This window comes from Bombina bombina, chromosome 2 (assembly GCF_027579735.1).
Source record: "Bombina bombina isolate aBomBom1 chromosome 2, aBomBom1.pri, whole genome shotgun sequence".
Classification (NCBI taxonomy): Eukaryota; Metazoa; Chordata; class Amphibia; order Anura; family Bombinatoridae; genus Bombina; species Bombina bombina.
Window position 1 is genome coordinate 799,574,357 of NC_069500.1, and position 72,089 is coordinate 799,646,445.

A 72,089-nucleotide genomic window follows, 5' to 3' on the forward strand; every position below is an offset into this window, starting at 1 on the left:
TCACAATTCTGATCCTGTCTCACATGGATGATGCACACCAGTCTGGCCATAAAAGGAAGTGCAGGAAATGAGCAGCATCCCCCACAATGCACCATAGTCAGGAAGAGAGGTGAGTAAAATGGCTGCCAGCAGCACATGGCAAACAAAACAGGGAAAAAACTCTGACACTTATACATACAGATACACACACACTACATAGCTTACACTTATACATGCAGATATACACACACACTTATACATACAGATACACACACACACACACACACACACACTACATAACTTACACTTATACATGCAGATACACACACTACATAGCATACACTTATACATGCAGATATACACACACACACTACATAGCATATACTTATACATGCAGATACACACACACACACACACTACATAGCATACACTTATACATACAGATACACACTCACACTACATAGCTTACACTTATACATGCAGATACACACACTACATCTTATTTGAGTTTCTGTAATTCATTATATGGGGGACCTGGGGTTGGCAAGCACATTAACTGGCAGTCTGAGGCTGCAACTGTTTGTTACCCTGGTGTTAGCACTGCTCATCGTATAAAACTGAAGGCATGCTAGTATTATCACTAGGGGTTAGACGTCATCACCACAAGAGGTTAGAGGTCACCATTACCTGAGGTCAGAGGGTATGCAGCCTTCTTACTCCTGCTTAACCCACACACCATTCCTTTTCTACAGGGAATCTAACAGACATCTAACCCTGGGAGAGAAAAGCCAGCTGCTTCTGAGTATGGGCCCAATAGAATTTTTTATTTTTTTTAAATGCATGGGGCAATGCGGGACAGATGGCAAGCAACCCGGGACAGCGGGACAGTTGCCTGAGCCTAACCAGCAATCTTACCTAAATCAGGCTCTGTGCTGTGCCACTGGACATTTTTAGAGGATATTTAATTATTTGTGTAAATTAATAGCCATAAATGTATGTGAGATCTTTAAGATTTTCTATGTGTTAGAAAAGTATCCTCCACTGCATTAGATCATATTTAGTGCTATATTATTGTAGATCTTTAGTGAAACCAACAGATGGCAGTATATACAGTGTATTTATTTTTACTTCCGGTTGGTGCAAGGTGAGGATAGTAAAGTCAAATACTTTTTTGTGTGTTTTGCACTAAATATAAATACGATGCAAGTTTTTTTTTAAGAACAGAGCAAATGCTGGCGAATGTTTTAGGAAGCTATCATTTTATTATTGCTATAATATTGGCATTTTGGTATTTGGACTTTATATAAATACAACACAAGCTTTTAAGAAAAGACCCCATGCTGCACTATATATATAGCTAATAGACCCAATGAAAGTATTATTGTAATTAACCTTTTACCCTCTAAATTTGACAAAGTGGAGCCAGACTAAGGATTTAACTGGAAAACTAAGTAAAGTAGTAGTAAACTAGGTTGGAATAAGGAACTTCTTTATACCCAGATTTGTTCATGATAAAGGAGATATGGAAATACATTTTTAGCATTGTCATTGTTTTATTTGGAGCTACTTATATATGGAGCCATAAAGTTAAACACTTAGGCGCCGATGATCAAAAGTGCAACGAGGCGGCAAAATATTCCCAGGGATCAACCGCTAAGTTAATGTCAAGCGAGTCTGTTCAAAATATTCCAAGCTCCCGACATAGCTGCATCACCATTGGTCGGCGATGCTGGCTATAGATAACACCCAGCATCTCCACCCATATTGGCGATGTATAGTAAAGGATTCCTGGAAATAGAACTGCCGTCTGCCTAACCACTAATCCTAGTACCCCTAAACCAAGGTATCCATTGATCGCAAACTAACACTACACTAATTAATATCTAAACCGCCACATACCCACCGCAAGTTCTATCCTGTTAACCCCTAAACCACAACATAGCTACTGCAAGTACTATTCTATTAACCCATATACCGCAAAATAACCACCACAAGTACCTATCCTTAAAACACCTAAACTGCCACATACCCACCGCAAGTATCTATCCTATTAACCCCTATACAGCCACATATCCACTGCAAGTACCTATCCTATCAACCCATATACCAAAACTAGCCCACTGCAAGTACCCTACACTATTAACCCTAAACCGTCACAACCCCAAACACAATTTTAATAAAATTTTAAAACATAAGAAGAAAAAACGTCTTAACCCCTTAAGGGGGCAGTAAACCTACACAATAATATTATATCATTCTGCACATAGTGCAGAATTATATAACATTATTTTAGCGCCAATTTTATATTACAAAAGTATTTCAAAGATTTTTTTTATCATCAAGTAGAATTTTGTAGAACGCTGCTCCTGGCTCTACTGAGCGGGTCTATTTTCTCAGAAGCGTATCGCAGCAGGCTGTCTAGTCACAGCCGTCCCGATTGCGCTATTAAACTCAATGTAGCTTGCTCCCGCTCTAGTCTGGTAGCGCAAGCGAGTTACATTGAGTTTAATGGTGCGATCAGGCCGGCTGTGACTAGACAGCGTGCCGCGATGCGCTTCTAAAAAAAACAGACCCGCTCAGTAAAGCCATGAGCGGCGGTCTACAAAATTCTACTTAGTGATAAAAAAAATCTTTCAAATACTTTGTAATATAAAGTTGGCGCTAAAATAATGTGCAAAATTATATAACATTATTGTGTAGGTTTACTGCCCCTTTAAGGACCAAGGTTATTCCCAGTGTTCGTACTTTAATGACACAAACAATTTTGGCATTTTTGCTCACTTTTAGTTTCACCTCAATTATCTGCTCTCTCTTTAAGTGCACCCATACAAATCATATACCAATTTTAACAGAGAAACAGGCCTTTCTATTCATACCCTATATGGGTATATAAAATAACAATAAATAGGAATTAAATACTAAAAAAGGGAAAATAATGGAGGGGAAAAAAAGCATTTTTGACAGTTGCTGTACTGCTGTTGGCTAGAGCCTATCTAGATATGCTTTTCAGGAAAGAATATCAAGAGAATGAAGAAAATTAGATAATAGAAGTAAATTAGAAAGTTGTTAAAAATGGTATTCTCTATCTGAATCATGAAAGACAAAATTTGGGTTTAATGTCCCTTTAACAATACATTTTTTTCCTGAGTATTTTTGTGTGAACGGTTCAATTATTTGTTTTGTGTGATTTTTCAATTACAATTTTTATTGCGCACTTTTTTTTTATGCTTTTATAATTGAAAGTTGCCATTTGCATTTTCCACAAGTTATTTTATTTATATAAATGTGTTTTTTATACCACAGTACTTTAATATGGCTATAATAAGTTTGTGTTTTTTTTTTGTTATTTCTAATTAAACTTTTTTTTAAATATATATATATATATATATATATATACAGGGAGTGCAGAATTATTAGGCAAATGAGTATTTTGACCACATCATCCTCTTTATGCATGTTGTCTTACTCCAAGCTGTATAGGCTCGAAAGCCTACTACCAATTAAGCATATTAGGTGATGTGCATCTCTGTAATGAGAAGGGGTGTGGTCTAATGACATCAACACCCTATATCAGGTGTGCATAATTATTAGGCAACTTCCTTTCCTTTGGCAAAATGGGTCAAAAGAAGGACTTGACAGGCTCAGAAAAGTCAAAAATAGTGAGATATCTTGCAGAGGGATGCAGAACTCTTAAAATTGCAAAGCTTCTGAAGCGTGATCATCGAACAATCAAGCGTTTCATTCAAAATAGTCAACAGGGTCTCAAGAAGCGTGTGGAAAAACCAAGGCGCAAAATAACTGCCCATGAACTGAGAAAAATTAAACGTGCAGCTGCCAAGATGCCACTTTCCACCAGTTTGGTCATATTTCAGAGCTGCAACATCACTGGAGTGCCCAAAAGCACAAGGTGTGCAATACTCAGAGACATGGCCAAGGTAAGAAAGGCTGAAAGACGACCACCACTGAACAAGACACACAAGCTGAAACGTCAAGACTGGGCCAAGAAATATCTCAAGACTGATTTTTCTAAGGTTTTATGGACTGATAAAATGAGAGTGAGTCTTGATGGGCCAGATGGATGGGCCCGTGGCTGGATTGGTAAAGGGCAGAGAGCTCCAGTCCGACTCAGACGCCAGCAAGGTGGAGGTGGAGTACTGGTTTGGGCTGGTATCATCAAAGATGAGCTTGTGGGGCCTTTTCGGGTTGAGGATGGAGTCAAGCTCAACTCCCAGTCCTACTGCCAGTTTCTGGAAGACACCTTCTTTAAGCAGTGGTACAGGAAGAAGTCTGCATCCTTCAAGAAAAACATGATTTTCATGCAGGACAATGCTCCATCACATGCGTCCAAGTACTCCACAGCGTGGCTGGAAAGAAAGGGTATAAAAGAAGAAAATCTAATGACATGGCCTCCTTGTTCACCTGATCTGAACCCCATTGAGAACCTGTGGTCCATCATCAAATGTGAGATTTACAAGGAGGGAAAACAGTACACCTCTCTGAACAGTATCTGGGAGGCTGTGGTTGCTGCTGCACGCAATGTTGATGGTGAACAGATCAAAACACTGACAGAATCCATGGATGGCAGGCTTTTGAGTGTCCTTGCAAAGAAAGGTGGCTATATTGGTCACTGATTTGTTTTTGTTTTGTTTTTGAATGTCAGAAATGTGTATTTGTGAATGTTGAGATGTTATATTGGTTTCACTGGTAAAAATAAATAATTGAAATGGGTATATATTTGTTTTTTGTTAAGTTGCCTAATAATTATGCACAGTAATAGTCACCTGCACACACAGATATCCCCCTAAAATAGCTATAACTAAAAACAAACTAAAAACTACTTCCAAAACTATTCAGCTTTGATATTAATGAGTTTTTTGGGTTCATTGAGAACATGGTTGTTGTTCAATAATAAAATTAATCCTCAAAAATACAACTTGCCTAATAATTCTGCACTCCCTGTATATATATATATATATATATATATATATATATATATATATATATATATATATATATATATATACACTGACCGTAATAGGCGGGATCAGACTGATATGGTACAGGAAAGTTCTACTCTGTGAAAAGCATTACTGGGCTAAAAGAAGCTGCACCCAGGTGGTAAATCGCCATAGAACAGGCTAACAATGGTATTGAGCTAGTTGTTCATTCCTGTGAGTGCGCTTCTCTCTGTGTGTATTTAGTCCCCCTATGGGAAAAAGGGGCAACCAGACGTGGACTCCTTGCTCAGTGTGCTTAGAGGAATATGACTACATCTCACTGACGAGGCCCAATGAAGGCCGAAACGATCGTCTGGGGTTGCTGTGTTCCTTGTTCAGAGAGAATTGCCTGGTATTTTGGGGCTGGACTGACCGTAATAGGCGGCATCAGACTGATATACTACAGGAAAGTTCTTCTCTGTGAAAAGCATTACTGGGCTAAAAGAAGCTGCACCCAGGTGGTAAATCGCCATAGAACAGGCTAACAATGGTATTGAGCCGATTGTTCGTTCCTGTGAGTTTGCTTCTCTCTGTGTGTATTTAAAGGGACAGTTTACTCAAAAAATTTCTCCCCTTTAATTTGTTCCCAATGATCCACTTTACTTGCTGGAGTGTATTAAATTGTTTACAAGTAGCTCCTTTACCCTTATATTGGTATTTGAAATTGTTGATTTAGCATGTGGTATCCCCACCTATTCTGAAAGTTTGTGGCCGCGCGTACCAGCTATAGATAAGCTTTGTAAACACAGCCAGCAGAAGAAATTACACTCCCAGTGTGATATAGCAGAGATAAGGTAATAAAATGTTGATTTTCCATTGTTCTCTCAAAGTATTGGTGATTGTTTTAAGGACAGATATAAGATAAAGAAGCAGGTATATTTGCACAATGTGATACAGTAATGAGATCGGATTATATCTACAAGCTCAACCCATTTTATTAGGTTGTGGCTTCAAAACACAAAATCAGAGCTTTAATATACACAAATAAGCCTTAAAAAGCTAATTTTCATACATTTTTTACTCTGCAGTTGATAAAAAAAACAATTGTAAACACATTAAGGGAAAAACTATTTTACAGTATACTGTCCCTTTAATCTCCCTATGGGAAAAAGGGGCAACCAGACGTGGACTCCTTGCTCAGTGTGCTTAGAGGAATATGGCTGCACCTCACTGATGAGGCCCAATGAAGGCCGAAACGATCGTCTGGTGTTGCTGTGTTCCTGGTTCAGAGAGGAATTGCCTGGCATTTTGGCGCCGGACTGACTGAAATAGGCTGGATCAGACTGATACTACAGGGAAGTTCTACTCTGTGAAAAGTATTACTGGGCTAAAAGAAGCTGCACCCAGGTGGTAAATCGCCATAGAACAGGCTAACAATGGTATTGAGCTGGTTGTTCGTTCCTGTGAGTGTGCTTCTCTGTGTGTGTATATATATATATATATATATATATATATATATATATATATATATATATATATATTTAATCCAGTAATATATAGATAAAGAATGATGGTAGAGCTATATGAGATACCATTAGATAAAGTAGGGGATTTCAGCACTCAAAGATATATAAAACCCATTTAATCCAATTCCTTAGAAATGTACGGCTGTAGGGTAGCACAGAGCCCAAAAAAATGAACTACACATGCACAGATTCAAACACATGCAACTAGTTTATTGCAAGAAGCTGCCAGCACAGAAAATAAACAGCTAAAATGCTTTTCATCTCAAAATGCACCACTGCAGTGGATTTTATAAAACACATACCAAGCAACATGATATATTATCACACATATATTTGAACTAAATGCTGCAAAATAGACTGGTTTAGAACATGTGATCTGCAGATATTTTACTATTGGCATGCAACAACAAATCTTGTATCAACTCCTCTATGATAGTAAAAGAACAAAGTCCTTAATAAAGACCATATAAGTCCTTTGATGGAGGAAATCTGATGTTATACTTTAGTAGCAATTTGTATCACTTTGTAATCCAGCTGAAATAAACCTTTTGACAAACAAATGTTCGTTAATTAGGGTTAACCGAGGTGAAAGCGTCCTCTATTGTTAACTAGAACTTGGCAATATTATAACTTGATAGCAGATAGAACATCTTATATTGATGAAAAGCAGAAACAATATAGCAGACCTGTGTTTAAGAACTGCAGCAAACATCCGGGAAAACAAAGTCACAGTATCATTGACGAACGGACCGGGACATGAGCCTCTGACATCCTTGTCTCACCTTTCACAACCGCGTCTCCCTGCTCACTGGGGACACAGATTAACCGGTGTATGTTTTGCTTCTGTGTGTAAACCGTATCCAGGCGGTTTATTTGAACCACTCAATTACCGCAAGATCCAGGCTTGCTTCTTTGGTTTGGTTTTTTGAAATTCCCGGGCAGGCTTAAGCCAGCTGCTTCATTCACAGGTGCAGTAATAGCTGTTATTGAGAAAGTCGACGCGCGTTTCGCCCCATAATGCTGAGCGAAACAGGGGCCTCGTCAGGACTGTCCATCTCTTCCTAATTACAGCCTTTATTGCAGTTCCAATGAACTGGGAGGTAGCAGTTCAGCCAATCAAATTCGCTATTTGCACATACCCTTTTTCATTTTAAAGCTAAACATTCCTGTTTGTTGGTTCAATGATTATCTGTATTTTAAATTAATACAAAAAGGCCTGCATTGAAAAGATGGAATATTCTCTATGCTTAGCAACTCCTATACAACAAACAACAATTTCGCATGTGAGAAAACCCTATGCACGTTGCAGCCCAATTAAACATTATTTCCTTACTTACTATGTCTAGATGAATGAACTTTACATAAATCCTATATTAACTAAAATTCTATAAATTTTGGAATGACTTACTAAATAGCTAAAAATAATTCTATGAAGGTAAGTTATGACATAAACGATCCACAACTTAAAAGCAAGCTGAATGAAAGAAATGAATATCATAGTTAATGATCTATTTATAAAGATCTATTTAGAAGTTATTCAACTTATCATTTACTTGATTATTTCTCACATTGCAGCTGGAAAAGAGGGAATTTTTAAATTCTAACTACAAATCTCTATTTTAGAAAAGATGCATATTCTATCCTTTCATTTAGGCCTGACGGTGATACCGTATTCAGCATAAAGGTCCATCTTGCTTCCTTTTTTAACAAACAGTTATCCTCATCTCCACCTCTTCCATTTGTTATTCCTCTGTCGATACCTATAAATTTTAAAGAAACAGTACTACTATTATGAACTTCCTTAAAGTGACGAGCCACACTTGTATCTCTCCCGTAGAGGATGTCATCCCTGTGCTCCTGTACCCTGTCCTTGAACAAACGTTTTGTTTTACCTACATAGAACAGGGGACAGGAGCACCCCAAGAGATAAACAACCCCCACTGAGTTACAGTTTGAAAAACATCTAATGGTATAATTTTTACCTGTATTGGCGGAAAATGTTTTACTTTTTGGCAAATAGGGACAATAGACACAATGCCCACAAGGAAAGCTTCCTTTCACTTGTTTTTTAGTTAACCAGTTTGTATCTGGTTCAGACCGAGTAAACCTACTTCTGACTAATTTATCTTTAAGATTAGGAGATTTTTTTGCGGTCAATAGGGGTCTACTTCCTACCTTATCAGCTATCTTGTCATCTAAGGTTAAAAAATGCCAATTTTGAGATAAAATATTTCTTATGCTTTGCCATTGGCAATTAAACGTAGTAATAAATCTGATGTTATTCTCAGTTTTTGTCTCTTTTTGGTTATATAGGAGATCTTGACGGTTCAATTTACTTACTTTATTTAAGGTTTTTTTGACTAGGTTGTGAGAATAACCTCTTTCAATGAAACGTTTACACATTTTTTCTGCATGATAATTAAATTTAGTATTAGAAGAACAGTTTCTTTTTAATCTCAAAAGTTGGCCATATGGGATGCCTTTTTTCAAGGGCTCTGGATGCCCACTTGAGGCTTCCAACAGATTGTTTGTTGCCGTGTCTTTACGATAATTTTCAGTTGAGATACGACTTCCTTCTTTTTTAATACAGATGTCTAAGAAGGGTAATTCCTTATTGCTATAGGAATAAGTTAAAAAAATGTTACGATCATTTTTATTTAACTCAGAAACAAAATCATGTAGGCAGGTCAGGGGGCCATCCCAAAGGATAAAGATGTCATCCACAAATCTAATCCATAGGGACACATGGGAGTCAAACGTCTCACTATATTGATCAAAGACATCTAACTCCCATGCTCCCAAATGGAGACACGCATAAGTTGGCGCGCATACTGCACCCATAGCTGTCCCCCTGACCTGCCTATATACTGAGCCATCAAACTGAAAAACATTGTTTTCAAGAATGAAATGAAGAAGTTTAATGACAAAGGCTGTATGCATGTTACTGTCTGAACCCCTACTTTCTAGAAAAAGTCTACAGGCACTAATTCCTTTCTCATGTGGTATAGATGAATAAAGACTTTCTACGTCTAAAGAGACTAGGATAGTGTCAGGGGAAACAGTGAGGTCGTCTAACTTCCTCAAAAGGTCTGGAGTGTCTTTCACATATGAGGGAAGAGACAGAAGGAAGGGTCTCAGAAAGAAATCAACATATTGTCCAATGTGTTCACTGATGCCACCAATCCCAGACACAATGGGTCGCCCTGGGGGGTGTGTCATATTTTTATGAATTTTAGGGATAATATAAAATGTTGGCATAACTGGACACACCGGATTCATAAATTTGAACTCATCTGGAGAGATGAGACCTTCCATTTTGGCTTCTTGTAAAATTCTATTTAATTTTGATTTCATTTGTTATCAGATAAATTGCAATATGAGAAACTCCCTAGAAATCCTATTAACCAAATGAAATCAAAATTAAATAGAATTTTACAAGAAGCCAAAATGGAAGGTCTCATCTCTCCAGATGAGTTCAAATTTATGAATCCGGTGTGTCCAGTTATGCCAACATTTTATATTATCCCTAAAATTCATAAAAATATGACACACCCCCCAGGGCGACCCATTGTGTCTGGGATTGGTGGCATCAGTGAACACATTGGACAATATGTTGATTTCTTTCTGAGACCCTTCCTTCTGTCTCTTCCCTCATATGTGAAAGACACTCCAGACCTTTTGAGGAAGTTAGACGACCTCACTGTTTCCCCTGACACTATCCTAGTCTCTTTAGACGTAGAAAGTCTTTATTCATCTATACCACATGAGAAAGGAATTAGTGCCTGTAGACTTTTTCTAGAAAGTAGGGGTTCAGACAGTAACATGCATACAGCCTTTGTCATTAAACTTCTTCATTTCATTCTTGAAAACAATGTTTTTCAGTTTGATGGCTCAGTATATAGGCAGGTCAGGGGGACAGCTATGGGTGCAGTATGCGCGCCAACTTATGCGTGTCTCCATTTGGGAGCATGGGAGTTAGATGTCTTTGATCAATATAGTGAGACGTTTGACTCCCATGTGTCCCTATGGATTAGATTTGTGGATGACATCTTTATCCTTTGGGATGGCCCCCTGACCTGCCTACATGATTTTGTTTCTGAGTTAAATAAAAATGATCGTAACATTTTTTTAACTTATTCCTATAGCAATAAGGAATTACCCTTCTTAGACATCTGTATTAAAAAAGAAGGAAGTCGTATCTCAACTGAAAATTATCGTAAAGACACGGCAACAAACAATCTGTTGGAAGCCTCAAGTGGGCATCCAGAGCCCTTGAAAAAAGGCATCCCATATGGCCAACTTTTGAGATTAAAAAGAAACTGTTCTTCTAATACTAAATTTAATTATCATGCAGAAAAAATGTGTAAACGTTTCATTGAAAGAGGTTATTCTCACAACCTAGTCAAAAAAACCTTAAATAAAGTAAGTAAATTGAACCGTCAAGATCTCCTATATAACCAAAAAGAGACAAAAACTGAGAATAACATCAGATTTATTACTACGTTTAATTGCCAATGGCAAAGCATAAGAAATATTTTATCTCAAAATTGGCATTTTTTAACCTTAGATGACAAGATAGCTGATAAGGTAGGAAGTAGACCCCTATTGACCGCAAAAAAATCTCCTAATCTTAAAGATAAATTAGTCAGAAGTAGGTTTACTCGGTCTGAACCAGATACAAACTGGTTAACTAAAAAACAAGTGAAAGGAAGCTTTCCTTGTGGGCATTGTGTCTATTGTCCCTATTTGCCAAAAAGTAAAACATTTTCCGCCAATACAGGTAAAAATTATACCATTAGATGTTTTTCAAACTGTAACTCAGTGGGGGTTGTTCATCTCTTGGGGTGCTCCTGTCCCCTGTTCTATGTAGGTAAAACAAAACGTTTGTTCAAGGACAGGGTACAGGAGCACAGGGATGACATCCTCTACGGGAGAGATACAAGTGTGGCTCGTCACTTTAAGGAAGTTCATAATAGTAGTACTGTTTCTTTAAAATTTATAGGTATCGACAGAGGAATAACAAATGGAAGAGGTGGAGATGAGGATAACTGTTTGTTAAAAAAGGAAGCAAGATGGACCTTTATGCTGAATACGGTATCACCGTCAGGCCTAAATGAAAGGATAGAATATGCATCTTTTCTAAAATAGAGATTTGTAGTTAGAATTTAAAAATTCCCTCTTTTCCAGCTGCAATGTGAGAAATAATCAAGTAAATGATAAGTTGAATAACTTCTAAATAGATCTTTATAAATAGATCATTAACTATGATATTCATTTCTTTCATTCAGCTTGCTTTTAAGTTGTGGATCGTTTATGTCATAACTTACCTTCATAGAATTATTTTTAGCTATTTAGTAAGTCATTCCAAAATTTATAGAATTTTAGTTAATATAGGATTTATGTAAAGTTCATTCATCTAGACATAGTAAGTAAGGAAATAATGTTTAATTGGGCTGCAACGTGCATAGGGTTTTCTCACATGCGAAATTGTTGTTTGTTGTATAGGAGTTGCTAAGCATAGAGAATATTCCATCTTTTCAATGCAGGCCTTTTTGTATTAATTTAAAATACAGATAATCATTGAACCAACAAACAGGAATGTTTAGCTTTAAAATGAAAAAGGGTATGTGCAAATAGCGAATTTGATTGGCTGAACTGCTACCTCCCAGTTCATTGGAACTGCAATAAAGGCTGTAATTAGGAAGAGATGGACAGTCCTGACGAGGCCCCTGTTTCGCTCAGCATTATGGGGCGAAACGCGCGTCGACTTTCTCAATAACAGCTATTACTGCACCTGTGAATGAAGCAGCTGGCTTAAGCCTGCCCGGGAATTTCAAAAAACCAAACCAAAGAAGCAAGCCTGGATCTTGCGGTAATTGAGTGGTTCAAATAAACCGCCTGGATACGGTTTACACACAGAAGCAAAACATACACCGGTTAATCTGTGTCCCCAGTGAGCAGGGAGACGCGGTTGTGAAAGGTGAGACAAGGATGTCAGAGGCTCATGTCCCGGTCCGTTCGTCAATGATACTGTGACTTTGTTTTCCCGGATGTTTGCTGCAGTTCTTAAACACAGGTCTGCTATATTGTTTCTGCTTTTCATCAATATAAGATGTTCTATCTGCTATCAAGTTATAATATTGCCAAGTTCTAGTTAACAATAGAGGACGCTTTCACCTCGGTTAACCCTAATTAACGAACATTTGTTTGTCAAAAGGTTTATTTCAGCTGGATTACAAAGTGATACAAATTGCTACTAAAGTATAACATCAGATTTCCTCCATCAAAGGACTTATATGGTCTTTATTAAGGACTTTGTTCTTTTACTATCATAGAGGAGTTGATACAAGATTTGTTGTTGCATGCCAATAGTAAAATATCTGCAGATCACATGTTCTAAACCAGTCTATTTTGCAGCATTTAGTTCAAATATATGTGTGATAATATATCATGTTGCTTGGTATGTGTTTTATAAAATCCACTGCAGTGGTGCATTTTGAGATGAAAAGCATTTTAGCTGTTTATTTTCTGTGCTGGCAGCTTCTTGCAATAAACTAGTTGCATGTGTTTGAATCTGTGCATGTGTAGTTCATTTTTTTGGGCTCTGTGCTACCCTACAGCCGTACATTTCTAAGGAATTGGATTAAATGGGTTTTATATATCTTTGAGTGCTGAAATCCCCTACTTTATCTAATGGTATCTCATATAGCTCTACCATCATTCTTTATCTATATATTACTGGATTAAATTTAAATTTTAGGGGCCTGCACCACGTCTGATTTTAGCTGACCCTAAGTCATTCGAGATATATATACATATAAAAAACCGGAATAAAATTCCTGTGTCTTTATATTAAGACAGGTTCTGGGTCTCTTTGTTTTTCTTCCACACCTTTGTAAAATTTATATATATATATATATATATATATGTAAAAATATATATAATGCTAGATATTTTGGCACAAGATCTGTCAGTGTTGTCCGTTCTGCTTAGTGATTTAGCTTTATGTAGGTTAGTTTTTTTTCTCTTTCTTTTTTTGGTTTGGTTTTGTTTTATGCTTATTTTAAACCTCACGTTTATTTACTATTTTACTATGTCGGATTTGCTTAAAATGTTTACATACAAAAGGAAATATCACCTTCATTGTAAGTACAGGGTATCCTTTCTTATATATGACCTTAATTTTAATTAATGGGTGTAGCTTAATTAATTGAAAACTAAATAAAGATAGCATTGTTTAAATAATGTAAATTAAAATCTTGTTAACAGCTTCATTGTGGCATTTATAATAGGTTTTGTGTATTTAAAACAAGCCATCATTATAGGAACTTTGTCATCATCTAAAGTTTTAAATTATAAATATATTTATATTTGAAGAAGCATTTTTTTACAGAAAGGGTGGTGGATTCATGGAATAAACTTCCATTTGAGGTGGTAAACACAAAGACTTAAAGGAATTTAAAAATGCCTGGGACATGCATAAGGCTATCCTAAGGAAAAAGTAACATGTAATATGGGTAGACTTGATGGGCCTTTTAGGTTCTTATCTACCGTCAAATTCTATGTTTCTATATGTACTTTAAAGGGGCATTGAACACTTTGAGACTTTAATATAAAATGTTTAATTAAAGGGACATGAAACCCAAATGTTTTCTTTCATGATTTAGAAAGAACATGCAATTTTAAACAACTTTCTAATTTACTTCTATTATCTAATTTGCTTAATTCTCTTGATATCCTTTTCTGAAAAGCATATCTAGATAGGCTTAGTAGCTGCTGATTGGTGGCTACACATAGATGCCTCATGTGACTGGCTCACCCATGTGCATCACTTTTTCTTCTACAAAGGATATTTAAAGAATTAAGCAAATTAGATAATAGAAGTAAATTGGAATGTAGTTTAAAATGGTATTCTCTACCTGAATCATGAAAGAACATTTGTGTCCCTTTAAGCATATAAAAATTTATATTATATTTTCATTACTTATTTTGCCCCCTTTTACTGTGCCGGTGAAGTCAAAGCACAGGCTACAGCAGTTACAAAACGTACAAAGTAAAGCAGCACCACTTTAAAGTAAATTTGGCTAAGAGGTGACGTTTTCACCTCTTAGCCAATAGCCGTGCGGTAAATCCGGCTTGGCGCCCATGGTAACCGTATTTACCGCATGGCTATTGGCTAAGAGGTGAAAACGTCACCTCTTAGCCAATTTTTTTTTTTTGCCGTAGGTTCCTGTAAAAGGTAAAAACAGTGATCGATTGAATCAAATAAAGGAGCTTTCTACATGAAGTATCTTATACACTGTACTTCATGAATGAAAGTCCCCTTTATTTGTTTCATTAGTAAAACTTGTAAATTTGTAAAACGCTAGGATTTACTTTCATTTTAAAGGAAAAAAAGTATTTTAATGAAAAAAATGAGAATAAAACATGACTATGGGCACGTACCCTGAAACGTATTCATGTTTTATTCTACTGCTTTTCATTAAAGGGTTTTTTTTTTTTCATTTAGGAGTGGTGCTGCTGGACATTTTATAATACATGAAAATGTCATTTTCTAGTCCCTACATATTAGGGGTGAGATGATATCAGTTCTGATAGGAACAGTTGTTGTTGTTGTTGTTTTTAACCATGTGGTTCTTATATATAAGCAGCACCCTTGTATACAAAGATTCTGTATGGGATCCAACGTTTAACCTGCTATAGTGAAGTGTTATGAAACAATTCATGAAATGGGTGTGCTAGTATATAGTGTCATTTGTGAGAATCTATGGAGAAGATGGAACTAATATGTTGAACCTTGTTGCAGATGACATATATTAAAGGGATACTGAACCCAAATGTTTTCTTTCATGATTCAGATAGAGCATTCAATTTTAAGCAACTTTCTTATTTAATCCTATTATCATTTTTTCTTTGTTCTCTATCTTTATTTGAAAAAGAAGGCATCTAATCTATTTTTGTGGTTCAGATCGCTGGACAGCACTTGTTTATTGGTGGGTGAATTTACCCACCAATCAGCAAGAACAACCCAGGTTGTTCACCAAAAATGGGCTGGCATCTAAACTTACATTCTTGCTTTTCAAATAAAGATACCACAGAATGAAGAAAATTTCATAATAGAAGTAAATAAGAAAGTTGCTTTAAATTGCATGCTATGTCTGTTTAAGCAACTTTCTAATTTACTCCTATTATCAAATTCTCTTCATTCTCTTGGTATCTTTATTTGAAATGCAAGAATGTAAGTTTAGATGCCGGCCCATTTTTGGTGAACACACTTAGTTGCTCTTGCTGATTGGTGGATAAATTCACCCACCAATAAACAAGTGCTTTCCATGGTTCTGAACTAAAAAAAATAGCTTAGATGCCTTCTTTTTCAAAAAAAGAAAGCAAGAGAATGAAGAAAAATTGATAATAGGAGTAAATTAGAAAGTTGATTAAAATTGCATGCTCTATCTGAATCACAAAAGAAAAAAATTGGGTTCAGTGTTACATTAATTGCTGTATTTTTTTAATATACTATACTATAGAATTTTAATTGGTTTGCCTGCTTTGTACTATGACTAATATCTCCCTGCCATAATGAGGAAAACCCAGCCCAAAGTAGCACAAAGGTATTTTATTCCTACATGCTCTGGTAAACATAAATGCATAGGAATCTTTTTTTTTTTTTTTTTTTTACATACTTTTAAATGAAAATCTATTGTAAGAAACTGATCAAGAGCTATCAGTTAGGAAAAGATTGGGGAAAACTGAATAAAGCTTTACATTTTTCAAAGCAGAACTATTTACCGTAGTTAATTTCTATGTAAAGCCTATAAAGTTAATTTCTATGTAAAGCCACCATAAAAGAATTAGGACAAAAAATATAGTTTAGATATGAATAAAATGTTAAAAAGTAATTAGGTTCAAAAGGACATTAAAGGGTCAGTCTACTTGAAAATTATTTTTTAAAAAGATAGATAATCTTTTTATTACCCATTCCCCAGTTAGTCATAACCAACACTGTTATATTAACCCCTTAATGACCACAGCACTTTTCCATTTTCTGTCCGTTTGGGACCAAGGCTATTTTTACATTTTTGCGGTGTTTGTGTTTAGCTGTAATTTTCCTCTTACTCATTTACCGTACCCCCACATATTATATACCGTTTTTCTCGCCATTAAATGGACTTTCTAAAGATACCATTATTTTCATCATATCTTATAATTTACTATAAAAAAAATATAAAATATGAGGAAAAATTGAAAAAAAATATACTTTTTCTAACTTTGACCCCCAAAATCTGTTACACATCTACAACCACCAAAAAACACCCATGCTAAATAGTTTCTAAATTTTGTCCTGAGTTTAGAAATACCCAATGTTTACATGTTCTTTACTTTTTTTGCAAGTTATAGGGCAATAAATACAAATAGCACTTTGCTATTTCCAAACCATTTTTTTTCAAAATTAGCGCTAGTTACATTAGAACACTAATATCTTTCAAGAATCTCTGAATATCTATTGACATATATATATTTTTTTTTAGTAGACATCCCAAAGTATTGATCTAGGCCCATTTTTGTATATTTCATGCCACCATTTCACCGCCAAATGCGATCAAATTAAAAAAAACGTAACATTTTTCACAATTTTAGGTTTCTCACTGAAATCATTTACAAACAGCTTGTGCAGTTATGGCACAAATGGTTGTAAATGCTTCTCTGGGATCCCCTTTGTTCAGAAATAGCAGACATATATGGCTTTGGCGTTGCTTTTTGGTATTTAGAAGGCCGCTAAATGCCGCTGCGCATCACACGTGTATTATAGCTAGCAGTGAAGGGGTTAATTAGGTAGCTTGTAGGGAGCTTGCAGGGTTAATATCACATTTAGAGTAGAGCTCAGCCTCCCACCTGAAACATCAGACCCCCTGATCCCTCCCAAACAGCTCTCTTCCCTCCCCCACCCCACAATTGTCCCCGCCATCTTAAGTACTGGCAGAAAGTCTGCCAGTACTAAAATAAAAGCTATATTTGGTTTTTTTGTGTGTTTTTAAAAAGGCATATTTACATATGCTGCTGTGTACTATCCCCCCTTATCCCCTAACCTCACTGATCCCCCCCAAACAGCTCTATAACCCTCCCACTCTAACTTAATCTGCGCCATCTTGGGTACTGGCAGCTGTCTGCCAGTACCCAGTTTAGAAGAAAAACATGCTTTTTTTTAAATTTTTACTAATTTTTTCTGTAGTGTAGCTTCCCCCCACACCAAACCAACCCCCACCCCTCCACGATCTCTTTTTGTGCTTTTGCACAAACAAGATTTTGGTATTTTTTATTAAATATATTTGCCGTAGTGTAGCGGTTCCCACCCGCTCCCGCCCGTGCACGCGCCCGCCCGCCACCCTCCGTGCACGCGCGCGCGCCCGCGCGCGCCCCCTAACGTTCCCGCCCCCGATCCCGCCCCCCTTGACTTCACGGCACCCACCGATGGCCGCCCACCCGCCTCCCAAGCCGGCTCCCACCCACCAACGATACCGGCCATCGATGTCCGGTGCAGAGAGGGCCACAGAGTGGCTCTCTCTGCACCGGAAGGCCATGTAAGGTTATTGCAGGATGCCTCCATATCGAGGCATCACTGCAATAACCGGAAAGCAGCTGCAAGCGATCAGGATCGCTTCCAGCTGCTTTCCACACAGAGGACGTGCAGGGTACGTCCTCAGGCATTAACTGCCTTTTTTTTGAGGACGTACCCTGCACGTCCTCGGTCATTAAGGGGTTAATACACTTTTTACGTCTGTGATTACCTTGTATCTAAGCCTCTGCAGACTGCCCCCTTTTCTAAGTTCTTTTGACAGACTTGAATTTTAGCCAATCAGTGTTGACTCATAAATAACTCCACGGGTGTTAGCACAATGTGATAAGAGGCAGCCTTCAAGGTTTTAGAAATTTGCAAATGAGCCTACTTAGGTTTAGCTTCCAACAAAGAATACCAAGAGAACAAAGTACATTTGATGATAAAAGAAAATTGAAAAGTTGTTTAAAATTGCATGCCCTATCTGAATCATGAAAGTTTAAAACAAAATCCCCATCTCTACATAAGGAGGGGAAAAGAAGGTTAGTCCTTACAGAATGTCAACAATTGGAAGTTTTGAAAGTAAATGTTGGATATTATAGATTATTGGTTGACTACCATACTGAATGAAGATATCATATATTTGTATGGAAATGTCTACTAAAAAAAACTAGATTTCTGAATCTAGTAAAATTAATTGCTAGAGATGTAATATTTAAATATTGGAAAAGACTTAAAATACCAACTATAAAATAATTGAATCAGGAGATATTCAGGATTTTGATTAATGAACAATATGATAAGGATATTTATAAAGGTAGTATGGTACAAAGATTTTTGACCAAATGGGAACAATTTATTAGACGTACTAAAACAAATTTTGTCACAAATGAAGAATTTTTTGGCATTGTTGGAAGAACCGTTCTGTACTATTTGGAAGGAGGTGGGTTATTAGGGAGAGGAGAGGGTTGCTGTTGTTTATCAATCTATCTGTCTGTCTGTCTGTCTATCTATGTGTCTATCTATCATCTATCTGTCTGTCTATCTATCTATGTGTATATCTATCTATTTGTCCATCTATCTGTCTATCATCTGTCTATCTATCTATCTATCTATCTATCTATCTATCTATCTATCTATCTATCTATCTATCTAGCTCTCTGTCTGTCTATCTATATATCTATGTATCTATCTATGTGTCTATCTATCAGTCTATCGATCTATCATCTGTCTATCTGTCGGTCTGTCTATCTATGTATCTATCTGTCTGTATGTATGTCTGTCTATTTATTTATTTATTTTGTTGCCTGTGTGCAAAGATATAGTTTTCTTTAAAGGGACAGCCAACTACAAAAATTCTATTGTTTAAAAAGATAGATAATCCCTTTATTACCCATTCCCCAGCTTTGCATAACCAACATGGTTATATTATTATACTTTTTACCTCTGTGATTACCTTGTATCTAAGCCTCTTATGACAGCCCCCTGATCACATGACTTTTTATTTATTTATTATCTATTGACTTGCATTTTAGCCAATAAGTGTTGTGTTGTGCACAACTTCACGAGCGTGAGCACAATGTTATCCATATGGCACAAATGAACTAGCAGTCTCCTGTTGTGAAAAGAATAAAAAAGCATGTGATAAGAGGCTAACTGTAGTGGCTTAGAAACAGGCAGAAATTTAGAGGTTTAAATGTTAAAAAGTATATTAATGTAACAATGTTGGGCGTTATCTATCTTTTTAAACAATAAGAATTTTGGTGTTGACTGTCCTTTTAACTTTCTTAAGATAATGAAGTTCAGATGTTTAATATTATTTTGCTTGTTAAGTTATGGGCGGATATGTAAAAAAAAAAAATCTGTTCAATTGCTTCTTTTTATTTATTTTATTGTTATAGATGGAATGCGTCATCACTGTCTGTAAAGTTATAATTGTACTTTAATAAAAAGAATAATAAAAACAAAACAAAAAAAAGCAAAAAAAAAACGACTCTGTTTATATTTAGAAATCTAGAGTTGCCCTTTGACAGCATCAATATCACTTTTGTTTTGTGACAACCATTCATACTGGATAATGATTAGTGCTTTTACATATATATTTTTTTTTGCACTGAATGTGCTTTAATTTAAAATAATAAGTTAAAATGAGGTCATATTCCTAATGCACTGATATGTTATTTTTTTAGATGACAGCTGCTCATGATTTATGTTTGATTTATGCATGTGATGATACTTATGTACCTATTGAATTTTCTTTTGATTATATGTAATGTGCTCTCTTTTTTTGTATGTATATTTTTTCCCCTCAATAAAAAAGAGAAAAAGAAAAGAAAATTAATAAAAATGATAAAAAAAAATCCCTTAAACATCATACTGTCAGAGGTGGTGGGGGCTGTTTGGTGGGACCACAGAGGTTTTTGGTGTTAGGTGGGAGGGTAATACCTACATTACAATATGTTACAATACTATTACCCTTACCAGTTAAAGGAACATTATACACTCATTTTTTCTTTGCATAAATGTTTTGTAGATGATCTATTTATATAGCCCATAAAGTTTATTTTTTTAAAAAATGTATAGTTTTGTTTATTTTTAAATAACATTGCTCTGATTTTCAGACTCCTAACCAAGCCCCAAAGTTTTATGTGAATACCGTCAGCTACCTTTTCCAGCTTGCTCCTGTTTGTGTAAAGGGTCTTTTCATATGCAAAAGAGGGGGGAGTGTCTTATTTCCCACTTGCAGTGGGCTTTCCAACTACCTTTTCAACAGAGCTAAACTAAGAGGTTCTAAGTAAGTTTTTAAACATTTTTATACTGGATTTTTATATCAGTATCTGTGCATCTTATTCTTTATAGTAGTGTCTATTACATGCAGTTATATGAAAATGAGTGTATACTGTTCCTTTAAGTAATTAACCCCTTCACTGCCGTGAACTTGAGGCCTTCCAATTACCAAAAAGCAATGACAAAGCCTTGCATGTCTGCTATTTCTGAACAAAGGGGATCCCAGAGAAGCTTTTACAACTATTTGTGTTATGGCTGCACAAGTGATATGTAAATCATTTCAGTACGTTTGTGAAAAATGTAACAATCAATACCGTGGGTAGTCTACTTATATATATTGCACTGATTTGGGATGATAATAAACTCTTAGGCTCACTATGGACATGTTCTGTCCTATATGGGAACACATAGAGGCTCTGATGGGACACATATGCAAGCGGCGCTACATAGCCCGATCTGTTTACTTCTCAATCACTCCAGGTCTCAGTAACGCCCATCTGGTGACTGACAGGCTATGCTAATTAGCCATGCGGTCATGATGGAATTTCACTTGCGCGATACAGGGCTGAGCCGCGCCTGGTCCTTGGGTATGTTTATCGCACACAATGGACATGAATCACAGGTAACACACAGATACTTTATAACATATCCGCATCCATGTCCCACTTGACTAGATTGTGGCACACTGACTAGGTACGATGTTCATAATCTCTACACTATGGACCACGGGCGTCTAAGATACTGGCGGCATGGGACATAATACACAGCTTTGCGCGCCCAGGGGGCCTGACACATATTCTTTAATTTTTGGTCCTTTGACATTTGAAATAACCGGAATGTCCGGATACATCCTACACTGGTAATGACTCCTAGAGGATACGTTTGAGCAAGCTGTAGGGGAGTGTGGGGGACACTGATATCATAAGTAGCAGACCTTATATGAACACTTTAGCTACTTACTCCTAACTTAAAATGTTTAAACACCTATGCTGTTTTTCAGGTTAAAGGTCTATGGCTTATGTGAATATTTATTCTGAAAATGTGATATAGAAATGAAAATAGGGTTTTGTATAATTAAGTTGTTTAAGAGATTCCCTGTGTGTATATGTTTTATTGTGAATCAGTGTGTTATCAATCAGTGCTTGTTATAATACAAGTTAATTTACTTAGACTATGCCACTACCTACTTACAGTTATATTCCTGTAATCTCTCATATCTACATCCTTGTATATATATATATATATATATATATATATATATATATATATATATATATATATATATATATATATCAGTATTCTGCTATGAGGTAATGCAAGATGTTTGCATATGCAGTTTTTTGCATTTTTGATTGTTTTGTTTTTCTGTTTTTTGGTGGTATGGTCATTAAGCCTTGTTTATGTGTCACCATGGTGATTGTGATTTTGGCCATAATAAAGATATAAAGGTTTTTTTAAACCAAACCCAGCGAGTGCAGTCCCTTATTGGATATAGACTATATATATATATATATATATACTGTATATATATATATATATATATATATATATATATATATATATATATAGATATATATATATATATATATATACTGTATATATATATATATATATATATATATATATATATATATATATATATATATATATATATATATATATATATATATATAGTTTTGACAGGTAAATAAATAAAAACAAGGCTCTGTTTCTGTTTAAATGGAGTGATAGCAAAAAGGCTAAACATTCTCTGCTAATTTGGGCAAGTTTTTCCTCTGAAATTCCAATAGCGAATGGGGTTAGTTTACAACTACTTTTGACAGAGGAAAGAAACCACTGGCTGACTCAATACGTAACAGGTGGGAAATCTTGGGCACGGACCAAACACTGCCCTTTGGACATATGGATCCACCAATCATGGGGTACAGGCGAGGCAGAAGTCTGAGGGACATACTAATGCAAACAGACCCTCAACATAGTTACACCAAGAAATGGCTTAAAACTAACAAAATGGGCTGTTACAGATGCAAGGGCTGTACAACCTGCAGCGGTATGATCCCATGCAAAATATTCAGACACCCCCATACTAACCAGAAATTCACTATTAAGCACTTTATCACCTGCACTACTAGCTATGTTGTATACCTATTGAGCTGTTGCTGTGGACGTTTTTTTATGTTGGCAAAACAACAGACAACGCACGCTTAAGAATGTCAAACCATCGCTCAGCTATACGATCTGCCATTGACAAAGGGACCTCGGACCAACCGGTGGCAAGACATTTTGTGCAAGCAGGGCATAAGGTAACTGATTTACGCTTCATCTTAATTGACCACGTCCCCCCCCCTTAGGTGCGGGGGTGACCGTGGCAGAACTCTCTTGCAGATGGAGGCAAGATGGATTCATAGACTGGATACCATCTACCCCAGAGGATTAAACATGTCCAATGATTGGCACTGTTTCCTCTGAAGTCTTGACTGATGACAGGGATATATGTCCATGTATACAACAAGACACTCATATTGACAATACTTAGAGTATGAGATATGCCTGCTCTCCCTATGTTAAGGAGCAACTTTACCATTTGTGTGATATAGTGAACCACAGGGGCTATGTCCTGAACATCCTGATTTTGTTCTACTCGTTGGACACATCCATCCTTAATCTGACCCCTTTGACTGTGGTTCTTTAACTAAACTTAACGTACCTTGATTGCCATTTGTATACAGTGGATCAATGATATCCCTATTGAGATCCCTCTGTATGAGTCACAAGAAAGTATATTATATATGTTTTATATATTAGGTTGTATAGGGTAGCTAGACCATTCATATATTGTATAGCAGACACCTGAAACATATGATGTAGCTTATCCTATATATTGTTATCCCTTCGAATAGGTAATATGTTATAACACTTTATACAATTACTCTAGTAATACCGGGGTAAATATATGATACACTATGGCAGCACCTAACTACCCCCCTTTTGAAACTGTTGCTGGGGCTGATCTAAAATTGCTCCATTTAAGGCATAACAGGCCATCTACATGTAGAGATAATTTAGCAATAATTGCTTAACTTTTCTACTTTATCCTTTATTATCTTTTACGCATTTGGATTTTGGTCTATGTATTCATTCCTGCTCTATCTTAGTTATTTAGCCCTCTCTGCCCAATGATAGTTAAACACATAGTGGAAGACGTGATTCCTCATTAGCTCACTGGATATGTAATGCCTATGTTTACATTTGAACATATACTTAAGATCACACTATATCATATTGCACTGATTTGGGATGATAATAAACTATTAGGCTCACTATGGACATGTTCTGTCCTATATGGGAACACATAGAGGCTCTGATGGGACACATATGCAAGCGGCGCTACATAGCCCGATCTGTTTACTTCTCAATCACTCCAGGTCTCAGTAACGCCCATCTGGTGACTGACAGGCTATGCTAATTAGCCATGCGGTCATGATGGAATTTCACTTGCGCGATACAGGGCTGAGCCGCGCCTGGTCCTTGGGTATGTTTATCGCACACAATGGACATGAATCACAGGTAACACACAGATACTTTATAACATATCCGCATCCATGTCCCACTTGACTAGATTGTGGCACACTGACTAGGTACGATGTTCATAATCTCTACACTATGGACCACGGGCGTCTAAGATACTGGCGGCATGGGACATAATACACGGCTTTGCGCGCCCAGGGGGCCTGACACATATTCTTTAATTTTTGGTCCTTTGACATTTGAAATAACCGGAATGTCCGGATACATCCTACACTGGTAATGACTCCTAGAGGATACGTTTGAGCAAGCTGTAGGGGAGTGTGGGGGACACTGATATCATAAGTAGCAGACCTTATATGAACACTTTAGCTACTTACTCCTAACTTAAAATGTTTAAACACCTATGCTGTTTTTCAGGTTAAAGGTCTATGGCTTATGTGAATATTTATTCTTAAAATGTGATATAGAAATGAAAATAAGGTTTTGTATAATTAAGTTGTTTAAGAGATTCCCTGTGTGTATATGTTTTATTGTGAATCAGTGTGTTATCAATCAGTGCTTGTTATAATACAAGTTAATTTACTGAGACTATGCCACTACCTACTTACAGTTATATTCCTGTAATCTCTCATATCTACATCCTTGTATATATATATATATATATATATATATATATATATATATATATATATATATATATATATATATATATATATATATATATATATATATATCAGTATTCTGCTATGAGGTAATGCAAGATGTTTGCATATGCAGTTTTTTGCATTTTTGATTGTTTTGTTTTTCTGTTTTTTGGTGGTATGGTCATTAAGCCTTGTTTATGTGTCACCATGGTGATTGTGATTTTGGCCATAATAAAGATATAAAGGTTTTTTTAAACCAAACCCAGCGAGTGCAGTCCCTTATTGGATATAGACTATATATATATATATATATATATATATATACTGTATATATATATATATATAGTTTTGACAGGTAAATAAATAAAAACAAGGCTCTGTTTCTGTTTAAATGGAGTGATAGCAAAAAGGCTAAACATTCTCTGCTAATTTGGGCAAGTTTTTCTCTGAAATTCCAATAGCGAATGGGGTTAATATGCCTTTTAATTTAGCTTTCCCTTTTCAATAAATAAACTTACTGTAGCTATCTCTCTCCTATTGTTCCTTTGTCAGTAACATGTCACATCCATACTTTTGTTTTAAACACCTCTCCATTTACAACCTAACACTTCAATGCCCATCATTACTTTATTGCATACTTTTAACATCCTATTCCTTGTTCTATAGTATCTACTGTACAAAGTATAATTATCCAATTGGTTCTAATTGTCACTGCTGATACCTTTTAGTAAACAAGATAAAAGACTTTCAGAAGTTCAGTGGAATCAACATCACATGGATCTGAAAGCGCTTGCAAAACAAACAAATTCCTGACCTCTGTACACTGGTACACTGCATAATTGTTTTGAATTTAAAATGGAAGATAACACAAAATCTGATTACACTTTGGGGTAAGGTCAGTATATATTCCGCAAAACTAAAAATCCCCCCATTCTAATACATCAGAGTTTGTCACATGAACAGCTTTATAACTGTTTGGCTTCTGTTTAAAGTTTGGCTTCTGTTTCTACACCATTCTAGTTATTTAGAAGTACAAGTATTTGTATTGGTTTATTGGTTTATTTGTTAAAGGGAAATCAAAGTCAGAATAAAAGGGACAGTCTACTACAGAATTTGTATTGCTTAAAAAAAAAGATTATCCCTTTATTAGCCATTCCCCAGTTTTGCATATCCAACACTGTTACATTAATACACGTTTTACCTCTGTGATTACTTGGTTTCTAAGCGTCTGCAGGCTGCCCCTTATCTCAGTTCTTTTGACAGACTTGCATTTTAGACAATCAGCGCAAACTCTTAAATAACTCAATGGGAGTGAGCACAATGTTATCTATATGACACACATGCACTAGCAGGGTCTAACTGCCCGAAAACTGTCAAAATGCACTGCGATAAGAAGCAGTTCAATGGCTTAGAAATTAGCATATAAACTTACCTAGGTTTAGCTTTCCACAAAAAATACCAAGAGAGCAAAGCAAATTCGATGATAAAAGTAAATTGGAAAGTTGTTTAAAATTGCATGCCCTATCTGAATCATTATTATTATCAGGTATTTGTAGAGCGCCAACAGATTCCGCAGCGCTGAATCATGAAAGTTTAATTTTGATTAGACTGTCCCTTTAAACTTTTATGATTCAGAAAGAGTATACATTTTTTTAAATTGTACCTTTATTATAAAAAGTAATTATTTCTCTCTATCTTTTTTATAAAACTTGGCTCCTTTCCATGAAAACATACCTAGGTAGACTTGTGTGTGCATGTGTCTTAAGCACTGTATGTCAGCAATGTTTGCACTGAAAAAGAGATGTGTTTCGGCAACGGATACCAAGAAAAATCTATACATTTGATTTGTTTAAGAAGAAACTTTAGACTATGGCTTGCATTATACTGCAGGAGAAAAAGGGACTGAAGCACCCTAGGCTGCTGGGATTTATAATCACACAAATAATCTCTTGTGCCGCCCCGCCCCCTGTTTTCCCACAAACAATTGCCCAAAACCAGGGCTTGTGAATCCTGCTGGGCAGATATTGCAACTGCAGCTTCTTAGAAGGACAGTCTACCCCAGAATTTTTTATTGTTTAAAAAGATAGATAATCCCTTTATTACCCTTTCCTAAATTTTGCATAACCAACACAGTTATCTATATGGTTCACATAAACTAACGCCCTCTAGTTGTGAAAAACTGGCAAAATGCATTCAGATGAGAGGTGGCCTTCAAGGGCTTAGAAATTAGCATAATGAGACTACCTAGGTTAAGCTTTCAACTAAGAATACCAAGATAACAAAGCAAAATTGATGATAAAAGTAAATTGGAAAATCGTTTAAAATTGCATGCCCTATCTGAATCATGAAAGTTTATTTTTGACTAGACTGTCCCTTTAACTTACGGATATAGGCCTTGCATGAGTGACTCTGCACCACAAAAGCTCACAATCTGCATCTGTAGTTTCATCAATGGAGCCCAATAAAGTTTAAATTTTACTTCCAAATTCTGAATACAGCGAAACAGGGAAATCTGATTTGTATTACAATCAGATTGGGTAAACACATTGGAAACCTTTAAGGAACAGTTTTTTTTCAGGTTTCTTGCAAGAAGGTTTCTTCAGGAATCAAAATGAAAGATGTAAAAGTAAAATGGCGGCTAATTGATTCAGTATTGGTAATGTGTTTGAATTGGTTTCTTTTTTACACTTAACCTGTATTCAACCTATATTCATTCATGACATGTTTTAAACATCTGAAAACTTTATCACAATATTAAATATTGTGTATGTGTATAAGTGTCACAGTTTAACCAGGAACATATTGGCCCCTATTTATCATAGGTCTTGCGGACCTGATCCCACAGTGCTGATCAGGTCCGCAAGACCTTGCTAAATGTGGAGAGCAATACGCTCTCCGCATTTAACATTGCACCAGCAGCTCACAAGAGCTGCTGGTGCAACACCGCCCCCTGCTGACTCGCGGCCAATCGGCCCGCCAGCAGGGAGGTGTCAATCAACCCGATCGTATTCAATCCGGTTGATTTCCGGCGATTCCCGTCCGCCTGCTCAGAGCAGGCAGACAGGGTTATGGAGCAGCGGTCTTTAGACCGCTGCTTCATAACTTGTGTTTCTGGCGAGTTTGAAGACTCGCCAGAAACACAGCCCTTCAAGCTCCGTACGGAGCTTGATAAATATGGGCCACTGTGTTTAAAAATATGTCCACTAAGTGTCCTAAAATTTCTAGAGTAACATGAGCTGGTTTCGTATTAAGTGAATCGACTAGACAGGAAGTCAGATTTGTTCATGCTCAGAACAGGCAAAATGTCTGCTCCCTTATCTAGCTGCAGGCAGTGGCTACACTGAGAATTCCTAAATGCTTATTTTGCAAGAAAAGAATTTGTTTTCTGTTTTTTTTTTTTTTTTTTTTTTAAATAATCTGTTTCTTTTTATATTTACTTTGATTTAACATATTTGTTTTTACTAAAGAAGCACGTTTTAATATCCCTTTAACTTGACAAGTAGCAACATAAAACATCTTCAATCTGTACTACATTCAAGCACAACACAGCTCTCAAATAAGCTAAACTAAAAAAAAAAAAAAAAATGGCGATGATGGATAATGCCAAGCCAGTCATGAGTAATCTTGAAAAGTAAAATTTGTACATAAAAATAAAAAAGGTATTGCCCCAGTTTGACCTGTCCTTATACTTGTCTCTTTCAGTCAGTCAGGTGAAAAACAGTCAGATTCTCTATATAACCCATTTAGCAATGTAGGGGGACTAGAATGCTACTGTGTATCCAACACTTTTTTTACTTGCAAAATTGCCAATGACTAATACATTCTCTTTATGCTTTGTGTCAACAGGGGCAGAATGAATGGGTTGCATGAAAATGCATTTAGAAAAAATTTTATGCAAAAATTAAGATTTCAAACATTTAAATTTTGACAGTTTCTTAATGGATTGCTTATCCAGTATAAAACACAACATTAATATTACAAAAAATACAAAATATTAAAATATAATTACGCTAATCTGTAATTGGGTATATATATATATATATATATATATATATATATATATATATATATATATATATATATATATATATATAGGAGATTACTTTATCAAACAATTCTTAAAAAAATAGCGGTACCATGCTAAGGGCTAGATTACAAGTGGAGAGCAAACGTTTCCGCGCAAGCGATATCAGATTTTTGCAATTTTTTGTGCAGATTAAATTTTGGTCGTATTACGAATTGAAAGTAAACGTGATCGCATGAGCGCAATCGTGATTTATGCTAGAATGGTTATCACATCCTCAGAGGGGTGGTTAACTGTTTTGCAAAATAAAAAAATGTTACTGAACACTTAAAAACTACATTACAAAATGCACTTACACTCATAATAACACATCTAATACAAATTATTCAAAAAATATTGCACAAAAAAGTTATAAGGGCTCAAAGATATGATATATCTCAGAAAAAAAGCAGGCAAAGGGCTTTAACATAGAGATACATACATATACATGTTTACAGATGTGTATTTGTATGTGTATATATGTATTTACTGACATATATACACATTTAAAGACATAAAAACATATGTTTACATATACAGGCATATACATATATAAGTGCATTGGAGCCCTTTGCATTTAAGTAGATGAAAACATCAAAAAGCCTATTTACGCAATATTCATATTTTCATGTCAGGTTTGCGCATATTAGAATATGCGATCGTGTTTGAAATGTTTTCCTCCATTGACTTCTATGGGAAATACGTGAACGCACACACAATATTCTAATTTCCGATTTTTGCGCTTGTCGGTTACCGCTAGAGCAAAAACAGTTTACTTTCACCTCATAATACAAGTGCAATCCGAGACGAGAGCAAAAATCTTAATTCTAATGCAATTAATGCTCAAGCGGGAGCGTTAATTAGACCCACATATAATCTGGTCCTAGATGTCATCACAGATTAAGATAGTTTAATGATAACATTTTGTGGATGAATATACTAATAAATCTATATAACTGAAACATTAAACATAAGGGTCCTAAGCCACAAACACAGCAATCAAGAGGGAATAACACGTCCCTTCCAAAAGTCAAAGGTCCCAATACTCTTTGCAGCTGAAAATGATGTCAACTGCTTTTCAAATCTTCAAGGCCATAGGACAATTCTATAAAGACAAAAGTGAAGAAAGGGCAACCCAATAGCATAATATGTCTGAATGTAAAATATTTGCAGCTTTACACTGTATCACCTGGTGAATAAGACAGCATCTTTCTGTTTATCTAGTTGAATCAGAGATCAGCTAGCTGGGGACATCTTGTATAGACATCTGCTAATATGTATTACACAGAGTGTGTTGATAATGATAATCTTATACTTTACATTCAGACATATTATGCTACTGGGTTGCCTTTTCTTCACTTTTGTCTTTATAGAATTGTCCTGTGACCTTGAGGTTTTGAAAAGCAGTTGACCTGATATCATTTTCAGCTGCAAAGAGTATTGGGACCTTTGACTTTTGGAAGGAACTTGTTATTCCCTCTTGATTGCGATGTTTTTGGCTTAGGACCCTTATGTTGTATGTTTCAATTATATAGATGTATTAGTATATTCATCCACAAAATCTTATCATTAAACTATCTAAATCTGTGTTGCATTGTTTCAAACCATTGTTATATACCAATAAATAGTGTTTCCATAACCTCTCTTACTCCTTTTAGCAGAAAGAATTTGCAGCTTTACACTGTATCTATCACCTGGCAAATACAGTAGAACAGAGTTTTTTCTTCAGGTTTGATGAGACTGCTCTGATTGCTGAAATGGGACTTGGCAGTGGTGAATAAGACAGCATCTTTCTGTGAGTATTCTGCTGTTTCATCTACTTGGGGCACGATCCGATATGCAGCGTCGCCCGCAGAAGCCGGCGACGCCAAATTTTGCGCTGGTTTGGTATCCTATATACGGTGTAACATAGAAATTACGCTTGTATATTTCACCCTTCGGCCGTAGTTTTTTGGCCCATAGAGTGATATACCAAACCCGCACAGTTTGGTATCCAATATACAGAGTAAGGACTTACGTGGCGAAAATGGAGAAATCTAACTCCATTTTCACCTCACCATAAAATGCAGACGTAGTAAGCCTTACGCTGAGTATTGGAGCCCCGTAACTCCCTAAACTGCCTGCAAAATAAAACCTAACACCTAACACATGCGCAATGTCTATCTACCTGTCAACCGCAATCCCCCGCCGCAATCCCTAATAAAGTGTTTAACCCCTAAACCGCCGCTCCCAGACCCCGCTGCCACCTACATTATATGTATTAACCCCTAATCTGATCCCCCTACACCGCCGCCACCTACATTATATGTATTACCCCTAATCTGATCCCCCTACACCGCCGCCACCTATATTAAATTTATTAACCCTTAATCTCAGCCCCCTACACCGCCGCCACCTGCCACCTATATTAACTATGTTAACCCCTAATCTGAGCCCCCGACACCGCCGCCACCTATTTTAAATATATTAACCCCTAATCTAATCCCCCTACACCGCCGCTACCTATTTTAAATATATTAACCCCTAATATGAGCCCCCTACATCGCCGCTACCTATATTAACTATATTACCCCCTAAACTAGTGATGTCGCGAATAGTTCACCGGCGAATAGTTCCCGGCGAACATAGCTTGTTCGCGTTCGCCGCGGTGGGCGAACACATGCGATGTTCGATCCGCCCCCTATTCCATCATTGAGTAAACTTTAACCCTGTATCTCACAGTCTGCAGACACATTTCAGCCAATCAGCAGCAGACACTCCCTCCCAGACCCTCCCAGCTCCTGGACAGCAGCCATTTTAGATTCATTCTGATCCTGCATTTTTAGTGAGAGGAGGGATAGTGTAGCTGCTGCTGATTTTATAGGGAAATTGATAGCTAGGCTAGTGTATTCAGTGTCCACTACAGTCCTGAAGGACTCATCTGATCTTTGATGTAAGGACAGCACCCCAAAAAGCCCTTTTTAGGGCTAGAACATCTTTTTTTTTTTGCCTGTGTAATTTTGACTGTGAAACATCAGTCTGCTAGTGTAATCTAATTGCAGCTGCCTGTCTGCAGTGCCACCACTCATATCTGTTGTAACAGTAGTGTAAATTTTGTAAAAAAAAACTTTTTTTGCCTGTGAAACATCAGTCTGCTAGTGTAATCTAATAGCAGTTGCCTGCCTGCCAGCGTGTGTGCCAGGCCCACTTGCCAACTAGTGCTGTAACAGTAGTGTAAATTTAAAAAAAAAAAACTTTTTTGACTGTGAAACATCAGTCTGCTAGTGTAATCTAATTGCAGTTGCCTGCCTGCCAGTGTGTGTCCCAGGCCCACTTGCTAAGTGCCACCACTCATATCTGTTGTAACAGTAGTGTAGATTTTGTAAAAAAAAACTTTTTTGACTGTGAAACATCAGTCTGCTAGTGTAATCTAATTGCAGTTGCCTGCCTGCCAGCGTGTGTGCCAGGCCCACTTGCCAACTAGTGCCACCACTCATATCTGTTGTAACAGTAGTGTCAATTTTTAAAAGAAAAACTTTTTTGACTGTGAAACATCAGTCTGCTAGTGTAATCTAATTGCAGTTGCCTGCCAGCGTGTGTGCCAGGCCCACTTGCCAACTAGTGCCACCACTCATATCTGTTGTAACAGTAGTGTAAAATTTTTTTTAAAAATTTTTTTTTGACTGTGAAACATCAGTCTGTTAGTGTAATCTAATAGTAGTTGCCTGCCTGCCAGCGTATGTGCCAGGCCCACTTGCCAACTAGTGCCACCACTCATATCTGTTGTAATAGTAGTGTAATTTTTAAAAAAAAAAACTTTTTTGACTGTGAAACATCAGTCTGCTAGTGTAATCTAATAGCAGTTGCCTGTCTGCCAGCGTGTGTGCCAGGCCCACTTGCCAACTAGTGCCACCACTCATATCTGTTGTAACAGTAGTGTAAAGTTAAAAAAAAAACTTTTTTGACTGTGAAACATCAGTCTGCTAGTGTAATCTAATTGCAGTTGCCTGCCTGCCAGCGTGTGTGCCAGGCCCACTTGCTAAGTGCCACCACTCATATCTGTTGTAACAGTAGTGTAAATTTTTAAAAAAAAAACTTTTTTGACTGTGAAACATCAGTCTGCTAGTGTAATCTAATTGCAGTTGCCTGCCTGCCAGCGTGTGTGCCAGGCCCACTTGCCAACTAGTGCCACCACTCATATCTGTTGTAACAGTAGTGTAAATTTTTTTTAAAAAAACTTTTTTGACTGTGAAACATCAGTCTGCTAGTGTAATCTAATTGCAGTTGCCTGCCTGCCAGTGTGTGTGCCAGGCCCACTTGCTAAGTGCCACCACTCATATCTGTTGTAACAGTAGTGTAGATTTTGTAAAAAAAAACTTTTTTGACTGTGAAACATCAGTCTGCTAGTGTAATCTAATTGCAGTTGCCTGCCTGCCAGCGTGTGTGCCAGGCCCACTTGCCAACTAGTGCCACCACTCATATCTGTTGTAACAGTAGTGTAAATTTTTAAAAAAAAACTTTTTTGACTGTGAAACATCAGTCTGCTAGTGTAATTTAATAGCAGTTGCCTGCCTGACAGCGTGTGTGCCAGGCCCACTTGCCAACTAGTGCCACCACTCATATCTGTTGTAACAGTAGTGTAAATTTAAAAAAAAAAAACTTTTTTGACTGTGAAACATCAGTCTGCTAGTGTAATCTAATTGCAGTTGCCTGCCTGCCAGCGTGTGTGCCAGGCCCACTTGCTAAGTGCCACCACTCATATCTGTTGTGACAGTAGTGTAAATTTTTAAAAAAAAAACTTTTTTGACTGTGAAACATCAGTCTGCTAGTGTAATCTAATAGCAGTTGCCTGCCTTCCAGCGTGTGTGCCAGGCCCACTTGCCAACTTGCGCCACCACTCATATCTGTTGTAACAGTAGTGTAAATTTGTAAAAAAAAAACTTTTTTGACTGTAAAACATCAGTCTGCTAGTGTAATCTAATAGCAGTTGCCTGCCTGCCAGCGTGTGTGCCAGGCCCACGTGCCAACTAGTGCCACCACTCATATCTTTTGTAACAGTAGTGTAAATTTTTTTAAAAAAAAACTTTTTTGACTGTGAAACATCAGTCTGCTAGTGTAATCTAATAGCAGTTGCCTGCCTGCTAGCGTGTGTGCCAGGCCCACTTGCCCAGTGCCACCACTCATATCTGGTGTAACAGTAGTGTAAATAATTTAAAAAAAAAAACTTTTTTGCCTGTGAAACATCAGTCTGCTAGTGCCCACTTGCTAAGTTCCACCACTCATATCTGTTGTAACAGTAGTTTAAATTTTTTTTTAAAAAACTTTTTTGACTGTGAAACATCAGTCTGCTAGTGTAATCTAATTGTTGTTGCCTGCCTGCCAGCGTGTGTGCCAGGCCCACTTGCCAACTAGTGCCACCACTCATATCTGTTGTAACAGTAGTGTAAATTTAAAAAAAAAAACTTTTTTGACTGTGAAACATCAGTCTGCTAGTGTAATCTAATTGCAGTTGCCTGCCTGCTAGCGTGTGTGCCAGGCCCACTTGCCCAGTGCCACCACTCATATCTGGTGTAACAGTAGTGTAAATAATTTAAAAAAAAAAAACTTTTTTGCCTGTGAAACATCAGTCTGCTAGTGTAATCTAATTGCAGTTGCCTGCCTGCCAGCGTGTGTGCAAGGCTCACAGCATATACTGTGCCCACTTGTCCTGTGGCACCACTCATATCTTGTTTAATAGTAGTGTAAGTGTAAATTTAAAAAAATAAAAACTGTGAAACATCAGTCTGCTTTTTTGTGTCAGGCTCACAGCGTATACTGTGCCCACTTGCCCAGTGCCACCACTCATATCTTGTTTAATAGTAGTGTAAATGTACATTTAAAAAAAAATGACAGGCAGAGGCAGGCCACCCCGCAGGTGCCGTCGTGGTCGTGGTGCTGTGATTCCCTTTGGCCGTAGAATAATGCCCAGTATTCAGAGGCCACGTCCCATGAACTCGAAAAGTTCTGAGGAGGACATAGTTGACTTTTTAACACTGGACATCCAATCTTCTATAGCTTCCGCTCTGAACCTTGATGCACCATCCTCCTCCAGCTTATCTTCGGGCACCTCTCAAGTTACCACCACTCGCCCGCCTGCCGCCACCACCAACACTAGCACCACAGCCGCTTCACTTGATGTGTCAAAGGAGTTTTTTACACATCAGTTGGAAGAAATGAGTGATGCACAACCATCATTGACAGAGGATGTAGATAACAGTGATATGTCTTAGTCAGTCAGCATTACAGACATGGACGTACGGTGTGATGATGATGATGTTGTACTCGCTGCTGCTTCCTTTGTTGATTTGTCAGATACAAGTGAAGCGGTTGATGATGATGATGTGTCCGTGGATGTCACGTGGGTGCCCGCTAGAAGAGAAGAAGAACAGGGGGAAAGTTCAGATGGGGAGACAGAGAGGAGGAGGAGACAAGTTGGAAGCAGGGGAGGTCGTCGCAAGGAGCTAGTGGCACAGTCAGACAGCATGCATCGGCACCCGGGGTCAGCCAATCAATGCATGCTGTTGCCACCACCAGAATGCCGTCATCGCAGAGCTCAGCAGTGTGGCATTTTTTTTGTGTGTCTGCCTCTGACAACAGCGATGCCATTTGCAACCTGTGCCAAAAGAAACTGAGTCGTGGGAAGTCCAACACCCACCTAGGTACAACTATTTTGCGAAGGCACATGATCGCACATCACAAACGCTTATGGGATCAACACATTAGTAGAAGCAGCACACAAACTCAAAGCCGCCATCCTCCTCCTGGTCCAGCATCTTCAGCCACGTCAACCACTGCTGTCCTCCTTGCCCCCTCTCAACCATCCACCACTCTGTCTCTCTTCTGGAGCAGTTCCTGCTCATCTGCCCACAGTCAGGTGTCTGTCAAGGACATGTTTGAGCGTAAGAAGCCAATGTCACAAAGTGACCCCCTTGCCTGGCGTCTGACAGCTGGCTTGTCTGAACTCTTAGCCCGCCAGCTTTTACCATACAAGCTGGTGGAGTCTGAGGCGTTCAAAAAATTTGTAGCTATTGGGACACCGAAGTGGAAGGTACCCGGCCGAAATTTCTTTTCACAAAAGGCAATCCCCAACCTGTACTCGATTGTGCGAAAAGGAAGTAATGGCATGTCTGGCACAAAGTGTTGGGGCAAGGGTCCATATGACCACTGATAGCTGGTCTGCAAAGCATGGTCAGGGCAAATATATCACCTACACTGCGCATTGGGTAAACCTGCTGACGGCTGCCAAGCATGGAATGCGTGGCTCTGCAGAGGAGGAGTTGGTGTCACCGCCACGACTTGCAGGCAGGCCTGCTGCCACCTCCTCTACTCCTCCTACTCCATCCTCCCTCTTCCATAACCTTTTCGGCTGAGTCCTCTTCTGCTGCTGTGTCTTGCTCCACATCAACGGCACCCCCCCCAGCTCCGCAGGTACTATTCCACATCCTGGATACGGCAGTGTCACGCCGTCTTGTGGTTGACTTGTCTGAACCCTGAACACACAGGTGGATCAGTGGCTCACTCCGCATCAACTGGAGATCGGCAAAGTGGTTTCTGACAACGGAAGTAATTTGGTGGCGGCTTTGAATTAGGGCAAGTTGACACATGTGCCGTGCATGGCACATGTGTGTAATCTGATCGTACAATGCTTTGTGCATAAGTACCCAGGCTTACAGGACATCCTGAAGCAGGCCAGGGAGATGTGTGGCCATTTGAGGCGTTCCTACACGGCCATGGCGCACTTTTCTGATATCCAGCGGCGAAACAACATCCCAGTGAGGCGCTTGATTTGCGACAGGCCGACGCGTTGGAATTCAACACTCCTAATGTTCGACCGCCTGCTCCAACAAGAAAAAGCCATTAACGAGTATTTGTATGACCGGGGTGCTAGGACAACCTGTGCGGAGCTGGGATTTTTTTTGCCACGTTACTGGGCGCTCATGCACAATGCCTGTAGGCTCATGCATCCTTTTGAGGAGGTGACAAACCTAGTCAGTCGCACCGAAGGCACCATCAGCGACATCATACCATTTGTTTTCTTCCTGAAGTGTGCCCTGCGAAGAGTGCTGGATCAAGCCGTAGATGAGCGTGAAGAGGAAGAGTTGTGGTCACCATCACCACCAAAAACAGCCTTATCAGCATTGCTTGCTGGACCTGCGGCAATGCTGGAAGAGGATTGTGAGGAAGAGGAGTCAGAGGAGGAATGTGGCTTTGAGGAGGAGGAGGAGGAAGACCAACCACAACAGGCATCCCAGGGTGCTCGTTGTCACCTATCTGGTACCTGTGGTGTTGTACGTGGCTGGGGGGAAGAAGATACCTTCAGTGACATCACTGAGGACGAGGAACGGGACATGAGTAGCTCAGCATCCAACCTTGTGCAAATGGGCTCTTTCATGCTGTCGTGCCTGTTGAGGGACCCTTGTATAAAAAAGCTGAAGGAGAACGACCTGTACTGGGTGTCCACGCTACTAGAACCCCGGTATAAGCATAAAGTGCCAGAAATGTTACCGAATTACAAGTCGGAAAGGATGCAGCATTTCCAAAATAAATTAAAAAAGTATGCTTTACACAGCGTATAAGAGTGATGTCACAGCAAAACGTGAATCTAACAGGGGAAGATCTGAAAGTAATTCTCCGACTCCCACGACCACACCGGCAAGGACAGGACGCTTTACAGACGTGTTGTTGATGGAGGACATGCAGAGCTTTTTTACTCCTATGCATCACCACAGCCCTGCGGGGTCCACCCTCAGAGAACGACTCGACCGTCAGGTAGCAGACTACATTGCCTTATCTGCAGATCTTGACACTCTGAGGAGCGATGAACCCCTTGACTACTGGGTGTGCAGGCTTGACCTGTGGCCTGAGCTATCCCAATTTGCAATAGAACTTCTGGCCTGCCCTGCTTCAAGTGTCCTGTCAGAAAGGACCTTCAGTGCAGCAGGAGGTATTGTCACTGAGAAGAGAAGTCGCCTAGGTCAAAAAAGTCTAGATTACCTCACCTTTATTAAGATGAATGAGGGATGGATCCCGAAGGGACTGACATTGGGTGATACATTCGAGTAAAAAAGGCCTGATGACATGAGCTGCCTTGGGCTAAAAATGGTCCACACGCTGCTGTATTTTATCTTCAAATGCCGGATGACTTGCGTGACTTATCCGCCACCAACTAGGGTTCAAGCCGCAATGTTTTAGGGCACTTTCTGCCTGGGAAACAAACATCAATTTTTCTGGCCGCTGCTACAGCAGTGGCTGCAACAATACCTAATTTTTCAGGCATGTGTACATGCCAAATTTTTCTGGCCTCTGGTGCTGCACTGTGGCTTCAAAAGCAAAACAAAAAAAAAGACACTTAACAGGATTAAACTGATAGGAATAGTACTACTTAACACACCACTCCTATCTGGTGGCACATTAGATTGCACGCGCAGTGCCCCAAATTTGAAGTAGGAGGACCGACCAAGCATCTTTTTCCATCTCCCGGTTCCTAAAATCCATGCCATATACACATCCCCTGATAAGGGACACCGCAGTGGAAGGTACCCGGCCGAAATTTCTTTGCACAAAAGGCAATCCCCAACCTGTACTCGATTGTGCAAAAGGAAGTAACCTTACCATGGGTCCCAGACTGCACGTCTTGTAATTCTCTGTCTGGGAAATTATCTATCTATCAAATCTATCTATTTATCTATCAAATCTATCTAACTATCAGTCGTATCTATCAAATGTATATTGCATCTATTGATCTATGTAATCTATGTATCTATCTATCAAATCTATCTCGTGGCCGGACTGTTTTGTGACAGCCACTTGTGTTTCGGCCAAATGTCCGTTGGACAAATGTCCGTCGGCCAAATGTCCGTCGGCTAAAAGTCCGGCCACGATTGCACGCGCAGTGCCCCAAATTTGAAGTAGGAGGACCGACCAAGCATCTTTTTCCATGTCCCGGTTCCTAAAATCCATGCCATATACACGTCCCCTGGCGCCGCAACTGCCTCTGGGAACCTTACCATGGGTCCCAGACCTCACGTCTTGTAATTCTCTGTCTGGGAAATTATATATTTATCAAATCTATCTATTTATCTATCAAATCTATCTAACTATCAATCGTGTCTATCAAATGTATATTGCATCTATTGATCTATGTAATCTATGTATCTATCTATCAAATCTATCTATCTCGTGGCCGGACTGTTTTGTGACAGCCACTTGTGTTTCTGCCAAATGTCTGTCGGCCAAATGTCCATCGGCCAAATGTCCGTCGGCCAAATGTCCGTCGGCTAAAAGTCCGGCCACGATTGCACGCGCGGTGCCCCAAATTTGAAGTAGGAGGACCGACCAAGCATCTTTTTCCATCTCCCGGTTCCTAAAATCCATGCCATATACACGTCCCCTGGCGCCGCAACTGCCTCTGGGAACCTTACCATGGGTCCCAGACCACACGTCTTGTAATTCTCTGTCTGGGAAACTATATATCTATCAAATCTATCTATTTATCTATCAAATCTATCTATCAATCGTATCTATCCAATGTATATTGCATCTATTGATCTATGTAATCTATGTATCTATCTATCAAATCTATCTATCTCATGGCTGGACTGTTTTGTGACAGCCACTTGTGTTTCGGCCAATTGTCCGTTGGCCAAATGGCCGTCGGCTAAAAGTCCGGCCACGATTGCACGCGCAATGCCCCAAATTTGAAGTAGGAGGACCGGCCAAGCATCTTTTTCCATCTCCCGGTTCCTAAAATCCATGCCATATACACCTCCCCTGGTGCCGCAACTGCCTCTGGGAACCTTACCATGGGTCCCAGACCGCACGTCTTGTAATTCTCTGTCTGGGAAATTATATATCTATCAAATCTATCTATTTATCTATCAAATCTATCTAACTATCAATCGTATCTATCAAATGTATATTGCATCTATTGATCTATGTAATCTATGTATCTATCAAATCTATCTCATGGCCGGACTGTTTTGTGACAGCCACTTGCGTTTCGGACAAATGTCCGTCGACCAAATGGCCGTTGGCTAAAAGTCCGGCCACAATTGCATGCGCAGTGCCCCAAATTTGAAGTAGGAGGACCGACCAAGCATCTTTTTCCATCTCCCGGTTCCTAAAATCCATGCCATATACACCTCCCCTGATAGGGGGAGTAACAGGTATTAAACTGATCAGAATAGTACTACTTAACACACCACTCATATCTGGTGCCACAGTAGATTGCACGCGCAGTGCCCCAAATTTGATGTAGGAGGACCGACCAAGCATCTTTTTCCATCTCCCGGTTCCTAAAATCCATGCCATATACACCTCCCCCGATAGGGGGAGTAACAGGTATTAAAAAGATCAGAATAGTAGTACTTAACACACCACTCATATCTGGTGCCACAGTAGATTGCACGCGCAGTGCCCCAAATTTGAAGTAGGAGGACCGATCAAGCATCTTTTCCATCTCCGGTTCCTAAAATCCATGCCATATACACCTCCCCCGATAGGGGGAGTAACAGGTATTAAACTGATCAGAATAGTACTACTTAACACACCACTCATATCTGGTGCCACAGTAGATTGCACACGCAGTGCCCCAAATTTGAAGTAGGAGGACCGACCAAGCATCTTCTTCCATCTCCCGGTTCCTAAAATCCATGCCATATACACGTCCCCTGGCGCCGCAACTGCCTATGGGAACCTTACCATGGGTCCCAGACCGCACGTCTTGTAATTCTCTGTCTGGGAAATTATATATCTATCAAATCTATCTATTTATCTATCAAATCTATATAACTATCAATCGTATCTATCAAATGTATATTGCATCTATTGATCTATGTAATCTATGTATCTATCTATCAAATCTATCTATCTCGTGGCCGGACTGTTTTGTGACAGCCACTTGTGTTTCGGCCAAATGTCCATCGGACAAATGTCCGTCGGACAAATGGCCGTTGGCTAAAAGTCCGGCCATGATTGCACGCGCAGTGCCCCAAATTTGAAGTAGGAGGACCGACCAAGCATCTTTTTCCATCTACCGGTTCCTAAAATCCATCCCATATACACGTCCCCTGGCGCCGCAACTGCCTCTGGGAGCCTTACCATGGGTCACAGACCGCATGTCTTGTAATTCTCTGTCTGGGAAATTATATATCTATCAAATCTATCTATTTATTTATCAAATCTATATAACTATCAATCGTATCTATCAAATGTATATTGCATCTATTGATCTATGTAATCTATGTATCTATCTATCAAATCTATTTATCTCATGGCCAGACTGTTTTGTGACAGCCACTTGCGTTTCGGCCAAATGTCCGTCGGACAAATGTCCATCGGACAAATGTCCATCGGCCAAATGGCCGTCGGCTAAAAGTCCGGCCACTATTGCACGCGCAGTGCCCCAAATTTAAAGTAGGAGGACCGACCAAGCATCTTTTTCCATCTCCCGGTTCCTAAAATCCATGCCATATACGCCTCCCCTGGCGCCGCAACTGCCTCTGGGAACCTTACCATGGGTCACAGACCGCACGTCTTGTAATTCTCTGTCTGGGAAATTATATATCTATCAAATCTATCTATTTATCTATCAAATCTATCTAACTATCAATCGTATCTATCAAATGTATATTGCATCTATTGATCTATGTATCTATCTATCAAATCTATCTCGTGGCCGGACTGTTTTGTGACAGCCACTTGTGTTTCGGCCAAATCTATTTCTCTATCAAATCTATCTATCGTATCTATCAAATGTATATTGCATCTATTGATCTATCTATCTAATCTATGTATCTATGTATCTATCAAATCTATCTATCTCGCGGTTGTGTAAATGGACTGTTTGTGGTTGTTTGCGGTGTGTTAAACGGGGAGTTTGGTCTGTCACTGTGAATCGGACGTAACCCTTACACTACCTGATCGATACAACATCATACCTGATGTTTTAAAGCACGTTATTCCAAACAATTTAGGAAAGTTAGGTGATTTATGCACTTTATGGCTTAAAACCAGACTCTGCATCAACTATGTAATTTTCTGTGGGAGTTTTGCCATGGATCCCCCTCCAGCATGCCACAGTCCAGGTGTTAGTCCCCTTGAAACAACTTTCCCATCACTATTGTGGCCAGAAAGAGTCCCTGTGGGTTTTAAAATTCACCTGCCTATTGAAGTCAATGGCGGTTCGCCTGGTTCGCCTGTTCGTGAACAGTTGCGGAAGTTCAAGTCCGCCGTTCGCGAACGGAAAATTTTAAGTTTGCGACATCACTACCCTAAACCTAAGTCTAACCCTAATACCCCCTAACTTAATTATTATTTAAATAAATCTAAATAATATTAATATTATTAACTAAATTATTCCTATTTAAAACTAAATACTTACGTATAAAATAATCCCTAAGATAGCTACAATATAATTAATAATTACATTGTAGCTATTTTAGGGTTTATATTTATTTTACAGGTATCTTTGTATTTATTTTAACTAGATACAATAGCTATTAAATAGTTATTAACTATTTAATAGCTACCTAGTTAAAATAATTTCAAAATGACCTGTAAAATAAATCCTAACCTAAGTTACCATTACACCTAACACTACACTATCAATAAACTAATTAAATAAACTACAATTATCTAAACTGAAATACAATTAAATAAACTAAACTATATTACAAAAACAAACAAACACTAAATTACAAAAAATAAAAAAAGATTACAAGAATTTTAAGCTAATTACACCTACTCTAAGCCCCCTAATAAAATAAAAAAGCTCCCCAAAATAATAAAATTTCCCTACCCTAAACTAAATTAAAAAAGTAATCAGCTCTATTACCAGCCCTTTAAAGGGGCTTTTGCGGGGCATTGCCCCAAAGTAATCAGTTCTTTTACCTGTAAAAAAAGAACAACCCCCCCCATTACAACCCACCACCCACACACCCCTACTCTAAAACTCACCTGATACCCCCTTAAAAAAACCTAAGTCTAACCCCCAAGTGCTCCTTACCTGTCCTGAAGACCAGCGGAGAAGGTCCTGTTCCAGGCGGTGAAGTCTTCTTCCAAGCGGCAACATCTTCTTCTTCTAGGAACCAGCCGGTGCGGAGCGGAGGAGTTGAAGACCGATGACCGCGGAGCTGAAGACCGTCCACTCTGGAACTGAAGACCGGCGATGCTGGAACTAAAGATCGGCGACGCTGGAACTGAAGACCGGGGCCATGGAGCGTGGAGGATCCTCTTCATACGATCGCCGCCGTACACTGAATAGGAATTCAAGGTACACGATTAAAAATGGCGTCCCTTGAATTACTATTGGCTGATTTGAGCCTTCAAATTCAAATCAGCCAATCGGATGAGAGCTACTTTAATTCTATTGGCTGATTTGAATAGCCAATAGAATAAGAGCTACTGTAATTCTATTGGCTATTCAAATCAGCCAATAGAATTACAGTAGCTCTAATTCTATTGGCTATTCAAATCAGCCAATAGAATTAAAGTAGCTCTCATCCGATTGGCTGATTTGAATTTGAAGGCTCAAATCAGCCAATAGGAATTCAAGGGATGCCATTTTTAATCGCGTACCTTGAAGTCCTATTCAGTGTACGGCGGAGATCGTATGAAGAGGATCCTCCACGCTCCATGGCTCCGATCTTCAGTTCCAGCATCGCCGGTCTTCAGTTTCCAGAGTGGACAGTCTTCAGCTCCGTGGTCATCGGTCTTCAACTCCTCAGCTTCGCGCGGGCTGGTTCCTGGAAGAAGAAGATGTTGCCGCTTGGAAGAAGACTTGGAACAGGACCTTCTCCGCCAGTCTTCAGGACAGGTAAGGAGCACTTGGGGGTTAGACTTAGGTTTTTTTAAGGGGGGATCAGGTGGGTTTTAGAGTAGGGGTATGTGGGTGGTGGGTTGTAATGGGGGGGTTGTTCTTTTTTTACAGGTAAAAGAACTGATTACTTTGGGGCAATGCCCCACAAAAGGCCCTTTTAAGGGCTGGTAATATTGCTGATTACTTTTTTAATTTAGTTTAGGGTAGGGAAATTTTATTATTTTGGGGTACTTTTTTATTTTATTAGGGGGCTTAGATTAGGTGTAATTAGCTTAAAATTGTTGTAATCTTTTTTTATTTTTTGTAATTTAGTGTTTGTTTGTTTTTGTAATATAGTTTAGTGTATTTAATTGTATTTTAGTTTAGATAATTGTAGTTTATTTAATTAATTTATTGATAGTGTAGTGTTAGGTGTAATGGTAACTTAGGTTAGGATTTATTTTACAGGTAATTTTGTAATTATTTTAACTAGGTAGCAATTAAATAGAGTTAAAATAAATACAAAGTTACCTGTAAAATAAATATAAACCCTAAAATAGCTACAATGTAATTATTATCTTAGGGTTTATTTTATAGGTAAGTATTTAGTTTTAAATAGGAATAATTTAGTTAATAATATTAATATTTAGATTTATTTAAATAATAATTAAGTTAGGGGGTGTTAGGGTTAGACTTAGGTTTAGGGGGTAATAAAGTTAATATAGGTGGCGGCGGTGTAGGGGGCTCATATTAGGGGTTAATATATTTAAAATAGGTGGCGGTGGTGTAGGGGGATTAGATTAGGGGTTAAAATATTTAAAATAGGTAGCGGCGGTGTAGGGGGCTCAGATTAGGGGTTAATATAGTTAATATAGGTGGCGGCGGTGTAGGGGGATTAGATTAGGGTTAATATATTTAATGTAGCTGGCGGCGGTGTAGGGGGATCATATTATTGGTTAATATATTTAAAATAGGTGGCGGCGGTGTAGGGGGATCATATTAGGGGTTAATATATTTAAAATAGGTGGCGGCGGTGTAGGGGGATTAGATTAGGGGTTAATACATATAATATAGGTAGCGGCAGTGTAGGGGGATTAGATTAGGGGTTAATACATATAATATAGGTGGCGGTGGTGTAGGGGGATTAGATTATGGGGTAATACATATAATATAGGTGGCGGCGGTGTAGGGGGATTAGATTTGGGGGTAATACATATAATATAGGTGGTGGAGGGGTCCGGGAGTGGCGGTTTAGGGGTTAATACATTTATTGTTCTGGACATCGCTAGTTTGTCCGACTTACGGCACTTTAGCAAATGCCGGCGCCGTATATGTGATAGCTTGCTGTGCGAGGTGAAACTACGGGCGGCGCAAGTTTCCACGCTTGCGCCGAAACCTGCGCCGTATATCGGATTGCGCCCTTGAATCAGAGATCAGCTAGCTGGGGACATCTTGTTTAGACATCTGCTAATATGTAGTACACAGAGTGAGTTGATAATGATAATCTTAAACTTTCTGCTAAAAGGAGTGAGAGAGGTTATGGAAACACTATTTATTGGTATATAACAATGGTTTGAAACAATGCAACAATTTTCCTAGTGATTCTCACTACTTCATCAGCCATAATGTTGTCTTAAAGTTTATAGACTACTTTATTTAATACATTATGTACCCTTTTATAGGAAACACTTTATTTTAACATTACAGCAATAAGTTGCTTAAAGGACCACTCAATGCAGTAGAATTACATAATTAACAAGTACATGATAAAAAGACAATGCAATAGCACTCATTCTGAATTTCAAATAAGTAGTAGATTTGTTCGGACAAATTAATTTTTTTCTCCCATTTTCTGGCCCTCTGTATCATGTGACAGACATCAGCCAATCACAGACTAGTAAAAGTATACCCTGTTAGCTTGTACACATGCTCAGAAGGATCTTTTCCCCCAGAAAGTGTGAATATAAAAAGACTGTGCAGAATTTGATAATGGAAGTAAATGGGAAAGTGTCTTAAAGGGACAGTCAACACTAAAATTGTTAATGTTTAAAAAGATAGATAATGCCTTTACTAACCATTCCCCAGCTTTGCACAACCAACATTGTTATATTAATATACTTTATATAATTTAAACCTCTAAATGTCTGCCTGTTTCTAAGCCACTACAGACAGCCTCTTATCACATGAGTTTTTATTAGCTTTTCATAGCAGAAGACTAGTTCACGTGAGCCATATAGATAACAACATTGTGTTCACCCCAGTGGAGTTATTTTAGAGTCAGCACAACACAGCACTAATTGGCTAAAATGCAAGTCAATAGATAATAAATAAAAAGTCATGTGATCAGGGGGCTGTCAGAAGATGCTTAGATACAAGGTAATCACACAGGTAAAAAGTATATTAATATAACTGGTTTTTATGCAAAACTGGGGAATAGTATTATCTATCTTTTAAAACAATAAAAATCATATTGTAGACTGTCTCTTTAAAACTGCATGTTCTATCTGAATCATGAAAATGTATTTTGGCTTGAGTGCCCCCCCCCTCCAATCTCCTCTAATCCTCTAGCCCCTCTCTGTGCTCATTCACATTTCAGTATTGGCAGTTCTAAGTAATTTTGATGGGTACTAGGTACCCCCAATCATTGTTGAAAACCCCCCAATTCTTATATGTGTGAACAGACATAATTTTGCATGGCACATCTCCTGTGACCCTGCAGGAAAAATAGAGAGGTAAATGGGGAATTGAAAAACAGGAATAAGTAGAAAAAATGTTGACCCACACCTGAACCAAATGCCAACCTTGATTTGTTGCGTTGGTCAAACCTTTGTTAACACCTCCATATTTAAAGGTTTTGACTGCATAATTGTATGACAGCATGGGATTTTATGTATCTATGTGTAGTGTGTGTAGTGTTGTGTGTTTATATAGTTGTATTTATGTGTGTATGTGTAATGTGTGTATATACGTATGTGTAGGTATGTGCACGTGTAGTGTATGGGTATATGTGTTTATGTGTAGTGTGTGTATGTAGTTGTATATATGTGCATATAAATATATATGTGTGTGTGTAGTGTGTGTATAAATGTGTGTATGTGGTTGTATATATGTGTGTAAGTGTAGTGTGTGTGTATATTAGGGTTGCCACCCTGCCGGTATTTTACCGACAGGACCGGTATTTTTAAGGTTCATGTCAATGTAGAAAATAAAGAATAAATATTGAAAGGAAGCCCCTGTCAAAGTGAAACTTCTTCTGAGTGTGATGAATGCTAGTTTATAAACAAATGAGCATTTAAAAGCAGTCCTATCAGCTTCAGTTGTTGATCTATGTTGTTTAATTATTTATGCAAATGTATGTTAATTAGCATGGCCGGTATTTTCTTCCAAGAAAGGTGGCAACCCTAGTGTATATATGTATGTGTGTGTTTGTGTAGTGTGTTTATAAATGTGTGTATGCGTAATCTGTGGGTATGTGGTTGTATACATGTGTAGTGTATGTTTGTGAGTGGTTGTATATATGAGTATGTGTAGTGTGTGTAAAAATGTGTGTATGTGTAGTGTGTGTGTATGTGGTTGAATATATGTGTGTATGTGTATGTGTATTGTGTGTGTATGTGGTTGTATATATGTGTGTATGTGTAGTGTGTTTACATAAATATATCTGTAATTTGTGTGTATATATGTGTGTATGTGTAGTGTGTTTACATAAATATATCTGTAATTTGTGTGTATATATGTGTGTATGTGTAGTGTGTGTATCTGGTTACATATTTGTGTGTATGTGAAGTGTCTATATATGTGTAGTGTGTATATATATATATATATATATATATATATATACATATGTGTGTGTATGTGTAGTGTTAATGAGTAGTATGTGTGTGTATATTTGTGTATGTGCAGGTGGCTAAACATCTCCATCCATCTAAAAGTGGCTTTATTAAAGGGAGTGTGAACATGCTATATTAATAGCACTTTTATTTTTATATATGTAAATATATATATATATATATATATATATATATATATATATATATATATATATATATATATATATATATATATATATTATATACAAATCACTTTTGTAATCTAGAAAATGTCTTGAATCTAGAATACAGGAAATCAGTTTTTTTCTTAGTAGCTATAACTATAAAGGAACAGCAGATCATATTTTTGAGCAATCTAAATATAGATACCATATCAAGCCCTATAGTGAAGAGAATTTTAAATCAAATTAAACTGAAATATGCATTTCTACAAAAGACTGTCACACGTATTGGATTTCCAAAATGGAAGACGTTAGATCCCCAGCACAAGTCTCAGTTTATCAAAAAACTGCTGTGAATTTAAATGTTTAAGTGACATGAGAGCTTTTTAACTACAGATAAAAGACAACTGAGATGGTTGAATTACTTTAAAGTGTTTTTGTTCCTTTTCAAATGAGTAGACTTAGTGGAGTCTCAAAGCTACTTAGAGCTTCATTTGGCTAGCACAAGTAGTTTAAGCTAACACCTCAAGCTGAGCAAGTCAATAAAACCAAAAGACAGGCCTACCTAGGGGGGGGATAATTTGGCATTTAAAATAAGTCTTTGAAGTCACTCAGTATCACTGCTCCAGAGACATTTAAGTGTGCAAATTCAATTAGTTTAGGGTTTTTTGACACCACTTTTGTGTTGTATTAAGATTGTAATCTAAGCAGTCTCTTGATGTAGCCATGCCATTAATATACATGTTGCAGGGATCTGTTCCCCTTAGGATATAAAAGTCTGGAGCAGTAATCTTAGAACCCATCCAGTATCTTACCATCAGGAGAAGCCAGCAGACATGAATCTTTCTTACTTGGTTATAGTGTATCTCTGCAACTTTCTCTGCTCACTTTCTACAACGTGTAAGTAGTACATTATCCTTTGTTTAGCCTTAAAGTGCTGTCTAAAAAGATCTGTTATACAGTAGTCTTGGTGCCTTGCTTATTTTGGTTATTACATCTGAAAAACGTATTTTGTATACTCTGCATTGTGTCTTGTAAGGGGGTTGGTGTTCCTTTAGAATTCAACAGCCAAGAGACTCTCTGTTGCTTGGGTCAATAGAGCATCAGTTATTTAGATTGGTTTTTATACACAGCAATATATCAGCCTAGTGTAATCAGTGTAATTGTCATATTTTTTACAATAGTTTTTAGATATATATAATGTATATACAGTGCTATATTTGTTAAAGAAAAGGTACAGATATGCATTGATAATTGATTGATATATTCTGCTCAGTAACTTTGAGAAAAGCAAAGGGACAACATTATTTACAATGTGTGATGTATTTTGCAGCCTCGTCTTGTGAAAAAGTATTTACATGATCATTACAAATATTACCTTTTTTGAGATGGGAGAGTTGGGGGTACTCAGTATCGGTGAGTACCCCCACAAAAAAGCCCTGTATATATGTATATTTACACACACACAGATATATATATATATATATATATATATATATACATACACACACGCACATATATATATATATATATATATATATATATATATATACACACACATTACATTGCTAACATGGTATATTTTTTACAGATGGTAACGTGATCAATAGGCCAAACGACAGGAGGAATTTATTTGCAGAAAGAGGTTGCTGTAAAAGACAAAGTAATTTTGTTTACATTGGACAAGGTAAAAAACTTTGTGTGCATTAACCCTTTAGTTTTCAAAATATTTGTTATAGAAAATACTCTTCTATTAAAAGTAAACTTTTTTCTACTTATGACAAATATTTTTTTCATGCATTATTTTAAGAGTAAAATTGTGACAAACAATATGTAATGCTTATCAAAGGAAAATACATTTTTTTCATTTTACACATAAACAAGGACATTGTAAAATGTTTTTTTTTTTTTGTGAAACTGAGTTTCCTTGACATTTTTTTAAATGTTTTTATCCTTGTGAGGCGTGTCACTGTCCACCGGTAAAAAATGTGGGTGTTTAAATGTTCTGTTTATCAGCCAATTAGCAATCAGTCATTGAAAACAAAGTGCACTCAAGCACACATTTCCTGTTAGCTTCAAAGTTAAAACAACCAGTTTTAACTGTTTTCCAATAAATATATATATATTATTTTTTTACATGTTTAAAGTGCTCTTCATGTTCATGGTAGTCTTTAGCCTTCATTTAATTACCAAATTAACTGAGGTAATATTGTAAAACATAACACAGTGAAGTATGTAATTATGATCCATCAATGAATTTACTGAGTGCTGACATGTTATTTTACAGATATTTCTGGTAGTCCAGTAAGTGTGGATGTTGGTCTGTGCAGATCTCATTGTGGTATTCCCCAAAGGATAAATCCTTACAATCATGGTTTGCCTGCTGTCTCTATGCATTCCTCAATGCTGGAATTTCTGAAGAATAAGAAGGTCAGTATTTTAAAATACTCTGTCAGTATGAACATTTTCCATTCATGCATTGCACTATATTTTGCTATATATTGCTGGAACGTTTACTTAATCAATTGGTGAACTTTAAATTGTTTTAAATTAGATTTTCTCCCGGCCAATTTTGTGTTCAGAACCTGGGTTCTGCTTGCTTATTGGTGGCTAAATGTAGCCACCAATAAGCTAGTGCTATCCAGGGTGCTGAACCTAAAATGGTCTGGCTCCTAAGCTTTACATTCCTGCTTTTTAAATAAAGATAGCTAGAGAACGAAGAAAATTTGATAGAAGTAGTACATTAGAAAGTTGCTTAAAATTGCATGCTCTGTTTGAATCATGAAAGAAAACAACTGGTTTAGTATCCCTTTAAGTTAATCACCATCCAAAATTTTACTGATAAATTATATATTTTTTTACAGGTGCGCGAAAGGGTTCCAGATACCCCTCTTCCATCTGGTTCAGAGCCATCTTGCCCTGTGGAATTTAGCTGCCAACCAACCAAAGTTGGATTAGAGAGAGTGCTATTATATCAAGGGATTCAAGAAGTGGAAGTGATAGAGGATTGTCAATGCAACCCTATCCCAGAAGAATGCATTAGAATGCCATTTCTAAAAACATTCTTTCCGGACACCCCCTTTGAATCAACATTAGATGTTGGCAAGTGTTCCAGTCCTACGGCTTTCACAGGTATTCTACAATCTAGAAAACGTAACATACCCCAATAATTTTGCTAATTAGTTAAAATTCAAGTTTTAAAATATTTATTTATTTTAAATTGTATTTAGGATTTTGTTTAAATTCATCACTCCATTACTGATATAATTTAATATTATGATTATATAAACAAAAATGACTTCAGTGTCCCAAAAATATTTTCTATCAATGGATTGCAAGGATGACGAAATAAGATTAATACGTATTTTTATGAATAATACAGCAGTGAATATATTATGCAACTTACTAGGAATAATACAACAGTGAGTATAGATCTTTTGGGTTTTATTTGTAGGAAAAATCTATATTTACTCATCTATAAAAAATGTAATTACCAATGTCGTGAAACTATTCCTAAACTTACAAAATAACTAATCTGAGACATGGGTGGACCGTGGAAACATTCTTTCAGATGAGGAACTCTCAAATCTTTTTGAGGTTATATTGGTAGAGAATGTCTCACTATTTTATTGTGTGCCACATGTTATTACATTAATGCTAGTATTTAGTGAGTTAGTTATTGTCATATTTAAACTGACTATGCAGTCTAGCTGGCCATATTATTTCTAGTGAGGGATCAATACCACCCTCTATTTCTCATTTTAAAATAAATGTTCAGTTGGAAAAGCAACAATTAAACATGTTAAATTATTTTTCCTGGGAAAAAAAAGTTACATTTTTATTTCAAATGTTTCATTGAACACCTGATAGCTTGAGGACCACGTGTCAACTAATTTGAAAAAAAGGAGAGTATTTTCAAATACATCTAAATTTGTTTAAAAGCCTTAAGACAAATTTAGATGTAACCTTGAGCTCTTTATTTGAAAATATGTTTAGATATAGGTCTGGAGTCCTTCCTTGAATGTGGGATTCCTTGCTGTTCAGGACTCTAGACCTAGATCTAAGCCTATGGGGATATTTGCTCCTCCTTCTTGTAGTCCATGATCTTTAAAGACTTCCTTACACATAATAATCATATGTGCAAAGTCACAGTAGATATCATTATGTTGACTGCACCTCCTTGTGTGTTTCATTCATTCTAAATTGTGTTCTCTTATACTTCATACAATTACTTTCATAAAGTATATTCCCTCTATTACATATTTTTATCCTACCAGTAATTTATTACTAATACATAGCAGTCAGGACAATATTAAGGGGCCCCAGCCTTCATGTTGTCCTTTGTTGTTCCACATTTTTTCTCAATGCCGCCTGTGCAGATTGTGTTGCCAAATTTATTCAATTTTGATAAGCATGGTGATATCAATCATGCAATTTTACATTAATGTTGCTTAAAGTAAAAAAAAAAGTTATACTGCACACATGGTTTCCTCAATTTCAGAGATGTGTAAATAATTGGCAAATAAGTTTACTTAGTTTTGGGGGCATCTAAAGTCTTTTACTAAACATTCTACATAATATAAACATGTATCACATCTCTCCTATAGCAGTGGGTTAAATATTAGCAAATTTTAATCTTTTTGGTTAAACCCTAAATGTATTCAAATCTAATATGCTGGATACTATATATAAAGTTATTAAAGACTAACACTTAAATCTATTGTATAACTAATTTATTAATTGGATCAACAGATTATACTAATTGTAACATCAATTTATGAATTTAGATTCATGAGTTTTATTTATGTTTTCACAGGTTTTCATTGCTCACCAACAAAATTTGACACTGTGGTTGTTGGAACTCCAAATGGAGCTGAAGTTGTGCAAACAGTGGAAAATTGTGAAATGAAAGAAAATTGTTATAGAGTTAGTTATCTTGAGTATTACTATGAAGTAATCTACAATTCAAACGGTGTTAAGGAAGAAAGACTTAAGGTAAATACACTCACTGTAACCTAGTGTAAATCAAAATCAGGATAATGATAGAGGACTAAAGAATAAATTAATTTATAGCTCAGTAACGAAAACAGTTTTCTGGTTATTGAAGTCCAGTTTATAAAAAAGCAGCCCAATAGCAAGATAATCTTCTTATATGTTTGTTTTGTAATTAAAATATTGATTTGTTTTTTTAATAGTGTTTTTCCCTCCATTTGGTATTGATATACAATTGTAACTATGGGAAGAGAATTCCATTTAAATTCATTCAAATAATTGACTGACACTTCATACATAGCAAAAAGAAGACTCATTTTAAGATGCCATTACTAAGTGATGAGTTATGGAATGCTATGTTTAATTAAACAAATACATGAAATTCAAATGGGAAATTTGCACAATGTAGATGAGTTTGCCTAAAAAGAGAGATCTCTTAAAGGACAACTAAACACAAGTGAATAGCATAATCAGTAAATGCATAATGAAAAAACAATGCAAAAGCACTTAGTTTGAATTTCAAATGATTAGGAAATTTATTTTTGGCAATGTGACAGCCATAAGCCAATCACAAAATTCATATTCTGTGAATATTGTACTAGATTAGTAGGATAATGGATGTGAATTGGAAAGTTGTTAAAAATTGTGTGCTCTATCTGAATAATGAAAGTTTGATTTTGACTTGAGGGTCTCTTTAATTTGATGTCATAGCAGGATTATATAGTAAATAAGGTTATTCATATTTATCCTGTTGATGGAGGCAAATGGATACAAATATACATCATGGAAAGATAGATAGATAATCTGATTGTGCCTCCCTCTAATTATTTTTTTCTGATCCTGTTAGCTGTGTGTAAAAAGACAAAGTGGGGAAGCAAATTATTTCACATGCAAACTAGTTTCTCTTAAAGCAGATGGCTTTTGTGAGTTTGATTCTGAACTGGGAAGGATTTGGGATGTCATTTAAAATCCTTTGTTTTGTAAATTTTGCAGGAAATTGATGTAGGAAGGTGCTTAGGAGCTTGTTCTTCAGGAAATCACTGTCTACTCAGGTAAGCACAGCTGTTTCTAACACTCCTAGAATGTCTGATTTCCTTTTTTTTTAATTGGTGAGAGTAAAAACCTTATATCCTAGCTCACCTGGTGCTAATATTTGTAGTAAGGGAATAGAATAGTTTGAAAGTAAAAATATTCTGATTACAAAATTGTCTCAAAATGGGCCAAGCTATTCAGGATAGCATTAAACTCCAAATGAAAATATTTATTATGTATAGTTATTATACTATGCAATGTACTTTAATTATTTATGTCAAACATGTTTCATGTAATTTGTCTCTGAAAATTGGCTTAAGTACATCAAACACTCTATACACCAATTGCTTGATCAGTTCAGGATCTAATCTTTTTATCTGACTGGCCATATCAGTAAATTTCCCTGTACTGCTCTTATACAATCAATTTTGCTACCAAAAGTTTAAAATGCTTTTGAGAATATTTATTTTGTACACAAATAATTTGCAATGCAGTACTTAGCTGTGGATTCATACTTTTATGCATATATAAAAAAAACAATTTAATGTCCCTTAAATCAGCTTCTAAAATATTTAATGGCCAGTGAGAACTTATGATTTTTTTTTTCTTAACAATTGTACGATATGTAACAGGTCAATTTCAGAAAATTAATATTGCTTTCTTTTTTTGTTTTTTAATTTATAGGGACTCCCGCAATAGGGATCACTGTTTGGTTTGGGCAGAAGGTTCAGGCAATGGATGTGTCCCAGAGGAATATGAGACGCACACTTTCCGGAGCAGGAATGGACATATACGCTCTGTGTTTGCTATCAAGATGTGCAAATGTCAGTCATAAAAAAGCAAACTGGATAGACAAATTTCTATTTGGACCTGTGACTTTCTACCAATTGAGTCTCTAAATGCAATATAAAATCCACTCATTTAGCACTGGATTATTGGTGTTAAGACATCTGGTGTCATCCAGTATATTGTCATCTATTTTCCGATTTTTTTGGATAGATAGTCATAAAAATTTTACTTTGCACTACAAAGAGTAGCAATACCCCAGTATTGGCTATGGTTTAATGTACATACAGAGTTTTTAACACATTATAAGATTGTGGTACATATGTCAAAAAATAGCACCAAATGTAACTTTGAAAAAGGGAAGATTTTTCTGACTAGTGCTATAAGTCTACAATTTTAGGTCAATCAGACATAAAAATCTTTTTTTTTTTTTCTTTTTAAAGAAAATCTCTCATTGGGATTTATATGCTACGTTTCTGCTCAGAAGAACTAAACTCCTTGTAAAATGGAGCTTTCTAGGAACAGAATTTTGCTTTATAGTATTTAAATATACTACACTGAACTCAAACTTTTACTTTGATTCAGTTTGTTACTAACTGTGCTTCTATTCAAAGTACTGTCACAAAGTAAAATGTGCACAGTACACACAAATCTAGAAGTATTTCAAGCGCTTTTATAAAATTTTGGAAACACTGTATTGGTGCTTTTAATTGTCCTGTTCTTGAAGAACATTTGATCAATTCCTAAGAAATATTTTTGTTCATTTTTATTTTGAAAATATGAAATTTATATTTTCCTAACAAAAGTAGGGGTTGTAAATTTGTATATGAAATTGTATTTTGTTTTACGAAGAGATTACTGCAGTTACTGAAATATTTATATTGAATTTAGTGTTTGTAGTGTAAATATTTGTACATAAAATGTATATAAAATGTCTAAATATTTTGTAAAAACAAAGCAATTTTACTTTGTATATTAAAATCATTAAAACTGGATAAAAAAATGAGACTATTGTATTTTTATTTATTTTTTTGGAAATAAGTGTCAAATACACTTATCTGTTTGACCACTGTTACTAATAAACAAAAAAAATATAAATTTTAATATACATATAATTTGGTTTCCTGTGATAATGAGGTATAAAATTTTTGTATTGTATTTGGAGTCGTCGTAAGGTTTCCTGTCTGCTCTCTTCCCACAAATATCATTGCCACATTACTATTTACTAGAGCAAACTATTTAAAATAAATATGCCCATAACATATTTAGCTAAAACTGTCTTGAAAATGTATCTTTTTATTGATAGTAAAATTACCCTACAGATTATTTGCTTGGCTACTTTCACTGCTAAAAAATAATTAACCAAAAATGTTCTTATGCATTTAATATATATTTTTTCGATATTGACTATGTACTTTGAAGATTAAATATTTCTGAATGTAGTTTTTCTCCATTCTTCTTCCACAAATAAGTATCATGTTACTAGAGCACAATAGGGTAAATTAATATCTAAATATATCTATGGGCGAGTCCCTCATTTTACCATAATAGAAAACAAGGTTAAATAATATTATACAATGGTGAACCTATCTACAAGCCTATTGGACAAAAGGGAAGAGTTCCTAGCTATATGAGAACCATAGATAGCTTAGGAGAACTCAAGAGCTTGGCCCCATACTCTATATCACTCTAACTAATAATACCTCACAATAAGAATTAAGGGGCTGGAGAACTGGAACTCACCGCCTGGGGTAAGGAGGATCATTATTTTATTCTCTCAATGGTGGTAGCAATTAGACGAGGAACTTACTCCCCCTAGCTGCTGATGACTACACATAAATGGCTCTTACTATTGCCTCACCTATGTGTTCAGCTAGCTCCCAGTAATGCATTGCTGCTCCTTCACAGCAAATATGATAACAGAAGTCAATTGAAAAGCTGTTTAAAATTATATACTCTATCGCAGTGTTTCTCAACCACGGTCATCAGGGTCCCTCAACAGACCAGGTTTTAATTATAGCTGAACCAGTGCACAGGTGAAGTAATCAGTAACACCATGGATACTAACCTGCTCTCAACCATCAGCTGATTATTTCACCAGTGAACTGGTTTAGCTATAATAAAAACCTGGCGTGTTGGGGGTACTTGAGGACTGCGGTTGAAAAACAATGCTCTATATCAGAAGCATGAAAGATGTCCCTTTAACCCCAGGAAGACAAAGTATCTAAACAGAACAAAGACTCTGTGTCTTACTACTCTCATTTTATATATGCACATATGAACTATGTGTCGATGGAAATGCTGGTGTAGTGTCGAAATCTGTGACCTGATGGAATGTGCGACCATCACGTCACCACATTCCTGGTGGTCAACCAGTCACGTGTGCACTCAGGAATTTGGTGACGTTACGGTCGCACATTCCGTCGGGTCGCAGATTTCGAAACTACACTAGCATACATACAAAAGGACATTAGGCAGTAGTACACAAATAGTTTTTACTTTTTATGCTATTTCTATGTAAATAAGTTAAAATCAATAAAAAACTATAAAATATAAAATATATATCTCTGGGCTTTCTCTATGATTCTCTTTAGTAGATTGTGATACCTTTCTCTGGTGATTCAGATAGAGCATGGGATTTTAAACAACTTTCCAATTTACTTCTATTATCTAATTAGTTTTGTTCGCTTGATATCCTTTGTTGAAAAGGATACATTGTTAGGCTCAGGACCTGCTGATTGGTGGCTGCACATATTTGTGTCATGTTATTGGCTCACCCACTGCATTTAGCTAGTTCTCAGTAATGCATTGCTGCTTCTTCTTCAACAAAGGATACCAAGAGAATGAAGCAAATAAGATTATAGAAGTAAATTGTAAAGCTGTTTAAAATTGTATTGTGTATCTCAATCATGAAAGAACATTTTGTGTTTAATGTCTCTTTAAGATTCTCTAAGAAATCTCCCCAGTATTATGAAGCCCCTAGAAAAATGATCTAATTGCAATTTCCTTTAAGACTGTTTGTCTCAATAAGGAGTGTGCCCTGCCGAAGTTTGTGAAGCAGAGGTATAAATGTCACAATACAGCTGAAAACAAATCTTAATCTAAAAATCATATGAAACAAATTACACATTTATTGCTAATTTTGGCCCCACTCCCATCCAATAGAGTTTGCAGAATGATTCCAATCCATTAGTAGTGCTGGCAGTAGAATTACTTGAAGGCACAATAATCTATTTTTTAATTTGTTGTGTCCATGGGTCTAATTCTTTGAAGGTTTCTGGGCTTGCAACATTCTCAAATAAATCTTGCTGGTATTATGAAACCCCAGTTTTTACCTTGATAACAGTGTGTCTCGTAAACGGGTGTTCCCTGCCCTTATGTATGGGAAGCAGACACATATATTACAATACGGTAAAAACAGCAAATACATGCTAGACGTAGTTACTTATTCAAACCAAAGATTAGCCTTAGAATAATATGTAGATGTATATTTTACAATTATATTAGTTGTTTAAATATTGAAAATAAGTGTAAAGGTTTAGTTTCTATATAGAACTTTAGCTTCTATAAAGTGATATATATATAAATATATATATATATAATCATTACAAAGCTGTTGCTAGCAAAATTTGGATTTTTGTGATCTCAGAGCAGCCCTGGGATATACACCCTCAAAAGCCTCTTAGATTCCCTAGTCTGCTGTGTCTAGTAAAAATATCAATGGAGATGAAGGGCTGAGTCCATTATAAGTTTGAATCCAGTAGTTTATTGGATTAGAGCCAAAAAGGTAAAGTGCTGTGCTCCCTACAGACTGATGCGTTTCGCGCATTCGCACATGCGCTGATCTCAGAGCAGCCCTGGGATAGACACCCTCAAAAGCCTCTTAGATTCCCTAGCCTGCTGTGTCTAGTAAAAGGCAAGATGCACTAGGGGCAGCCTGAGGAAGATTGCACAAACACGTTTAAAGAGAACAAAACTAATGACAGAAGCTGAAGTTAGCATTTCTTCTTTTAGGCAACATGTTTGGGGAGATCTCGGACAGACAGTGCCAGGCAATCTGCAATATGTCCTGTCATAATACCGGAGTTAGAAATGAGCCCTCAATTCGCAATGCGCATGTGCAAAATGCCACTTATGAGCATTTATTGCTGTGCAGAAAACTAAGCCCAGAACCATATCCAGTGGAAATAGTGACGTCACAAGTAGGAGGGATAAAGCGCCATTTCAAAATGGCCAGTACTTCAAAACAATATCCTTTTTCCCTACACAGAGAAAAAAAAACTCCTTGGGATATTGTTAGTCTGTATAATTACTGAGCAAGGATTACATATTTGTAGTGTTGACTGTCCCTTTAATGGTTTAGATAAAGCTTGTAATTTAAAACAGTTTTCTAATTAACTTATATTATCAAGTTTGCTTTGTTCTCTTGGTGTTTAGAGTAAACCTAGGTAGGCTGATAGGAGCCCAGGAGTGTGCATGTTTCTTTAGCAGTCTATGGAAGCAATGTATAACAAGGCTATTAACAATGTTGCGCACACCGCTGCCAGATCGCTAAAGACACATGCACACTCCTGAGCTCACCTAGATTTACCTATAGCAGTCTATATGACTTGCAGATGTTAGCTCTCCCTAGCCTATCATTCACATGATAACAACTAACTGTAGACTTGTAATGTGAGCACAAACATAGAGGAACTATTGATCATGCTCAATTGATATTAAAGGGACATGAAACCCAAATGTTTTATTTCATGATTTAGAAAGAGCATGCAATTTTAAGCAACTTTCTAATTTACTTATATCATCTAATTCTCTTAATATAATTGGTTGAAAAGCATATCTAAATAGGCTCAGTAGCTGCTGATTGGTGGCTGCACATAGATGCCTCATATGATTGGTTCAACCATGTGTATTGTTATTTCTTCAACAAAGGATACCTAAAGAATGAAGCAAATTATATGCTAGAAGTAAATTGGAATGTTGTTTAAAATTGTATTCTCAATCTAAATGATGAAAGAAAAATGTTGGGTTTTGTGTCCCTTTAACACACAATAGTGCTAATATTTTTACTCTCAACTTTATGAACTAGGTCTTTATAGAGAATTTTATTTTGGGTTTAATGTTTCTTAATGGTAAATCATATTGTTTACTATAATATGAACCATTACACCAGTGGAAAATCTATGATCTACTAGGAGGGGTGCTATTTAACCCAGTCCTCACGTGTTAACAGACATACATTGTCTAGGCTCTCTCTTTTCACATGTCTTTTGTTTTACACAGGATAAGGAAATAAGTGATTGTGAGAAGGGGAATTTACATAACAAAGTGGGAGTAAGTTGTAGAAAATTATTACCCCCCCCCCCCCACACACACATACACACATTAGTTTCACCCTTATCTAACTATGTAGCACCCTTTTGTAGCAGCCACAAATTAACATTCTATTTTGTACAAGTAACTGCTACCGTGATCCTATACAAATTATAATAAGTGCTAAACTTATGTGTATGAGGGACTACATTCAATTTAGTGACTCTACTTAAAGAGACATGATACTTTTTTTCTGTAAATGTCTAAAAAATATATTACATTTTTCCCCCTTTTTTTAAATGGACGTTGTGTTAAATAAACCAGCTTTTTCTGAGGGAATTGACCCTCTCATACAGAAAACAGTAAATACACTGTTTTAACAAATCTTGCATCATTGTCCTGTAATTTAACTCTGTAAAATCTGTCCCCCCCCTAAGTTTCCTTGAGAAATGGATGTATATATTCCAGATTTGACCCTGCGACATTCTATACAGTGATGAATATACTAGCTCATATGGAAGGATACAGAGTCCAATAATTATTATATATATTTTTCAATGTGTCTGTTTATATGTTTTTCCAGTTATCTTGTGGGAATGAAACATTAGGAGTTTATTCTGAATTTAATTAAGAGACAAATGAAAAACAAGACTTTGGTATGTTTTGTGTATTTCCAAATAGAATGTTATCCAACAAATTAATTTTGTACCTATATTGTAAATTAGTAGACCAGCTTTTAGACATATAGACTAATTGCACATTGCAAATTTAGCTAAGAAGTATTATTTAAAGGGATATGAAACCCATTTTTTTTTCATATTTCAGATAGAGCATGCCATTTTAAGAAACTTTCTAAATTACTTATATTTTTTCTTTGTTCTCTTGTTATCTTTATTTGAAAAGCAGGAATGTAATGCTTAGGATCCAGCCCATTTTGTTTCAGCACCCTGGGTAGCGCTTGCTTACATGAATCAGTAAGCACTACCCATGTACTGAACTAAAAAAGCGCTGGCTCCTAAGCTTTACTTCCATTATCAAATTTGCTTCATTCTCTTGGTATCATTTGTTGAAGGAGCAGCAATGCACTACTGGTTTCTAACTGAACACCTGGGTGAGCCAATGACAATCAGTGTTTATATGCAGCCACCAATGAGCAGCTAGTACCTAGGTTCTTTGCTGCTCCTGAGCTTACTTAGATAAACTTTTCAGCAAAGGATAACAAGAGAAGGAAGCAAATTTAAAAATTTAAATACATTGGAAAGTTATTTAAAATCGTATGCTCTTTCTAAATCATGAATGTCTAATTATGACTTTAATGTCCCTTTCATTTTTCTATTCTCTCTTAGTATTGAGCTTTGTTTTACAGACAAATATAAAATAAGGAAGCATGTGTGTGTACACAAAGTGATATAATGAGATCTAATTTTACCTACAAGCTCAATCAATTTTAATAGGCTGTGGTTTCAAAACACAAAGGGCCAGATTACAAGTGGAACGCAAATTAAAGCTTCAGCTCGAGAGTTAATTGCGCTAGAAGTAAGATTTTTGCGCTTGTCGAGTTGTGCTCATATTACGAGATGAAAGTAAACTATTTTTGCTCTTGCGCTAACCCGACAAGCGCAAAAAGCCAAAGTTAGAATATCACGTGCACGTTTACGTATTCCTCCATAGAAGTCAATGGAGAAAAAAACGCCCCACTCACACGCAAACCTGATCGCATATTCTCATTTGCTCTAAACCAACATGAAAATATTAATATTTCATATTCCAATGTTCTTCAAATAACAGAATATGTTCTATTTATTCATAAATACATGTTAATAACTTTTACTAGAAACATCTTTGGTAATGGAAATAGCAAAAATGCTTCTATTGAAAATTCAATATGGGAAAGTAGTCTTACTTGATAGAACAAGTCTCATATACCTTTTAGACACAAACAAGGAACTGGTCGTGGTGTGGGCATGATTTTCGCCTACACTAATGCAGATCATGCAGCATTCTTAAAGACTCTTTTGTCTTTTCTTGCAATTCCAATTTTTTTATTTTATCATTATTTTAGCATATACAGGTTTTTTAAGCAAGGGGGGTTTATCTTTCATTCTAATTTGTGCAAATACTATATGAAGGTGTTTACATGATGCTGGTATACTTCACAGTGGAACAAGCTTTATTCACTGAGATATAAGCAGTTGTGAGAATTAGGGTTGCCACCTCGGCCATGTTTTCCTGGACACTTATAAGTTACACATGTTGCAGGGTGTACAGAGAGGAATATGCATAGTGCTGTTCAGTGCCACTATTTGTGTGCTGCCCAGAGTTGAAATACATGTTCTTACCTGCACACCCTGCAGTATGTATAACTCATAAGTGTCCAGGAAAACATGGCTGAGGTGGCAACTCTATGTGAGATAGATGTTGCTTCACTGAAAACTGTGGTGAGTCAATAGCAACTTGTGGAGGTGCAGGTACAAATCCTTTTGAATTGTACACTTTTTCAGTTGTAACGTTACAACAAGGTATCAAAGGGAAATTAAACACTAAATACATTTTATAAGCATAAGTAATGAGGTTATTCCCCAACTCTCTCTAGTCATAAGTGCCATCATGTTGTATTTTATCTTTCACTACATCTTAGTGCTGACCTTCTTGCACATGTGCTGTGACTCTCCTGCAGATACCTAGGTTCCAAAATGGCAGCACTCATAATTAGAAGGAAGTACTAGTGTTCAATGTCCCTTTAAGTTCACAAATCAGTTATAATAAATCTAGGCCAAAATAATGACCAGAATTGTAAGGTATTCGTCATATTGTAAAGTAAGAGGATTAACTTTAAAAATAAATAAATAATAAAGCAAGTTTTACTCTAAAACAATGAATGCTTGTAGCAAATTATTTAAAGGGACACTGAACCCAAATTTTTCTTTTGTGATTCAGATAGAGCATGACATTTTTTTTTTATTTTTTTTTAATTATCATTTTTTATTCAGTTTTAGATAAGTTTACAACATAAACAAATAGTCATCAATACTCGACAGGAATAAATGTACATTAAAAAAAAATCTAATTTTAAAGAACATGAAGATAAATTGGAAATAAATACCTTGTAAACATAATATAGCACAATAGATTTCAACAGTTTTTAGAATACACCTATAGTTAAAGCCATTAATTTTCTAAACAGAATTTTCAATTCATCCGTTGTTTATTTAACATCTAGGGGGGGGATGGGGGAGGGAAAGAGAAAAAAAAAAAAAAAAGGAAAAAAGAAGGAGAGGAAATAGGTGGAAAGGGGGAGCAAAAAAAAGGAACCCTTCTTTACCAACACCCTAGTAAAACTGTCTCGGAATGTCTAAGGGGATATATTAAATTATCTATTTCTTCCTGGGGGAAGATTTTAATGAATCTGGCCCATTTCTGGAAAAAAAAGTTATTTCCCTCTCGGATGTCAAGGTTATATCCATCTGCTCAATGATACATTGCTTTTTCATGTAATTTTTAACTTCTGATATACTCGGAGTTGAAGTGTCTCGCCATTTATTAAAAATTAAATTCCTTGCGGCCAAGATTGTCATATTCATTATTTTTTTTGAGTTATGAGTAGAAGGGGATTCAACAAGTAAAACTACTTCTGCCAGAGAGAGAGAGAGAGAGAGAGAGGAGGCAACTTTAACGCCCTAGTAAGCCAAAATTCTAACTTCCGCCAAAACTGCGTTAATCGAGGACAAGTCCATATCATATGGACTAAGTCCGCCGCTGGGAACGAGCATTTTGGGCAAGCATTAAAATTGAAATTATGCCATTTAAATCCTTTAAGTGGAGTGTAATAGGTTCTATATAACAACTTAATGTGTGATTCCCTCCAACTAGCAGATAGAGTAGTTTGTGTTATCGTGGCTATAGACTTTCCACCTGGTTTGGCCCAATATCTAAGTCTTGAGACATTAGATTCCATTTTTGCGATATGTAATATAAATTGAGTTCACCCTTTTGGCTGACCAACAGGTCATACCAGGTTGAAATGGAAAATAAATTACTTTTAACAAGGATCGGCCAGCTATCTAACTTCCCCCAAGACCAAGACCAACCATATTTATCGATAAGTGAAAAGAGGTAATGTCTAGCCTGTAAATACGCAAAGAAGTCCTTATTGCTTAGTTTAAATTCCTGCTTTAGTCTCTCAAAAGTTTTAATTAGATGGGTCTCCTGATCTATAAATTGTGTGAGGTAAGTCAGTCCCAGGCTATTCCATTTCTGGAAGACCTAAGATTGAGTACCTCTTTGGAATTCCGGATTGCCACACAGTCCTTGAAATTTCGGAATAGAGAGATCTATACCTAATTTACATCCTAATTTTTTCCAAGCTTGTATTATTGTATATACAGAGCTAAGGCATTTCACTTCCTTAGGAATCAGGTGCATAGGGCAGTGAATTAATGCTGTGGGATTATATGGATGTATTATATTTGTTTCAAGAGTGTGATTCGTAAAATAATTCTTATTTAATAACCAATCTATTACAGTTCGTGCTAAAAAGACCAAGCTATAGCTGCTGAGGTCTGGTAGAGCCATGCCACCAAACCTCCTAGGCAGATGTAATCTATTAATCGAAATTCGAGGCCTTTTGCACTTCCATATGAAGTACCGAAGGGCCTTACATAAACTCTTCCAGTCCTTGGTTTTCAGCATGACTGGTACATTTTGCAGGGGAAAAAGGATCTTAGGGAGAAGAACCATCTTGAAAAGTGCAATTCGACCTGTCAATGAAAGAGCATGACATTTTAAGCAACTTTCTAATTTACTCCTATTATCAAATTTTCTTCATTCTCTTGTTATCTTTATTTGAAATGCAAGAATGTAAGTTTAAATGCCGGCCCATTTTTTGGGGAACAACCTGGGTTGTTGTTACTGATTGGTGGATAAATTAATCTACCAATAAAAAAATGCTGTCCAGAGTTCTGAAGCAAAAAAAAAGCTTAGATTCATTCTTTTTCAAATAAAGATAGCAAGAGAACGAAGCAAAATTGATAATAGGAGTAAATTAGAAAGTTGCTTAAAATTGCATGCTCTATTTGAACCACAAAAGAAAAAAATGTGGGTTCAGTGTCCCTTTAAGCAAATGAAGGACAAACCTGAGCAAACATCCAAATGCTTAATTTAGCTTGTATGAATAATTAACAGTTGTGTTACAGGGGATGCAGTCTTTAAAATGTTTAGAGGTAACTCAATTATAAACAATAAAATAATGATTTTACTTGGGGATACCCCTGTTTCATCTCCTGGTGGGCTCATTTATCATATAAATTATACTATTAAACACTGTGACTGATTGTCTTAGAAATAACCTGCTGTGACCTTCTGTTTCTTAAAATCAGCAGCAGACAGACAAAAGGTGTTACACCTGGGTATTTTTGTTATCCTTGATAATGATGTAAGGATAATAACAAAAGAATACACAACCAAACACAGACAATGGGACAGAGCTGGCATTCACATTTGTGTATTCAGTATATGATTAGATGAAATGTTTCCAGGCTCATCCTCCAATGGAAAGAAACAGATTTGAGCTCCAGCTCTACAAATAGGGTTGATAAAAGGTCTGGTAACCAGGAAGGTTCTAGGCCATAACATTTAGGGGTGTTAACAATACTACACATATAAACATCAGGGGTGTAGGGGTACTTGTGAGGGGGACCCCTTTGAATCTTCCTTCTCCTCCAGCAGTAGACCACTACTACAAGACACTACTGTGTAAATTGTGGGAACCTTTGTTACCTGAGGTTTGTTGATGCTACTGTAATTAAACGGACACTTTGAGATGATAATATAAAAGATACATCATATATATAAAATAAACTCTGCAATATACTTTCATATTTATTTTGCTCCCTTTTCCTGTAATTCAATTCTGAAATTGTGAGCTTTTCAGTTCCTGTTAGAAATGGAAGTGCAGAACACTTATCTTCCACACAGCCATTGGCTGAACACTCTAGTGACCTACTGTATTTATAACTGTCCTTAATTGGATACAGCAGAGAAGGTAACCTAAGTTACATCATGGCAGCTCCCATTGCTTTATAGACACTTATTTTGTCAATATTTAAACAGCTAATGACACAAAAACGCATCTACATGTTATTCTAAGACTAATCTTTTCTTTGAATGAATCATTCTATCTAGCATTTATTTAGAGTTTAATGTCCCTTTAATGGAGAATGCATTGCACGCTCTAGCACCCTCTGGAATTGTAATTCTTCAGCATCATAAGGGCCTTATCTGGCAACACGCACTATACGGTTACTCTTTAAAGGACCAGTGAAACTATGGCCTAGATTTAGAGTTCGGCGGTAGCCGTCAAAACCAGCGTTAGAGGCTCCTAACGCTGGTTTTGGCCGCCCGCTGGTATTTGGAGTCAGTGATTAAAGGGTCTAACGCTCACTTTACAGCCGCGACTTTTCCATACCGCAGATCCCCCTACGCCATTTGCGTAGCCTATCTTTTCAATGGGATCTTTCTAACGCTGGTATTTAGAGTCGTTTCTGCAGTGAGCGTTAGAGCTCTAACGACAAGATTCCAGCCGCCTGAAAAAAGCAGGAGTTAAGAGCTTTCTGGCTAACGCCGGTTCATAAAGCTCTTAACTACTGTACCCTAAACTACACTAACACCCATAAACTACCTATGTACCCCTAAACCGAGGTCCCCCCACATCGCCGCCACTCGATTAAAATTTTTAACCCCTAATCTGCCGACCGCCACCTACGTTATACTTATGTACCCCTAATCTGCTGCCCCTAACCCCGCCGACCCCTATATTATATTTATTAACCCCTAACTTGCCCCACACAACGTCGCCGCAAGCTACTTAAAATAATTAACCCCTAATCTTCCGACCGCAAATCGCCGCCACCTACGTTATCCCTATGTACCCCTAATCTTCTGCCCCTAACATCGCCGACCCCTATGTTATATTTATTAACCCCTAATCTGCCCCCCACAACGTCGCCGACACCTACCTACACTTATTAACCCCTAATCTGCCGAGCGGACCTGAGCGCTACTATAATAAAGTTATTAACCCCTAATCCGCCTCACTAACCCTATCATAAATAGTATTAACCCCTAATCTGCCCTCCCTAACATCGCCGACACCTACCTTCAATTATTAACCCCTAATCTGCCGACCGGAGCTCACCGCTATTCTAATAAATGTATTAACCCCTAAAGCTAAGTCTAACCCTAACACTAACACCCCCCTAAGTTAAATATAATTTTTATCTAACGAAATAAATTAACTCTTATTAAATAAATGATTCCTATTTAAAGCTAAATACTTACCTGTAAAATAAATCCTAATATAGCTACAATATAAATTATAATTATATTATAGCTATTTTAGGATTAATATTTATTTTACAGGTAACTTTGTATTTATTTTAACCAGGTACAATAGCTATTAAATAGTTAAGAACTATTTAATAGTTACCTAGTTAAAATAATTACAAATTTACCTGTAAAATAAATCCTAACCTAAGATATAATTAAACCTAACACTACCCTATCAATAAAATAATTAAATAAACTACCTACAATTACCTACAATTAACCTAACACTACACTATCAATAAATTAATTAAACACAATTGCTACAAATAAATACAATTAAATAAACTAGCTAAAGTACAAAAAATAAAAAAGAACTAAGTTACAGAAAATAAAAAAATATTTACAAACATAAGAAAAATATTACAACAATTTTAAACTAATTACACCTACTCTAAGCCCCCTAATAAAATAACAAAGACCCCCAAAATAAAAAATTCCCTACCCTATTCTAAATTTAAAAAGTTACAAGCTCTTTTACCTTACCAGCCCTGAACAGGGCCCTTTGCGGGGCATGCCCCAAGAAGTTCAGCTCTTTTGCCTGTAAAAGAAAACATACAATACCCCCCCCCCAACATTACAACCCACCACCCACATACCCCTAATCTAACCCAAACCCCCCTTAAATAAACCTAACACTAAGCCCCTGATGATCTTCCTACCTTGTCTTCACCATGCCAGGTTCACCGATCCGTCCTGGCTCCAAGATCTTCATCCAACCCAAGCGGGGGTTGGCGATCCATAATCCGGTGCTCCAAAGTCTTCCTCCTATCCGGCAAGAAGAGGACATCCGGACCGGCAAACATCTTCTCCAAGCGGCATCTTCTATGTTCTTCCATCCGATGACGACCGGCTCCATCTTGAAGACCTCCAGCGCGGATCCATCCTCTTCTTCCGACGACTAGACGACGAATGACGGTTCCTTTAAGGGACGTCATCCAAGATGGCGTCCCTCGAATTCCGATTGGCTGATAGGATTCTATCAGCCAATCGGAATTAAGGTAGGAATTTTCTGATTGGCTGATGGAATCAGCCAATCAGAATCAAGTTCAATCCGATTGGCTGATCCAATCAGCCAATCAGATTGAGCTCGCATTCTATTGGCTGTTCCGATCAGCCAATACAATGCGAGCTCAATCTGATTGGCTGATTGGATCAGCCAATCGGATTGAACTTGATTCTGATTGGCTGATTCCATCAGCCAATCAGAAAATTCCTACCTTAATTCCGATTGGCTGATAGAATCCTATCAGCCAATCGGAATTCGAGGGACGCCATCTTGGATGACGTCCCTTAAAGGAACCGTCATTCGTCGTCTAGTCGTCGGAAGAAGAGGATGGATCCGCGCTGGAGGTCTTCAAGATGGAGCCGGTCGTCATCGGATGGAAGAACATAGAAGATGCCGCTTGGAGAAGATGTTTGCCGGTCCGGATGTCCTCTTCTTGCCGGATAGGAGGAAGACTTTGGAGCACCGGATTATGGATCGCCAACCCCCGCTTGGGTTGGATGAAGATCTTGGAGCCAGGACGGATCGGTGAACCTGGCATGGTGAAGACAAGGTAGGAAGATCATCAGGGGCTTAGTGTTAGGTTTATTTAAGGGGGGTTTGGGTTAGATTAGGGGTATGTGGGTGGTGGGTTGTAATGTTGGGGGGGGGTATTGTATGTTTTTTTTTACAGGCAAAAGAGCTGAAATTCTTGGGGCATGCCCCGCAAAGGGCCCTGTTCAGGGCTGGTAAGGTAAAAGAGCTTGTAATTTTTGTATTTTAGAATAGGGTAGGGAATTTTTTATTTTGGGGGTCTTTGTTATTTTATTAGGGGGCTTAGAGTAGGTGTAATTAGTTTAAAATTGTTGTAATATTTTTCTTATGTTTGTAAATATTTTTTTATTTTCTGTAACTTAGTTCTTTTTTATTTTTTGTACTTTAGATAGTTTATTTAATTGTATTTATTTGTAGCAATTGTGTTTAATTAATTTATTGATAGTGTAGTGTTAGGTTAATTGTAGGTAATTGTAGGTAGTTTATTTAATTATTTTATTGATAGTGTAGTGTTTAATTATAACTTAGGTTAGGATTTATTTTACAGGTAAATTTGTAATTATTTTAACTAGGTAACTATTAAATAGTTCTTAACTATTTAATAGCTATTGTACCTGGTTAAAATAAATACAAAGTTACCTGTAAAATAAATATTAATCCTAAAATAGCTATAATATAAATGTAATTTATATTGTAGCTATATTAGGATTTATTTTACAGGTAAGTATTTAGCTTTAAATAGGAATCATTTATTTAATAAGAGTTAATTTATTTCGTTAGATAAAAATTATATTTAACTTAGGGGGGTGTTAGTGTTAGGGTTAGACTTAGCTTTAGGGGTTAATACATTTATTAGAATAGCGGTGAGCTCCGGTCGGCAGATTAGGGGTTAATAATTGAAGGTAGGTGTCGGCGATGTTAGGGAGGGCAGATTAGGGGTTAATACTATTTATGATAGGGTTAGTGAGGCGGATTAGGGGTTAATAACTTTATTATAGTAGCGCTCAGGTCCGGTCGGCAGATTAGGGGTTAATAAGTGTAGGTAGGTGTCGGCGACATTGTGGGGGGCAGATTAGGGGTTAATAAATATAACATAGGGGTCGGCGATGTTAGGGCAGCAGATTAGGGGTACATAGGGATAACGTAGGTGGCGGCGGTTTACGGAGCGGCAGATTAGGGGTTAAAAGTGTAATGCAGGGGTCAGCGATAGCGGGGGCGGCAGATTAGGGGTTAATAAGTGTAAGGCTAGGGGTGTTTAGACTCGGGGTACATGTTAGAGTGTTAGGTGCAGACGTAGGAAGTGTTTCCCCATAGGAAACAATGGGGCTGCGTTAGGAGCTGAACGCTGCTTTTTTGCAGGTGTTAGGTTTTTTTTCAGCTCAAACAGCCCCATTGTTTCCTATGGGAGAATCGTGCACGAGCACGTTTTTGAGGCCGGCCGCGTCCGTAAGCAACTCTGGTATCGAGAGTTGCATTTGCGGTAAAAATGCTCTACGCTCCTTTTTTGGAGCCTAACGCAGCATTTGTTTGAACTCTCGATACCAGAGTTAAATTTATGGTGCGGCCAGAAAAAAACCCGCGGAGCGTTAACAGCCCTTTTACCGCCAAACTCCAAATCTAGCCGTATGGGTGAGATTTATCAATTTGCGGACGGACAGGGCTCACATTTTGTGAACCTGTCCACAGTTCATCTCAAATTTCTTCCCCCTATTTACCATTGAACTAGCAAACGTATGTGCAATGCTGCCCCCCTGCCCTGTGCGCAACCAATTGCATGAGATTAGACCTTGTCAATCACCTCGTCGAATGAACCTAAGTTAGCGGAGAGGGTTTAGGAAGCAGCAGTTTAAAACGCTGCTTCATAAATATTAGTTACAGGCTCAAATGAGCAAGCCTACAACCAACTTTAGGCCAATGATAAACCTAGCCCTAAAAATATGCACACAAAAGGCAGTAATAAAACAACAAGCACATTATTATTGCCCATAGCTTTATACAACTTGTACTGAAAAAGCCAACAAGGCACTAGATCAACACTTTTTTATTTTAATTGAAAAGTATAAATTCAAATCTGACAACATCCAAAAAAAGAGAACACATTAACATCTTACTTTACAGCAATAGTTTTAAAATAGCCAAACTCCACCCACCACTCACCTTATTTTGAGGAGCCAATCAGTATGAGTTACTGGAGTAGACACCACTAGCCACTGTCATTTTGTTAGCAAAAGTACCATGGATTTGCAATTTCTTATCTGATAATCACTTCTGAGCCCAACTAGGGAGAGGTATGTGGCAAGGTTAGCGTTGTGAAGCCTACCATGTGCACTTCAAATATAAGTATTGGGAAAATACATTTTAGAAACACTTTATTGGTGCTTTTAATTGTACAATTCCTGAATAACTTTGAAACAATTCCTCAGAAATATTAAAGGAATAGTCTAGTCAAAATTAAACTTTCATGATTCAGATAGAGCATACAATTTTAAGCAACTTTCTAATTTACTCCTATTATCAATTTTTCTTCGTTCTCTTGGTATCTTTATTTGAATATAAGCTTAGGAGCCGGACCATTTTTAGTTCAGCACTTGGATAGAGCTTGCAGATTGGTGGATACATTTAGACACCAATCAAAAAGTGCTACCCAGGTGATGAACCAAAAAATGGTCCGGCTCCTATGCTTACATTCTTGTTTTTTTCAAATAAAGATACCAAAAGAATGAAGAAAAATGGATAATAGAAGTAAATTAGAAACTTGCTTAAAATTGCCTGCTCTATCTGAATCATGAAAGTTTAATTTTGACTAGCCTATTACTTTAATATTCATTTTTATTTTTAAAATATGGACTTGTATTTTGATAAGGGAAGAGAAATTGTGGTTACTAAAATAGTTATATAGAATATAATGCTAGTAGTGTAAAAATGTCCACATAAATATTTTGTAAACACAAATAAATTGTACTTTATCAAAATCATTAACACATGCTCAAAATGCATCTTTTTAATTAACATTTGTATGCTTTACTACCAAAAAAATAACCTAATATTTCCATCTGAATTTGAGGTATTTACTTTTACTGTCTATTCTTCTTCCAAAAAGATATTGTTATGTTACTAGAACATAATACCTATACAATCTAAACATAACCAAAACATGACACATATATTTAGCTATGTTTGACTCCATTCTTGTGTAATAAAAGGCTAGATTATGAGTGGAGC

General features: G+C 37.0%; 1 protein-coding gene across 1 annotated transcript; it reads left to right on the forward strand.

Moving 5' to 3' along the window:
* The first annotated feature begins 22,993 nt into the window (after nucleotides 1-22,993).
* On the forward strand, nucleotides 22,994-54,683 carry LOC128647291 (uncharacterized). The gene is made up of 8 exons (XM_053700084.1): nucleotides 22,994-23,086; nucleotides 30,677-30,791; nucleotides 49,416-49,511; nucleotides 50,112-50,254; nucleotides 50,689-50,956; nucleotides 52,641-52,819; nucleotides 53,810-53,868; nucleotides 54,533-54,683. Exons 1-8 carry the CDS (start codon nucleotides 22,994-22,996, stop codon nucleotides 54,681-54,683), a joined length of 1,104 nt encoding a protein of 367 aa, XP_053556059.1.
* Nucleotides 54,684-72,089: the final 17,406 nt, after the last annotated feature.

Coding starts and splice junctions, on each gene's coding strand:
- LOC128647291 (XM_053700084.1), top strand. CDS start 22,994: ATGTCAAACCATCGCTCAGCTATACGATCTGCCATTGACAAAGGGACC. Junction 49,512..50,111: donor TTTTGTTTACATTGGACAAG/GTAAAAAACTTT, acceptor GTTATTTTACAG/ATATTTCTGGTAGTCCAGTA. Junction 52,820..53,809: donor TTAAGGAAGAAAGACTTAAG/GTAAATACACTC, acceptor TAAATTTTGCAG/GAAATTGATGTAGGAAGGTG.